Source organism: Engystomops pustulosus, chromosome 7 (assembly GCF_040894005.1).
Source record: "Engystomops pustulosus chromosome 7, aEngPut4.maternal, whole genome shotgun sequence".
Lineage (NCBI taxonomy): Eukaryota > Metazoa > Chordata > Amphibia > Anura > Leptodactylidae > Engystomops > Engystomops pustulosus.
In genome coordinates this window covers 180,379,755-180,451,843 of record NC_092417.1, presented here as the reverse complement: position 1 = coordinate 180,451,843, position 72,089 = coordinate 180,379,755, and the positions used below count along the sequence as shown (strand labels likewise).

The window sequence follows — 72,089 nt, the reverse complement described above, 5'->3', positions numbered from 1 at the left end:
CTTCCTTGTCTACTACAGTTCTGGGGGGTTTGGAGATCGGTTGTGTATGTGTTTTATTGTGCCTTTCTTCCTCTACAGCCGGGAGGGAGGAGGTTAATCGGAGGGTGAGAGTGAATTGAAGCAGTGTTTTTGTGGACAAGCCGGCAGTGTTAAGGAGCTCCGGATCCTGGAGGAAGCCTGACTTGTGACCTCAGATGTATACATTATACAACCAGTGGAAAGATACCTTATTATTTCCATCTTGCTATAAAGCGAAACCATACAATCCGTTGGGGGGAATGCCCTTTTTCCATGTGTAAAAACCAAATTGTTTTTGAAAGCTGCGGGGAGACGTTTATAAGGCAGTGAAGTGCTTAATTCAAGCAACATGCTCCCAAAGCGGCCGAGAAAATCATTTGTGGTTAGGGGTGAAACGGGACATTCCCAGGGACCAGACCCCACTATCCGTTCTCTCCGAGTGCCGGCCCTTTCATCTTATCAGCCCAATGTCATAATTCTGTGTCCATGACCATGAATCATCAAGGACGCGATGGAAGTGAACCAGATCACGGAAGATGTCATGGACCGGAATGTGCCCAGGACCTTCTAGATTTCCTTTCTGAATTCTCATCCAAAAACTGAGCCAATAGATTCCTTGGTGGAAGGTTTTTAAACTAGGGGTAGACAATTTGACTATTAAGAAGGTCGATGGACCTTGTTGGCCACTTGTCATGGTATAACTTACCATCAATGGTTCGGTCATTCCTTCTCGTTAATATGGTCCTTGTCACGGATGTCCTTGTGATCCTTGTCTCGGATTGCGGGCACACCCGTGCCCCTCTATGTGGCTCGGCTCCCCCTAGCCCGGACTTACCTCTCCAAGAGCCTGCTTCCCTTCCGAGAAGCCTGTGCGTGCGCCGGCTCTCCTGGATTTAAAGGGTCAGCGTCCCTCTAATTGGCACTGGCACTTCTAGGTTTGCTATATAATCCGGCAGCTCCCATCATTCCCCACCGGATCTTCAAGCCATTCCACTGAAGTGAAAGCACTTCTACGTTCTTGTGTTCCGTTATCCTGTTCCTGTGACCGCGTTTTCAGGCTGTTCCTGCGTTCCTGCTGTATGTCCAGTGTTCCTTCCAGCATTGTCCACCCACTGTCATCCTGGGCTCCTACTATTCCTGCATTATTACCTTGGCTGCCACTGCGGGCTATTCGCACCCGTCGAACGACCTGGTGGCACCCCACCGCAGCAAGACCATCCCACTTTGTGACGGGCTCTGAGGAAGACCAGGTGCCACTTAGACTCCGCTTCCAGGTGTCGGCTAGTACCATCATCATCTCCCGCGGTGGTCCAGAGGGTCCACAGACCCACAGCCCTAACAGTCATTATACATACCATCTACACTATCCAAAGTTTTCATTGTATATTTTTTAAAAAGCAGGACACAACTCCAAGGGTTGAAGAAGGTCTGGTATCATTCTTGATTGTGTAGACATGGACCTTCTTAGTGATTGTGGCTCTATGAAGCCTACAGGAAACCATGCAGGATATCTCAGGAGGCTTCTTTGAGGAGATGTAGCTCCAACCCATGGTCTGGTATCATTCTTGATTGTGTAGTCATGGACCTTCTTAGTGATTGTGGCTCTATGAAGCCTACAGGAAACCATGCAGGATATCTCAGGAGGCTTCTTTGAGGAGATGTAGCTCCAACCCATGGTCTGGTATCATTCTTGATTGTGTAGTCATGGACCTTCTTAGTGATTGTGGCTCTATGAAGCCTACAGGAAACCATGCAGGATATCTCAGGAGGCTTCTTTGAGGAGATGTAGCTCCAACCCATGGTCTGGTATCATTCTTGATTGTGTAGTCATGGACCTTCCTAGTGATTGTGGGTCTATGAAGCCTACAGGAAACCATGCAGGATATCTCAGGAGGCTTCTTTGAGGAGATGTAGCTCCAACCCATGGTCTGGTATCATTCTTGATTGTGTAGTCATGGACCTTCCTAGTGATTGTGGGTCTATGAAGCCTACAGGAAACCATGCAGGATATCTCAGGAGGCTTCTTTGAGGAGATGTAGCTCTGATCCATGGTCTGGTATCATTCTTGATTGTGTAGTCATGGACCTTCCTAGTGATTGTGGGTCTATGAAGCCTACAGGAAACCATGCAGGACATCTCAGGAGGCTTCTTTGAGGAGATGTAGCTCTGATCCATGGACTTATCAAGGAGTCCTGCTTTGAGGGTTGAGGGATATATTGTCTTCTTCTTCTCCTTGGACTTCCAAAAGTTTGAACCTTGGTTACTTTTCTATTGCCACAATTTAGGACACGATGGTGTGAGGTGGTCCTACACAATTGATCGTATTGTAATCTGCTCAGGTATAATTGGGTTGGAAATGACTGGTTACACATTGCAGAACTCTTCCCCCTCCCCTCCCGGGTTATTATTAATATGCCAGATGTGTGAGGTTTTAATAAATCTACTTAATAATATAAGAGGGAGCGTTACAGCACAGAGCACCGTGCCAGAAGGTGCGGGGAACATGGAGCCTTCACTAACACCGACCATGAATGTTCCATTTCTTACAGTCTCCACATTGTTACTGCTTCAGGGTTCTTGCCCCTCATCAGTGCAGAGCAGGCATCTCATCCCACTGTACTGATCCGGGACAAGAACCCAGAAACTTTTGACATTGTGTATCTGAATTTGTAAGGTGGTGGGGTCTGGTCTAATGTCTCAGTTTATTTGAGACTTTGGTCTGGGGTCTGAACTTATTTTGGGGTCTTGTTTGAAGTCTGGTCTATTGTGACCCTGTTTAGGTTTTGATCTTATTACGGAACCGGGTCTGGGGACCAAGTGACTTTATTGTGTGTTCTAGTCTGTGGTCTACATTTAGTTTTGGATCGGCATTTGTCTAGATGGTGGGGTCTGAACCTATTTTGGGGTCTGGACTAATGTCTCAGTTTATTTTTGGGTTTGGTCTTGGGTCTGGACCTATTTTGGGTCTAGTCTAAGGTCTTAATATATTTTTGGGTTTGGTCTGATCTTATTTGGCGTCTGGTCTAAAGTCTCAGTTTATTTTTGGATTTAGTCTTGTGTCTGAACCAATTTAGGGGTCTGGTCTAAGGTCTTGGTTTATTTTTGGGTTTTGTCTGGGGTCTCAGTTTATTTTTGGATTTGGTCTTGGGTCTGGACCTATTTAGGGGTCTGGTCTAAGGTCTTGGTTTATTTTTGGGTCTAGTCTAAAGTCTCAGTTTATTTTGGGGTATAGTCTTGGTTCTGGACCTATTTAGGGGTCTGGTCTAAGGTCTTGGTTTATTTTTGGGTTTTGTCTGGGGTCTCAGTTTATTTTTGGATTTGGTCTTGGGTCTGGACCTATTTAGGGGTCTGGTCTAAGGTCTTGGTTTATTTTTGGGTCTAGTCTAAAGTCTCAGTTTATTTTGGGGTATAGTCTTGGTTCTGGACCTATTTAGGGGTCTGGTCTAAGGTCTTGGTTTATTTTTGGGTTTTGTCTGGGGTCTCAGTTTATTTTTGGATTTGGTCTTGTGTCTGGACCTATTTAGGGGTCTGGTCTAAGGTCTTGGTTTATTTTTGGGTCTAGTCTAAAGTCTCAGTTTATTTTGGGGTATAGTCTTGGTTCTGGACCTATTTAGGGGTCTGGTCTAAGGTCTTGGTTTATTTTTGGGTTTTGTCTGGGGTCTCAGTTTATTTTTGGATTTAGTCTTGTGTCTGGACCTATTTAGGGGTCTGGTCTAAGGTCTTGGTTTATTTTTGGGTCTAGTCTAAAGTCTCAGTTTATTTTGGGGTATAGTCTTGGTTCTGGACCTATTTAGGGGTCTGGTCTAAGGTCTTGGTTTATTTTTGGGTTTTGTCTGGGGTCTCAGTTTATTTTTGGATTTAGTCTTGTGTCTGGACCTATTTAGGGGTCTGGTCTAAGGTCTTGGTTTATTTTTGGGTTTTGTCTGGGGTCTCAGTTTATTTTTGGATTTGGTCTTGGGTCTGGACCTATTTAGGGGTCTGGTCTAAGGTCTTGGTTTATTTTTGGGTCTAGTCTAAAGTCTCAGTTTATTTTGGGGTATAGTCTTGGTTCTGGACCTATTTAGGGGTCTGGTCTAAGGTCTTGGTTTATTTTTGGGTTTTGTCTGGGGTCTCAGTTTATTTTTGGATTTGGTCTTGGGTCTGGACCTATTCAGGGGTCTGGTCTAAGGTCTTGGTTTATTCTATGGTTTGGTCTGGAATCTGAACTTATTTGGGGTCTTGTTTGTAGTCAGAACTTTTTGGGGGAATCTATTTTGGGGTCTACATTTATTTAGCCGTCTGGCTTTAGTTCTCAGTATATTTTGGGCTCTGGTCTAGGGTCCTAATTTTGTAGGGTCGGGTTGGGGTCACACGTGGTCAGTTTACAGCCTCTTGGGGTTATAGAATATGGAACTGATGATACATAGTAACATTGTGCACATGGTTCGGTGCTCGCACGTTATCCAATCCCCCTCCCCTAATTCTTCCATCAATAATCCCCGAGGCAAAGGAGGATTTACATTCGATCAGAAAATCAATAACCCAAAGTGATCGGCAGCTGCTGCGGAGGGCGAGGACTCGGGGCCCAGAGATGCTCAGGGCAGAGTAAACCAGGACAGAATCGATCACCGGACTCACAGCATCGATAACGACTCATAGAATCAATCAGACGCTCAATGCACAGAACCGACCCTGCTACATCCGGAGCGTCTGCAGGAGACATAATCATAAGAGAAGCTCAAGAGGTCAATGAGGGATGAGCCCTGACTATTACACTGAATGCACAGATGTAGCAGAGCCGAGTGTGAGAGATACTGGAGCAGAGATTATGGGGTCTACGAGATGTGACCTATGGAGGGGCCGGTGCTGCTCCTCGTGTGTTAGGTCAGAGGTGCATGGATGGACATTCTCAGGAGTTTGGATCCATGGCTTCAGTTCTTAAAGGAACCTGTCAGCAGGTGTGACCATACAGACTGCAGCATTGTCCCTGGAGAGACCTCTGTGTATCTTGTTAGTAGCAGCAGGACTATGATATATGGATTTATATTCCAGGATTGAAGCTTCTCCACGTGCACTGGGGATGTGTCCTCACACTGCTGTGCTCTGTGCTCTCTGCAGCCAGTGTTATGTATTGTCCCTGGAGAGATGTGTAATCAGACCTCACACTGCTGTGCTCTGTGCTCTCTGCAGCTAGTGTTATGTATTGTCCCTGGAGAGATGTGTAATCAGACCTCACACTGCTGTGCTCTGTGCTCTCTGCAGCCAGTGTTATGTATTGTCCCTGGAGAGATGTAAAATCAGACCTCACACTGCTGTGCTCTGTGCTCTCTGCGGCCAGTGTTATGTACGGTCCCTGGAGAGATGTGTAATCAGACCTCACACTGCTGTGCTCTGTGCTCTCTGCAGTCAGTGTTATGTATTGTCCCTGGAGAGATGTGTAATCAGACCTCACACTGCTGTGCTCTGTGCTCTCTGCAGCCAGTGTTATGTATTGTCCCTGGAGAGATGTGTAATCAGACCTCACACTGCTGTGCTCTGTGCTCTCTGCAGTCAGTGTTATGTATTGTCCCTGGAGAGATGTGTAATCAGACCTCACACTGATGTGCTCTGTGCTCTCTGCAGCCAGTGTTATGTATTGTCCCTGGAGAGATGTGTAATCAGACCTCACACTGCTGTGCTCTGTGCTCTCTGCAGCCAGTGTTATGTATTGTCCCTGGAGAGATGTGTAATCAGACCTCACACTGCTGTGCTCTGTGCTCTCTGCAGCCAGTGTTATGTACTGTCCCTGGAGAGATGTGTAATCAGACCTCACACTGCTGTGCTCTGTGCTCTCTGCAGCCAGTGTTATGTATTGTCCCTGGAGAGATGTGTAATCAGACCTCACACTGCTGTGCTCTGTGCTCTCTGCAGCCAGTGTTATGTATTGTCCCTGGAGAGATGTGTAATCACACCTCACACTGCTGTGCTCTGTGCTCTCTGCAGCCAGTGTTATGTATTGTCCCTGGAGAGATGTGTAATCAGACCTCACACTGCAGTGCTCTGTGCTCTCTGCAGCCAGTGTTATGTATTGTCCCTGGAGAGATGTGTAATCAGACCTCACACTGCAGTGCTCTGTGCTCTCTGCAGCCAGTGTTATGTATTGTCCCTGGAGAGATGTGTAATCAGACCTCACACTGCTGTGCTCTGTGCTCCCTGCAGCCAGTGTTATGTACTGTCCCTGGAGAGATGTGTAATCAGACCTCACACTGCTGTGCCCTGTGCTCTCTGCAGCCAGTGTTATGTATTGTCCCTGGAGAGATGTGTAATCAGACCTCACACTGCTGTGCTCTGTGCTCTCTGCAGCCAGTGTTATGTATTGTCCCTGGAGAGATGTGTAATCACACCTCACACTGCTGTGCTCTGTGCTCTGTGCAGCCAGTGTTATGTATTGTCCCTGGAGAGATGTGTAATCAGACCTCACACTGCTGTGCTCTGTGCTCCCTGCAGCCAGTGTTATGTATTGTCCCTAGAGAGATGTGTAATCAGACCTCACACTGCAGTGCTCTGTGCTCTCTGCAGCCAGTGTTATGTATTGTGCCTGGAGAGATGTGTAATCAGACCTCACACTGCTGTGCTCTGTGCTCTCTGCAGCCATTGTTATGTATTGTCCCTGGAGAGATGTGTAATCAGACCTCACACTGCTGTGCTCTGTGCTCTCTGCAGCCAGTGCTATGTATTGTCCCTGGAGAGATGTGTAATCAGACCTCACACTGCTGTGCTCTGTGCTCTCTGCAGCCAGTGTTATGTATTGTCCCTGGAGAGATGTGTAATCAGACCTCACACTGCTGTGTTCTGTGCTCCCTGCAGCCAGTGTTATGTATTGTCCCTGGAGAGATGTGTAATCAGACCTCACACTGCTGTGCTCTGTGCTCTCTGCAGCCAGTGTTATGTATTGTCCCTGGAGAGATGTGTAATCAGACCTCACACTGCTGTGCTCTGTGCTCTCTGCAGCCAGTGTTATGTATTGTCCCTGGAGAGATGTGTAATCAGACCTCACACTGCTGTGCTCTGTGCTCTCTGCAGCCAGTGTTATGGATTGTCCCTGGAGAGATGTGTAATCAGACCTCACACTGCTGTGCTCTGTGCTCCCTGCAGCCAGTGTTATGTATTGTCCCTGGAGAGATGTGTAATCAGACCTCACACTGCTGTGCTCTGTGCTCCCTGCAGCCAGTGTTATGTATTGTCCCTGGAGAGATGTGTAATCAGACCTCACACTGCTGTGCTCTGTGCTCTCTGCAGCCAGTGTTATGTATTGTCCCTGGAGAGATGTGTAATCAGACCTCACACTGCTGTGCTCTGTGCTCTCTGCAGCCAGTGTTATGTATTGTCCCTGGAGAGATGTGTAATCAGACCTCACACTGCTGTGCTCTGTGCTCTCTGCAGCCAGTGTTATGTATTGTCCCTGGAGAGATGTGTAATCAGACCTCACACTGCTGTGCTCTGTGCTCTCTGCAGCCTGTGATATGTATTGTCCCTGGAGAGATGTGTAATCAGACCTCACACTGCTGTGCTCTGTGCACTCTGTAGCCAGTGTTATATATTCTCCCTGGAGAGATGTGTAATCAGACCTCACACTGCTGTGCTCTGTGCTCTCTGCAGTCAGTGTTATGTACTGTCCCTGGAGAGATGTGTAATCAGACCTCACACTGCTGTGCTCTGTGCTCCCTGCAGCCAGTGTTATGTATTGTCCCTGGAGAGATGTGTAACCAGACCTCACACTGCTGTGCTCTGTGCTCTCTGCAGCCAGTGTTATGTATTGTCCCTGGAGAGATGTGTAATCAGACCTCACACTGCTGTGCTCTGTGCTCTCTGCAGCCACTGTTATGTATTGTCCCTGGAGAGATGTGTAATCAGACCTCACACTGCTGTGCTCTGTGCACTCTGCAGCCAGTGTTATGTATTGTCCCTGGAGAGATGTGTAATCAGACCTCACACTGCTGTGCTCTGTGCTCTCTGCAGTCAGTGCTATGTATTGCCCCTGGAGAGATGTGTAATCAGACCTCACACTGCTGTGCTCTGTGCTCTCTGCAGCCAGTGTTATGTATGGTCCCTGGAGAGATGTGTAATCAGACCTCACACTGCTGTGCTCTGTGCTCTCTGCAGCCAGTGTTATGTATTGTCCCTGGAGAGATGTGTAATCAGACCTCACACTGCTGTGCTCTGTGCTCTCTGCAGCCAGTGTTATATATTATCCCTGGAGAGATGTGTAATCAGACCTCACACTGCTGTGCTCTGTACTCTCTGCAGCCAGTGTTATGTATTATCCCTGTACGGTCACAGCTGCTGACAGGTTCCCTGTACTGGGGTCTTCCCCTTAGGCTGCCTCCATGGGGATCACTGTGGATTGTGAGTAAATGATGTGATGTGTTGGTCCCGATGTTCCGGCAGTGACCCGGATCTCATGTGTCTCCCTTGTCCTGTACATCCTTCCTCCTCTCAGCCTGATGACTGTTTCCCTCCCCAGCGTCCCCTCAGGCTGCTCCTTCCTCTGAGACTGATTGGGCTAATTGCCCCCCTGTGTCCCCGCTGATTACAGGCGTCCTTCCTGCGCCTTCCCCAGGCCGGTCCCATCTGAAGTGCTCCCTGAGAGCTCCTCCGCTTCCTCTTGTGTCATCTGCTCTTAACTTAGCCAATAGGGCACAAAGGGTCCAAAAATAGCGGCCGGGGGGGGGGGGGGGGGGGGAGGGAGCCGGAACAACGTCCCTCCCAAACACTAATGTAAAAAGGACAAAAAGTAGGAAAGAAAGTGACAACAGCCTAAAACCTGGGGGGGGGGGGGGGGACCGAGGAGCCGGCGGATAATCTACAAGATCCACGGAGAAGAATATCATCGGCTCATGACCATTAGTGGGGGATTAGAGCTGCGGACGGCTTAAAGGGGGCTTCCATCTTAGTTATTAGTTATAGACCCATCCATTGGTTATTAGATCGGTGGTGGTCCAACCCTCAGGACCCCCAAATATCAAAAGTTCTGTTCTTTACATAGTGGCCAACCCATGTACTGCAAGTCATTCCCATGAATAAGACCCGAGTTGCAGTAACACAACTTGTCCACTACAGAATGGAGCTGTTCTTCTTGATTCCCTAATTATTAGGGGGCCCAAGTGTTGAACCTCCTCCTGTTTGATATTGATGTCCAACGGATAGGTCATCAATATGCTAGAAGACCCCTTTAAGGTCATCCAGGGTATTTATATGCCATCTGCATGCACTACTAATGTGGGAGATCCCTTTAAGGAGGGGGACAGAATTTCACCCTAAACATCACCTGGGATGATGAAACTTTGCCCTCTTATGCATCACTTTATGGTCGGTGCTTTAGCTACAACCACTTTTAAAATTTAAAGGGGTTGTCCTCATACACCATGTTAGGGGGTTTGTATTATAGGCCACACCCTAAGAGTAGGAAAGTTGGCTCTCCATGTTCCATTTGCAAAATCCATCTCCCTGTTGCCACCACCAGAGGGAGCTCCTCGTGTACAGGCTGGCTGAATAGCTTCGTAAGCAGGGAGGATGACCCCTAGTGCAAGGAGGATGACCCCTAGTGCAGGGAGGATGACCCCTAGTGCAGGGAGGATGACTCCTAGTGCAGGGAGGATGACCCCTAGTGCAGGGAGGATGACCCCTAGTGCTGGGAGGATGACCCCAAGTGCAGGGAGGATGACCCCTAGTGCAGGGAGGATGACCCCTAGTGCAGGGAGGATGACTCCTAGTGCAGGGAGGATGACCCCTAGTGCAGGGAGGATGACCCCTAGTGCTGGGAGGATGACCCCTAGTGCAGGGAGGATGACCCCTAGTGCTGGGAGGATGACCCCTAGTGCAGGGAGGATGACCCCTAGTGCAGGGAGGATGACCCCTAGTGCAGGAAGGATGACTCCTAGTGCAGGGAGGATGACCCCTAGTGCTGGGAGGATAACCCCTAGTGCAGGGAGGATGACCCCTAGTGCAGGGAGGATGACCCCAAGTGCAGGAAGGATGACTCCTAGTGCAGGGAGGATGACCCCTAGTGCAGGGAGGATGACCCTTAGTGCAGGGAGGATGACCCCTAGTGCAGGGAGGATGACCCCTAGTGCAGGGAGGATGACCCTTAGTGCAGGGAGGATGACCCCTAGTGCAAGGAGGATGACCCCTAGTGCAGGGAGGATGACCCCTAGTGCAGGGAGGATGACCCTTAGTGCAGGGAGGATGACCCCTAGTGCAAGGAGGATGACTCCTAGTGCAGGGAGGATGACCCCTAGTGCTGGGAGGATGACCCCTAGTGCAGGAAGGATGACCCCTAGTGCAGGGAGGATGACCCTTAGTGCAGGGAGGATGACCCCTAGTGCAAGGAGGATGACTCCTAGTGCAGGGAGGATGACCCCTAGTGCTGGGAGGATGACCCCTAGTGCAGGGAGGATGACCCTTAGTGCAGGGAGGATGACCCCTAGTGCAAGGAGGATGACCCCTAGTGCAGGGAGGATGACCCCTAGTGCAGGGAGGATGACCCCTAGTGCAAGGAGGATGACCCCTAGTGCAGGGAGGATGACCCCTAGTGCAGGGAGGATGACCCCTAGTGCAAGGAGGATGACCCCTAGTGCAGGGAGGATGACCCCTAGTGCAGGGAGGATGACCCCTAGTGCAAGGAGGATGACTCCTAGTGCAGGGAGGATGACCCCTAGTGCTGGGAGGATGACCCCTAGTGCAGGGAGGATGACCCTTAGTGCAGGGAGGATGACCCCTAGTGTAAGGAGGATGACCCCTAGTGCAGGGAGGATGACCCCTAGTGCAGGGAGGATGACCCCTAGTGCAAGGAGGATGACCCCTAGTGCAGGGAGGATAACCCCTAGTGCAGGGAGGATGACCCCTAGTGCAAGGAGGATGACCCCTAGTGCAGGGAGGATAACCCCTAGTGCAGGGAGGATGACCCCTAGTGCAAGGAGGATGACTCCTAGTGCAGGGAGGATGACCCCTAGTGCTGGGAGGATGACCCCTAGTGCAAGGAGGATGACCCCTAGTGCAGGGAGGATGACCCCTAGTGCAAGGAGGATGACCCTTAGTGCAGGGAGGATGACCCCTAGTGCAAGGAGGATGACTCCTAGTGCAGGGAGGATGACCCCTAGTGCTGGGAGGATGACCCCTAGTGCAGGAAGGATGACCCCTAGTGCAGGGAGGATGACCCTTAGTGCAGGGAGGATGACCCCTAGTGCAAGGAGGATGACTCCTAGTGCAGGGAGGATGACCCCTAGTGCTGGGAGGATGACCCCTAGTGCTGGGAGGATGACCCTTAGTGCAGGGAGGATGACCCCTAGTGCAAGGAGGATGACCCCTAGTGCAGGGAGGATGACCCCTAGTGCAGGGAGGATGACCCCTAGTGCAGGGAGGATGACCCCTAGTGCAAGGAGGATGACCCCTAGTGCAGGGAGGATGACCCCTAGTGCAGGGAGGATGACCCCTAGTGCAAGGAGGATGACTCCTAGTGCAGGGAGGATGACCCCTAGTGCTGGGAGGATGACCCCTAGTGCAGGGAGGATGACCCTTAGTGCAGGGAGGATGACCCCTAGTGTAAGGAGGATGACCCCTAGTGCAGGGAGGATGACCCCTAGTGCAGGGAGGATGACCCCTAGTGCAAGGAGGATGACCCCTAGTGCAGGGAGGATGACCCCTAGTGCAGGGAGGATGACCCTTAGTGCAGGGAGGATGACCCCTAGTGCAAGGAGGATGACCCCTAGTGCAAGGAGGATGACCCCTAGTGCAGGGAGGATGACCCCTAGTGCAGGGAGGATGACCCCTAGTGCAAGGAGGATGACCCCTAGTGCAGGGAGGATGACCCCTAGTGCAAGGAGGATGACCCCTAGTGCAGGGAGGATGACCCCTAGTGCAGGGAGGATGACCCCTAGTGCAAGGAGGATGACTCCTAGTGCAGGGAGGATGACCCCTAGTGCTGGGAGGATGACCCCTAGTGCAGGGAGGATGACCCTTAGTGCAGGGAGGATGACCCCTAGTGTAAGGAGGATGACCCCTAGTGCAGGGAGGATGACCCCTAGTGCAGGGAGGATGACCCCTAGTGCAAGGAGGATGACCCCTAGTGCAGGGAGGATAACCCCTAGTGCAGGGAGGATGACCCCTAGTGCAAGGAGGATGACCCCTAGTGCAGGGAGGATAACCCCTAGTGCAGGGAGGATGACCCCTAGTGCAAGGAGGATGACTCCTAGTGCAGGGAGGATGACCCCTAGTGCTGGGAGGATGACCCCTAGTGCAAGGAGGATGACCCCTAGTGCAGGGAGGATGACCCCTAGTGCAAGGAGGATGACCCTTAGTGCAGGGAGGATGACCCCTAGTGCAAGGAGGATGACTCCTAGTGCAGGGAGGATGACCCCTAGTGCTGGGAGGATGACCCCTAGTGCAGGAAGGATGACCCCTAGTGCAGGGAGGATGACCCTTAGTGCAGGGAGGATGACCCCTAGTGCAAGGAGGATGACTCCTAGTGCAGGGAGGATGACCCCTAGTGCTGGGAGGATGACCCCTAGTGCTGGGAGGATGACCCTTAGTGCAGGGAGGATGACCCCTAGTGCAAGGAGGATGACCCCTAGTGCAGGGAGGATGACCCCTAGTGCAGGGAGGATGACCCCTAGTGCAGGGAGGATGACCCCTAGTGCAAGGAGGATGACCCCTAGTGCAGGGAGGATGACCCCTAGTGCAGGGAGGATGACCCCTAGTGCAAGGAGGATGACTCCTAGTGCAGGGAGGATGACCCCTAGTGCTGGGAGGATGACCCCTAGTGCAGGGAGGATGACCCTTAGTGCAGGGAGGATGACCCCTAGTGTAAGGAGGATGACCCCTAGTGCAGGGAGGATGACCCCTAGTGCAGGGAGGATGACCCCTAGTGCAAGGAGGATGACCCCTAGTGCAGGGAGGATGACCCCTAGTGCAGGGAGGATGACCCCTAGTGCAGGGAGGATGACCCCTAGTGGTGGCAGCTAGCAGCCAGGATATTATCACATGAAGCTTGGTCAGTGCTGAGGGTTTGGATCACTGTGTAAGGAACAATTCAGGCTTTATAGACTGTAAGATGTTAAAAAGCCAAAGGTAGAGACTCTGCTCCAAGAATTATGTGGAAATTCCCACCTGTGACCTTTGTCCGTACAGCCAGGTATATACATTCCATCATAAATATACTTATTAACGCTATAGAGCCTGGTAATAAGAGCGGCACATGGGGGTCGTATAGTTTATGGCTCCTCCGCAAGGAACGTACATAAAATGAGAACGTTCCGTCGTCCCGGACACATATGGATTAGATTGTGGGGAACAAGTGAGACATGGAGCAGGATATTCTGTGGTGTTGTATGAAGGGGCCGGGGTGGAGAGACACCGCACAGAGTCACTGCTGGGGTCGTTACAAGCATTTGGGGCAACAGGGAGCCTAACATGGGTAACACTGGGAGAGCCAGGGGCACAAATGACTGGACCCAGTGATCCTTCTCTGGAACGTGTAGTTCTGCAGGTGGATTAGGGAACTGCAGCAGAGAGGATTTGGGTTTTGAAGTTGAGTTAGGTCTTGAAGTCTAGTTGGGTGTCAAGTTGGGTCTGGAAGTAGAGTTGGGTCTGGGAATGGAGTTGGGTTCAGGAGTGGAGGTGGGTCTGGAAGTAGAGTTGGGTCTGGGAATGGAGTTGGGTTCAGGAGTGGAGGTGGGTCTGGAAGTAGAGTTGGGTCTGGGAATGGAGTTGGGTTCAGGAGTGGAGGTGGGTCTGGAAGTAGAGTTGGGTCTGGGAATGGAGTTGGGTTCAGGAGTGGAGGTGGGTCTGGGAGTAGAGTTGGGTCTTGAGGGAGAGTTGGGTCCATGAGCAGTTCTGGGATTAGAGATGAGTCTGAAAGTGAAGTTGGGTATGGATGGAGAGTTAAGTGTGGGAGAGGAGTTAGGTCTGGCAGTAAACGTGGTTCTGGAAGTAGAGTTGAGCCTGGGGATGGAGTTGGGTCCAGGAGTGGAGTTGGGTCTGGGAGTGTTGTTTGGTCTTGGAGTACAAGTGGGTCTGGAAGTAGAGTTGGGTCTGGGAATTGAGTTGGGTTCAGGAGTGGAGGTGGGTCTGGGAGTAGAGTTGGGTCTGGGAATGGAGTTGGGTTCAGGAGTGGAGGTGGGTCTGGGAGTAGAGTTGGGTCTGAGAATGGAGTTGGGTTCAGGAGTGGAGGTGGGTCTGGGAGTAGAGTTGGGTCTGGGAATGGAGTTGGGTTCAGGAGTGGAGGTGGGTCTGGAAGTAGAGTTGGGTCTGGGAATGGAGTTGGGTTCAGGAGTGGAGGTGGGTCTGGAAGTAGAGTTGGGTCTGGGAATGGAGTTGGGTTCAGGAGTGGAGGTGGGTCTGGAGGTAGAGTTGGGTCTTGAGGGAGAGTTGGGTCCATAAGCAGGTCTGGGATTAGAGATGAGTCTTGGAGTGAAGATGGGTATGGATGGAGAGTTAAGTGTGGGAGTGGAGTTAGTTCTGGAAGTAAACTTGGTTCTGGAAGTAGAGTTGGGTCTGGAAATGGAGCTGGGTCCGGAAATGGAGTTGGGTCCAGGAGTGGAGTTGGGTCTAGGAGCAGATTTGGGTCTGAAAATGGAGTTGGGTCCAAGGGTAGAAATGGTTTGGAATTGGAGATGGGTCTGAGAGTAGAGTTGGGTCTGGAAATGGTGTTAGGTCTGGTATTACAGATTGGTCCAGGAATGGAGGTGGGTCTGGCAGTACTTTTAGGTGCTAACATTATGGAGCCAATCCTAGGAAGCCTCCACTTTCAGCTTCTTGACCTGCACCAGGTTGCGGCGTTCCTCTATAGTCTCCCAGCAGCTGGAGGTGGTGGTCCTCCACCCAAGTGATGTGCGGAGATGCATCGCTGATTGTCTAATCCATAGTGGAGAGGCTCTGCAGCATCTGTTCCCGGGTCTCCAGTCCTCGATTCACCTTCCCCTCGTCTTTATTTCATTGGCTCCGATAAAACTCTGGTTTTCTTCAAGGATCCTCCGGCCTTCAAACATCTCAGGAGAAGCAGCATGAAGCAATTTGCATCTGAAGGAGAAGTTGGGGCAGGAAATTGCTGGGATCACCTGAGAGCTCAGTGCCAGTCAGGGGCAGCACAAGGCCTGATGGTAATTGCATCGTTATCATGGCAGGTATGAGCAGTGGAGTGTAGGAGGTCTTCCATTGTTCCCGGGCCTGAGTGATACCCCCGGGGCATCAGGGACACAACGACTTGAGTGTTTCTTTACAATTTGCTAATTTTAGTGCAATTACATTCAAATTATTCTTCCTCTTCACTCGACCTGTTGGTGAAATGTGACCCTGGACAACTGGGGGTTTCCCCCTGTAATTCCCCAGGACCTTCCTTTGTCACCGATGTGTCTATTACGACCACACAGGTAGGAAATATTCACACTCCGGTGACCGTATGTGGGGCCGTATTATGGCTCCAGGTAGGTCCCCGGATCCATGGAGAACCCCCATAAGTGCCTCTGGATCCCCCATACACATGCACCCTCGGCACGCTCTAGCATGGAGTATGGCCAACAGAAGACACCAGTGACTGTCCCAGGATAGGGGACCCCGGTGCGATTGGTGGGCTCTGGTCACTGGGACCCCCCAGAGAATGGGTCTGGTGCCCACTACTTGGTGGAGGGGCAGGTTGGGTGCGTGTCCAGTGACGGAGATTTCTGATGCGATGGAGCAGCATCTATTAGTGTGAACAGGGTTCTCGTAATCGATACTGGAAAGATAATGGGAGGCCGTAGACCACCGGGTCCAGTACTTGACCCGATACTTGAGGATATACAATTGTCGTACAGAATTGTTAAGGATCCAGGTGAAGTTCATTGCATTTTATTGCAAAAACTCAAACAAACGCCCCATGCCCCCCCCCCCCCATTCCTTAGCCTCCGCCCCCCCCCCCCCCCCGGACCCCTGAGCCCCCTCTAATCTGCATAACAGAAGGTGGAAGAACAACTGCAACAACTGCTGGGTGTGAGGAGGGGGCAGTTTGTCCGGGGGAGGGGGCAGATTGTCCTGGGGAGGGGGAGATTATCCTGGGAGGGGGCAGATTGTCCTGGGGAGGGGGCAGATTGTCCTGGTGAGGGGGCAGATTGTCCTGGGGAGGGGGCAGATTGTTCTGGTGAGGGGGCAGATTGTCCTGGGGAGGGGGCAGATTGTCCTGTAGAGGGGGCAGATTGTCCTGGTGAGGGGGCAGATTGTCCTGGGGAGGGGGCAGATTGTCCGGGGGGGGCAGATTGTCCTGGGGAGGGGGCAGATTGTCCGGGGGGGGCAGATTGTCCTGGGGAGGGGGCAGATTGTAATGGGGAGGGGGCAGATTGTCCTGGGGAGGGGGCAGATTGTCCTGGGGAGGGGGCAGATTGTCTTGGGGAGGGGGCAGATTGTCCTGGGGAGGGGGAGGCTTTAGATGCAAATCTGAGCTCAAAAGAGCAAAAGACAATGAAACAAACACAAAGGACGATAATTAGAGGATCAGTAAAGGGGAAATGTGAAATATCCATCAAAATAGCCGAGGAAATCACAGTGATTGAGCGAGAGGGGGGGTGGTAGTAGGCGAGTACAGGTAGGTGGTGAGAGCAGGTAAGTGGTGAGAGCAGGTATGAGGTATGTGCAGGTAGGGGGTAAGGCATGTAGGAGGTGAGTGTAGGTATTAGGTAAGTTCTGGTAGGTGGTGAGGCAGGTAGGAGGTGGTTGTTGGTAGGTGGTTACCACAGGTAGGTGAGTACAGGTAGGAACAGAGTGCAGGTAGGAGGTAAGTGCAGGTAGGTGGTGAGTGCAGGTAAGCGTTGAGTGCAGGTAGGTGATGAGTGCAGGTATAAGATAAGTGGCAATAGGTGGTGAGAGCAGGTAGGTGGTTAGTGCAGGTATGAAACAAGTGCAGGTATGAGGTGAGTGCAGGTATGAAACAAGTGCAGGTATGAGGTGAGTGCAGGTATGAGGTGAGAGCAGGTATGAAACAAGTGCAGGTATGAGGTGAGTGCAGGTATGAGGTGAGAGCAGGTATGAGGTGAGTGCAGGTATGAGGTGAGTGCAGGTATGAGGTGAGTGCAGGTAGGTTTTGAGGCAGGTAGGAGGTGAGTGCAGGTATGAGGTGAGAGCAGGTATGAGGTGAGTGCAGGTGTAGGTGGTGAGTGCAGGTATGAGGTGAGTGCAGGTATGAGGTGAGTGCAGGTATGAGGTGAGAGCAGGTATGAGGTGAGAGCAGGTATGAGGTGAGTGCAGGTATGAGGTGAGAGCAGGTATGAGGTGAGTGCAGGTATGAGGTGAGTGCAGGTATGAGGTGAGAGCAGGTATGAGGTGAGTGCAGGTATGAGGTGAGTGCAGGTATGAGGTGAGAGCAGGTATGAGGTGAGAGCAGGTATGAGGTGAGTGCAGGTATGAGGTGAGAGCAGGTATGAGGTGAGTGCAGGTATGAGGTGAGTGCAGGTATGAGGTGAGTGCAGGTAGGTTTTGAGGCAGGTAGGAGGTGAGTGCAGGTATGAGGTGAGAGCAGGTATGAGGTGAGTGCAGGTAGGTGGTGAGTGCAGGTAGGTGGTGAGTGCAGGTATGAGGTGAGTGCAGGTAGGTGGTGAGAGCAGGGAGGTGGTGAGAGCAGGGAGGTGGTGAGTGTTGGTAGTTAGTTACCACAGGTAGGTGAGTACAAGTAGTAACAGAGTGCAGGTAAGTGGTGACTGCTCTCCAGAACATCATCCAGGCCTCTCCTGAACATGAACATAGAGTCCCCCATATCAACCTCGACCACTGAATGGATCTAACGTCTGAAAACGTCTCCTGGTACTTACCCCATAAACCTTTCTACCAGGATTTCCCAACCAGTGGACAGTGGACAACCCCGGGTCAGGGCAGGTGCAGTATGTGCACATTGATATTTCAGGTAAAGCATATGGGGAATAGGTAGTCAGAGGTCAGGACTGGTGGCACAAGGCCGGCTGGTAGACAAGCAGAGGTCAGGACTGGTGGTCCAGTCTATGGGTTGTCAGGCAGAGGTCAGGATTGGTGGTCCAGTCTATGGGTTGTCAGGCAGAGGTCGGGACTGGTGATCCAGTCTATGGGTTGTCAGGCAGAGGTCAGGACTGGTGGCACAAGGCCGGCTGGTAGACAAGCAGAGGTCAGGACTGGTGGTCCAGTATAGGGGTTGTCAGGCAGAGGTCAGGATTGGTGGTCCAGTCTATGGGTTGTCAGGCAGAGGTCAGGATTGGTGGTCCAGTCTATGGGTTGTCAGGCAGAGGTCGGGACTGGTGGTCCAGTCTATGGGTTGTCAGGCAGAGGTCAGGATCGGTGGTCCAGTCTATGGGTTGTCAGGCAGAGGTCGGGACTGGTGGTCCAGTCTATGGGTTGTCAGGCAGAGGTCAGGATTGGTGGTCCAGTCTATGGGTTGTCAGGCAGAGGTCGGGACTGGTGATCCAGTCTATGGGTTGTCAGGCAGAGGTCGGGACTGGTGATCCAGTCTATGGGTTGTCAGGCAGAGGTCGGGACTGGTGATCCAGTCTATGGGTTGTCAGGCAGAGGTCGGGATTGGTGGTCCAGTCTATGGGTTGTCAGGCAGAGGTCAGGACTGGTGGTCCAGTCTATGGGTTGTCAGGCAGAGGTCAGGATTGGTGGTCCAGTCTATGGGTTGTCAGGCAGAGGTCGGGACTGGTGATCCAGTCTATGGGTTGTCAGGCAGAGGTCGGGACTGGTGGCACAAGGCCGGCTGGTAGACAAGCAGAGGTCAGGATCGGTGGTCCAGTCTATGGGTTGTCAGGCAGAGGTCGGGACTGGTGGTCCAGTCTATGGGTTGTCAGGCAGAGGTCAGGATTGGTGGTCCAGTCTATGGGTTGTCAGGCAGAGGTCGGGACTGGTGATCCAGTCTATGGGTTGTCAGGCAGAGGTCGGGACTGGTGATCCAGTCTATGGGTTGTCAGGCAGAGGTCAGGACTGGTGGTCCAGTCTATGGGTTGTCAGGCAGAGGTCAGGACTGGTGATCCAGTCTATGGGTTGTCAGGTAGAGGTCAGGACTGGTGGTCCAGTCTATGGGTTGTCAGGCAGAGGTCGGGACTGGTGATCCAGTCTATGGGTTGTCAGGCAGAGGTCGGGACTGGTGATCCAGTCTATGGGTTTTCAGGCAGAGGTCGGGACTGGTGATCCAGTCTATGGGTTGTCAGGCAGAGGTCGGGACTGGTGGCACAGAGTCAATAGGTTGTCAGGCAGAGGTCGGGACTAGTGGCACAGAGTCACTGGGACATCTTTGCAGGACCCTAGAAGCTATGTACCAGGTGCTCAGGTACCTTCTCATCAGAAGGATCCTCTAATAACTAAATGGGCTTTGCAACAGGCTGCACATGTCCCAGGTCCCAGTGTCCTGGGGCAGAAGCCACGAGAGGAGGTAAGTGACCATGGATAGGTTTATTATTGGAGTTAGTATCCGCTCCCTGATACATGGAATAGTAACAATGTGGCAGATGTTAGGAAAGGATTGTGTGCAGAGTAACATCATGGCGGCCTGGAGCGCGAGGAGCCCCGGAGATGTGGCCACACGGCCGAGCCGAGGAGCACCGCGCATACAAAGTGTTTAAGAAGTTTATCTTCTTCTTTTCTTTCTTGCCAGGAACACAAGGAGGCAGATGGTTAATGAACTCCCCCCCCCCATCCCCCGCCTTTCCACGTTCCAATTATTTAATCGTTATTTTTCTTCATTTCGGGGCCAGGCTCGTTCCTGCCACGTCTTTGTGTAGCCTGGGTAAATCTTGGAGATAATGTGGCACAATGCTTTATAAGGAAGCTTCAGGTTCTTTCCGCTTGGTTTGTCCTTCACATGTCCGAGGCGGTTAATGTTGCCGCCCTGCGGTCTGCGTGGTCCGGCTGAGCGCTGGCTGTGCCACCCTTTGTCTGTGTTTTTCCTCTCGTTAGTCTCCTTGCCCCTTCATTGTCCTCCTCCTGCGGTGTCAGGTCATGCTCAGTGTTGGTCTCCCTGTTCTAAAGACCTCTTTACTTTCCAGGATCACGAAACAAGACAATTGCTCCGAGCATTTTTTCAGATCTTTTGTGGGACCTCCATAGACTAAGAAAGGTCTAATTCACTGAGAATCCTTTCTGGTCACTGAGGAAACTGTCTGCGTGTCCTTTTAGCCAATGTCATAATCCATGACTTTATCCTGAGTATAAAGGAGACGGACATCAAAAGCCTTGAGTCTATAGGGGTGGACGCGTCTTCTTCATGGTGATCATCTAGAAACTCGTCTGACAATTGACCTCCCTGATCAAGAGAAAGTTGGAAATTCCAATTAGGACATTGGGGGAAGGACATCCCTAGGACCAGAAGCAGCACTTATTGTAACCAAAGGTTGGGAACTTAGGCCATGAATGATCAATGCGAGAAGCTCCAACCTTCTACAAAACGGTCTACTTCAACGACGTCCAAAAAAGTTGTCCTTCGAGATGAACGATTTAGCTCAGCATGACATGATGCCTCTCACGTGGAAGCACAATCTAGGTGACCCCAATGATAGAAACCTCTCTCTTGGTGTGTACAGACTACAAACAAACCCTGTGTAGTCTGGTCCTGCCATCATGTGATACCTCACTCCATCCACTCTGCAGAAGAGAGGAAGATGGAAAGCTCCAACATAGGACATGGCAAAGTCTATAAACTCAACCCACCCCCCATTTCTAGATGGTCCAAGCTCTGTAGAGAGACCAACAGCCTTTGGTTCTGCTCAGAAGCTGGAAAAGTCGATCCACATCAGTTGTCCAGATGTGTTCCTCATCAGATGTGCTTAGTTGGGTTCTTGGGTTCAGATCTGACATCGGGTTTGCATGTTCTTCCCGTTTTGCGGTTTTCGTGATGGATTAGTTTGGAATGTCGATGATGAGGACAGGGACGGTGTCGGTGATGACAATGTATAAAATGTCAAATATTTTTGCCTGTTTCACAAATTTGAGACCTGAACCCTTGTGTCATGTCTTATCAATGGCGGAGAGTGAGAGGCCTCCTTTATCCTATTCGCTCTAATAGGTGGACCAGAATATAAAAACATTTGGTAAATATGGCCCAAGAGCGAGAATCCGTCTAATTTCTGTGAATGGAAGATGTCAGAAACATGAAAGAGGTGGAAATGTTGGAGGACGTTGCCATTGTTCTGTATCTTAGAGCGACCATCGAGATTTAGCGAAGTGCTCCTCGGAGCGAAGGGAAAATGTTGCCCTCTGACCATGAGAAAGCGGCGGCTCATTCTGCAGTTATCTGAGCCCCCGACCTGTCTCATAACTGCGCCTAATGGTGATTATTAATAAGGGTTTCGAAATACATGGGAAAATGTAATGAGAGGAGACAATAGCAGATCCCGGCACCCTGGGCCGAGCAGAAGACACATTCCAGAGTGATGGCTCCAGAAGAAGACGACGTAGCCCAACAGAGTCTCCGATATTCCTCCACATTATCATTCATAGGAGCCTGGTTCACACGGGTGATTGTGCCCCCCACGTTGTGCCGAGCAGACCACCTCCACACCGTCAGGCCTGGCCTGTTATATTTCCATGTAGACAGCCACCCACACACCTCTGTCACATGATAACCGATCAGCATTGACAGAACAAGGTCTTGTTTTTCAGGATTTGGATATGTAAATTAGGGGGGGGGTAAACATCTCAATGGCACCAACGTTTCTTGGAGACCGTGAAGACACAACGTCATTCTCTCGGCCATGAGAACAAGATATAAATAACAATAGGATCTGATTAGTCCGTGATGGTACCAGGGGGTGCTCCAGAGGGTCAAGACTGACCAAGGTCCAGCACAAGACAATCCTCTCTGGAGGACTCCAGTCTATCAATGATTGAGGTCCGTTGTGCAGAGATGTTCCACTTTTTTGCGCTTAAGGACCGTAGACTGGGACCGATCATGACTTTGAGGTGCCATCAGCTTCAAAGACCATGAATGGTCTACAAGGAACTCGTCCTCTGATGTCAGGACTTTGGCCCACCCTCCCAAGGTTGAGTTGTCTCACCTGAACCCAGTTCTTGACCTTATAAGATGGGAAGTAAACTAAGACTGTGCCCCAAATACTGATCAAATGAGTTTTATTGATCCCCAAGGCCCCTCATGTTCCGGGCATTGGAATGTTCTGCCCCTTAGCAGAAGGATATTCTCACTTCCTCCCGTTGACCCCATTCTATGGCCCCCAAAGACCGTCTACGGCTGTTGTGTGATGGCTCCAGACCTTCAGAGTATCGTGTCCTGACCCTCCCACCATGGGGACGCTCGATGACATCAGCCTCGTGAATTCGAGGATTCTGGTTTGGAGACGATTCGGCAGCAGAAGGTTTTCATTAGACAATAGACGGACCACAAGTGCAGAGCGATGGGATCTCATTTCCAAGAAAAAAAGTATAATTAGTAACAACAAATGAGAAGCGAGATGATGGCGCAGAGCGCCCTGGACATGTCCCAGCAGCGCGGCCGCGGGCGCATCTTCATACGATTCTATTTTAGCCTCGGAGTCATGAAATAGTTGTGATGGAAGAGGCTGAGGCCAACATAGCAGGTCCCTAATGCAACCAATGCAAGTGCCTGGGGCCCTAGAGATCAGCAGGGGCCACAGCATAGCAGGTCCCTAATGCAACCAATGCAAGTGCCTGGGGTCCCAGAGATCAGGGGCCACACCATAGCAGGTCCCTAATGCAACCAATGCAAGTGCCTGGGGCCCTAGAGATCAGCAGGGGCCACACCATAGCAGGTCCCTAATGCAACCAATGCAAGTGCCTGGGGCCCTAGAGATCAGCAGGGGCCACACCATAGCAGGTCCCTAATGCAACCAATGCAAGTGCCTGGGGCCCTAGAGATCAGCAGGGGCCACACCATAGCAGGTCCCTAATGCAACTAATGCAAGTGCCTGGGGCCCCAAAGATCAGCAGGGGCCACACCATAGCAGGTCCCTAATGCAACTAATGCAAGTGCCTGGGGCCCCAAAGATCAGCAGGGGCCACACCATAGCAGGTCCCTAATGCAACCAATGCAAGTGCCTGGGGCCCCAGAGATCAGCAGGGGCCACACTATAGCAGGTCCCTAATGCAACCAATGCAAGTGCCTGGGGCCCCAGAGATCAGCAGGGGCCACACCATAGCAGGTCCCTGGAATAACCAATGCAAGTGCCTGGGGCCCCAGAGATCAGCAGGGGCCACACCATAGCAGGTCCCTAATGTAACCAATGCAAGTGCCTGGGGCCCAAGACATCAGCAGGGGCCACACCATAGCCGGTCCCATGATATGTGACCCATACACTTGCTGGAGATCTGTGCGGACCCCAATCACATTCTCTATGGAGACCCCCCAGATCCTGCTGCACATGTGTACAGACAGGTGACACCCGAGGCTCCGATCTCAAGAGGTTTTGTAATTCTGAGCTCACAGGAGGAATAAATATTCCTTTCATCGCCTCCGGCCGGGGAGGGGTCACTCAGGTCCATGAGAAAATCCGACAAAAGTGAAAGTAGGATTTTATTTTAATTAAACAGGAACAACAACTTTTAGAGGGAACCTGCCAGCAGTAGTGACCATACAGACTGCAGCCAGTGCTATGTATTGTCCCTGGAGAGATGTGTAATCAGACCTCACACTGCTGTGCTCTGTGCTCTCTGCAGTCAGTGTTATGTATTGTCCCTGGAGAGATGTGTAATCAGACCTCACACTGCTGTGCTCTGTGCTCTCTGCAGCCAGTGTTATGTATTGTCCCTGGAGAGATGTGTAATCAGACCTCACACTGCTGTGCTCTGTGCTCTCTGCAGCCAGTGTTATGTACTGTCCCTGGAGAGATGTGTAATCAGACCTCACACTGCTGTGCTCTATGCTCTCTGCAGCCAGTGTTATGTATTGTCCCTGGAGAGATGTGTAATCAGACCTCACACTGCTGTGCTCTGTGCTCTCTGCAGCCAGTGTTATGTATTGTCCCTGGAGAGATGTGTAATCAGACCTCACACTGCTGTGCTCTGTACTCTCTGCAGCCAGTGTTATGTATTGTCCCTGGAGAGATGTGTAATCAGACCTCACACTGCTGTGCTCTGTACTCTCTGCAGCCAGTGTTATGTATTGTCCCTGGAGAGATGTGTAATCAGACCTCACACTGCTGTGCTCTGTGCTCTCTGCAGCCAGTGTTATGTATTGTCCCTGGAGAGATGTGTAATCAGACCTCACACTGCTGTGCTCTGTGCTCTCTGCAGCCAGTGTTATGTATTGTCCCTGGAGAGATGTTTAATCAGACCTCACACTGCTGTGCTCTGTGCTCTCTGCAGCCAGGTTTATGTATTGTCCCTGGAGAGATGTGTAATCAGACCTCACACTGCTGTGCTCTGTGCTCTCTGCAGCCAGTGTTATGTACTGTACCTGGAAAGATGTGTAATCAGACCTCACACTGCTGTGCTCTGTACTCTCTGCAGCCAGTGTTATGTATTGTCCCTGGAGAGATGTGTAATCAGACCTCACACTGCTGTGCTCTGTGCTCTCTGCAGCCAGTGTTATGTATTGTCCCTGGAGAGATGTGTAATCAGACCTCACACTGCTGTGCTCTGTACTCTCTGCAGCCAGTGTTATGTATTGTCCCTGGAGAGATGTGTAATCAGACCTCACACTGCTGTGCTCTGTGCTCTCTGCAGCCAGTGTTATGTATTGTCCCTGGAGAGATGTGTAATCAGACCTCACACTGCTGTGCTCTGTACTCTCTGCAGCCAGTGTTATGTATTGTCCCTGGAGAGATGTGTAATCAGACCTCACACTGCTGTGCTCTGTGCTCTCTGCAGCCAGTGTTATGTATTGTCCCTGGAGAGATGTGTAATCAGACCTCACACTGCTGTGCTCTGTGCTCTCTGCAGCCAGTGTTATGTATTGTCCCTGGAGAGATGTGTAATCAGACCTCACACTGCTGTGCTCTGTACTCTCTGCAGCCAGTGTTATGTATTGTCCCTGGAGAGATGTGTAATCAGACCTCACACTGCTGTGCTCTGTGCTCTCTGCAGCCAGTGTTATGTATTGTCCCTGGAGAGATGTGTAATCAGACCTCACACTGCTGTGCTCTGTGCTCTCTGCAGCCAGTGTTATGTATTGTCCCTGGAGAGATGTGTAATCAGACCTCACACTGCTGTGCTCTGTGCTCTCTGCAGCCAGTGTTATGTATTGTCCCTGGAGAGATGTGTAATCAGACCTCACACTGCTGTGCTCTGTGCTCTCTGCAGCCAGTGTTATGTATTGTCCCTGGAGAGATGTGTAATCAGACCTCACACTGCTGTGCTCTGTGCTCTCTGCAGTCAGTGTTATGTATTGTCCCTGGAGAGATGTGTAATCAGACCTCACACTGCTGTGCTCTGTGCTCTCTGCAGCCAGTGTTATGTATTGTCCCTGGAGAGATGTGTAATCAGACCTCACACTGCTGTGCTCTGTGCTCTCTGCAGCCAGTGCTATGTATTGTCCCTGGAGAGATGTGTAATCAGACCTCACACTGCTGTGCTCTGTGCTCTCTGCAGCCAGTGTTATGTATTGTCCCTGGAGAGATGTGTAATCAGACCTCACACTGCTGTGCTCTGTGCTCTCTGCAGCCAGTGTTATGTATTGTCCCTGGAGAGATGTGTAATCAGACCTCACACTGCTGTGCTCTGTGCTCTCTGCAGCCAGTGCTATGTATTGTCCCTGGAGAGATGTGTAATCAGACCTCACACTGCTGTGCTCTCTGCAGCCAGTGTTATGTATTATCCCTGGAGAGATGTGTAATCAGACCTCACACTGCTGTGCTCTGTGCTCTCTGCAGCCAGTGTTATGTATTGTCCCTGGAGAGATGTGTAATCAGACCTCACACTGCTGTGCTCTGTGCTCTCTGCAGCCAGTGCTATGTATTGTCCCTGGAGAGATGTGTAATCAGACCTCACACTGCTGTGCTCTGTGCTCTCTGCAGCCAGTGTTATGTATTGTCCCTGGAGAGATGTGTAATCAGACCTCACACTGCTGTGCTCTGTACTCTCTGCAGCCAGTGTTATGTATTGTCCCTGGAGAGATGTGTAATCAGACCTCACACTGCTGTGCTCTGTGCTCTCTGCAGCCAGTGTTATGTATTGTCCCTGGAGAGATGTGTAATCAGACCTCACACTGCTGTCCTCTGTGCTCTCTGCAGCCATTGCTATGTATTGTCCCTGGAGAGATGTGTAATCAGACCTTACACTGCTGTGCTCTGTGCTCTCTGCAGCCAGTGCTATGTATTGTCCCTGGAGAGATGTGTAATCAGACCTCACACTGCTGTGCTCTGTGCTCTCTGCAGCCAGTGTTATGTACTGTCCCTGGAGAGATGTGTAATCAGACCTCACACTGCTGTGCTCTGTGCTCTCTGCAGCCAGTGTTATGTACTGTCCCTGGAGAGACGTGTAATCAGACCTCACACTGCTGTGCTCTGTGCTCTCTGCAGCCAGTGTTATGTATTGTCCCTGGAGAGACGTGTAATCAGACCTCACACTGCTGTGCTCTGTGCTCTCTGCAGCCAGTGTTATGTATTGTCCCTGGAGAGACGTGTAATCAGACCTCACACTGCTGTGCTCTGTGCTCTCTGCAGCCAGTGTTATGTATTGTCCCTGGAGAGATGTGTAATCAGACCTCACACTGCTGTGCTCTGTGCTCTCTGCAGCCAGTGTTATGTATTGTCCCTGGAGAGACGTGTAATCAGACCTCACACTGCTGTGCTCTGTGCTCTCTGCAGCCAGTGTTATGTATTGTCCCTGGAGAGATGTGTAATCAGACCTCACACTGCTGTGCTCTGTGCTCTCTGCAGCCAGTGTTATGTATTGTCCCTGGAGAGATGTGTAATCAGACCTCACACTGCTGTGCTCTCTGCAGCCAGTGGTATGTATTGTCCCTGGAGAGATGTGTAATCAGACCTCACACTGCTGTGCTCTGTGCTCTGTGCAGCCAGTGTTATGTATTGTCCCTGGAGAGATGTGTAATCAGACCTTACCCTGCTGTGCTCTGTGCTCTCTGCAGCCAGTGTTATGTATTGTTCCTGGAGAGATGTGTAATCAGACCTCACACTGCTGTGCCCTGTGCTCTCTGCAGCCAGTGTTATGTATAGTCCCTGGAGAGATGTGTAATCAGACCTCACACTGCTGTGCTCTGTGCTCTCTGCAGCCAGTGTTATGTATTGTCCCTGGAGAGATGTGTAATCATACCTCACACTGCTGTGCTCTGTGCTCTCTGCAGCCAGTGTTATGTATTGTCCCTGGAGAGATGTGTAATCAGACCTCACACTGCTGTGCTCTGTGCTCTCTGCAGCCAGTGTTATGTATTGTCCCTGGAGAGATGTGTAATCAGACCTCACACTGCTGTGCTCTGTGCTCTCTGCAGCCAGTGTTATGAATTGTCCCTGGAGAGATGTGTAATCAGACCTCACACTGCTGTGCTCTGTGCTCTCTGCAGCCAGTGTTATGTATTGTCCCTGGAGAGATGTGTAATCAGACCTCACACTGCTGTGCTCTGTGCTCTCTGCAGCCAGTGTTATGTATTGTCCCTGGAGAGATGTGTAATCATACCTCACACTGCTGTGCTCTGTGCTCTCTGCAGCCAGTGTTATGTATTGTCCCTGGAGAGATGTGTAATCATACCTCACACTGCTGTGCTCTGTGCTCTCTGCAGCCAGTGTTATGTATTGTCCCTGGAGAGATGTGTAATCAGACCTCACACTGCTGTGCTCTGTGCTCTCTGCAGCCAGTGTTATGTATTGTCCCTGGAGAGATGTGTAATCATACCTCACACTGCTGTGCTCTGTGCTCTCTGCAGCCAGTGTTATGTATTGTCCCTGGAGAGATGTGTAATCAGACCTCACACTGCTGTGCTCTGTGCTCTCTGCAGCCAGTGTTATGTATTGTCCCTGGAGAGATGTGTAATCAGACCTCACACTGCTGTGCTCTGTGCTCTCTGCAGCCAGTGTTATGAATTGTCCCTGGAGAGATGTGTAATCAGACCTCACACTGCTGTGCTCTGTGCTCTCTGCAGCCAGTGTTATGTATTGTCCCTGGAGAGATGTGTAATCAGACCTCACACTGCTGTGCTCTGTGCTCTCTGCAGCCAGTGTTATGTATTGTCCCTGGAGAGATGTGTAATCAGACCTCACACTGCTGTGCTCTGTGCTCTCTGCAGCCAGTGTTATGTATTGTCCCTGGAGAGATGTGTAATCAGACCTTACACTGCTGTGCTCTGTGCTCTCTGCAGCCAGTGTTATGTATTGTCCCTGGAGAGACGTGTAATCAGACCTCACACTGCTGTGCTCTGTGCTCTCTGCAGCCAGTGTTATGTACTGTCCCTGGAGAGATGTGTAATCAGACCTCACACTGCTGTGCTCTGTACTCTCTGCAGCCAGTGTTATGTATTGTCCCTGGAGAGATGTGTAATCAGACCTCACACTGCTGTGCTCTGTGCTCTCTGCAGCCAGTGTTATGTATTGTCCCTGGAGAGATGTGTAATCAGACCTCACACTGCTGTGCTCTGTGCTCTCTGCAGCCAGTGTTATGTATTGTCCCTGGAGAGATGTGTAATCAGACCTCACACTGCTGTGCTCTGTACTCTCTGCAGCCAGTGTTATGTACTGTCCCTGGAGAGATGTATAATCAGACCTCACACTGCTGTGCTCTGTGCTCTCTGCAGCCAGTGTTATGTATTGTCCCTGGAGAGACGTGTAATCAGACCTTTGTGTATGTATTAATATTTTGGGAATGAAGTACACTGCACTGTAGTATAGCAGAGCTTAGGAGCAGGTAAGTGCTAGGGGAACAGCAGTGTGAGGACATGCGATTGCCTTATATCTGGTAAGAATCCATTATACCCTGGAGGAGGATCTTATATCACTGTCCTGCTGGTTGCAGTATTATTTCTGTGCTATAGGCTGTTATCATGTGTGTTGTATATGAAGGTTTTATTTCTGCTCTGTAAGGCTGTATGACTTGTGCACTACATGGCGGTAATTGTTCAGGATATAACATGTTGCGCTTCTGAATGATTTACGCATTATATGGCGGCATTACTTGTATAGTATCACTGTGTACGCCCTATTATTTCTGAACTATATGACAGTATTATTTATGTACTGGTTGGTGGTGTTATTAATGCACCATATAGCGGTATTACGCGGATGATCTCTCTCTCCTCAGCAGCTGATAGTTCCCAATACTTGTCTGGGTAATACAGTTTGTGGACACTGCTGGGTAATAACAATAATAATAATAATAATAATAATAATAATAATATAAACAATAATAATAACAACAATAACAATAATAATAATATAAACAATAATAATAATAATAATAATAATAACAGTAATAATAATAATGATAATAATAATAACAGTAATAATAATAATAATAATAATAATAATGATAATACGGTAATAATAACAGTAATAATAATAATAATAATAATAATATAAACAATAATAATAACAACAATAACAATAATAATATAAACAATAATAATAATAATGATAATAATAACAGTAATAATAATAATAATGATAATAATAATAACAGTAGTAATAATAATAATAATGATAATAATAATAACAGTAGTAATAATAATAATAATGATGATGATAATAATAACAGTAATAATCTTAATAATAATAATTCCTTTATGTGTATAGCGCACACATATTCCGCAGCGCTGCACAGAACTCGCCTGATCCGTCTATAATAAGATTCTATTTTTTTTACGGTCCAAACTGCTTGATGTTGTCCCCTATAATATTATCTATAACTTCAGGTCTATAATCCACGTGCAGTAAGTTCATCGTATTCCCTGGAATGTGACTGGTGATTGTGATATTGATACATTATTGATACATTATTGATACATTATTGGCCTTTCTAGTGATTTCACTGATTACAAAGTAACTGCTTATAGAAGTGACTCGTGCGTCCTCCCCTGTGTTGCAGAGGGATTGTATGTTTCTTTTTGATTCTTTTTGCCCCATTTATACCAGGACCATCAGTGTGTGACCCCAGTATTATATAGAACAGAATCCATCCTGATAACCAGGGACATTACTCCTAGATCCAGGCACCGGGACTGTGGGATCTGCTTATAAATTTATTATCCATGGCCTCCTTCCTTCTAAAATGAATCTTTATAATTCTGCTAATGAGCGAGAAAGGTTCTGGGGGAGAGGGGGGGGGTAGGGTTACCAAAGCCCCTTTGTGTTGTATCTTCACAGGCTGTTACACTGTGCAGATATGAAATTTACCCCACTGTGTGAGATTACATCAGGTAGAGGGAGGGGGGAACTGCTTAGGGAGCAGCGGGGAGCCATTGTAACAGCCTGTGAAGCTACAGCCTGGAGGGGCTCTGGTAACACCTCCATTGGCCCTGCAGACTCATTAGCATAATTTTAAAGGTAGATTTATTTTTAAGGAAGTTGCCTGGATCTATCCATATTAGTTATTCCCTATAGAGCACTATGTCATATGAACTTGATAAAAGTATAATCGATGTATTGTATATTCTATTATATATATATATATCTGTATACTGTATACTATATGTATGTATATGCTCTTATATCTGTATATTACATGTATGTATCCCCTTTTATCTGTATATATATATCACCTTCTATATCTGTATATTTCATGTATATATTCCATTATATCTGTATATTGTATGTATAAATCCCCTTATATCTATATATGTATATATCACCTCTTATCTGTGTATACTGTATATATCATGTATATATTCCATAATATCTGTATATTACATGTATATATCCTCTTATATCTATATGTTACATGTATATATCCTCTTATATCTATATGTTACATGTATATAAATCCTCTTATATCTATATGTTACATGTATATATTCCATTATATCTGTATATTACATGTATGTATCCCCTTTTATCTGTATATTACGTGTATATATCCTCTTATATCTATATGTTACATGTATATATTCCATTATATCTGTATATTGTATGTATAAATCCCCTTATATCTATATATGTATATATCACCTATCTGTGTATACTGTATATATCATGTATATATTCCATGATATCTGTATATTACATGTATATATCCTCTTATATCTATATGTTACATGTATATATTCCATTATATCTGTATATTACATGTATGTATCCCCTTTTATCTGTATATTACGTGTATATATCCTCTTATATCTATATGTTACATGTATATAAATCCTCTTATATCTGTATATTACAAGTCTGTCTCTATCCTTCTATCTGCAGTCCGTATTGTTTTGCTCTGCAGTGTTGTCACAGTGTGTCAGCGGATGATTGGGCAGCTCCACCCTTCTCTCGCTTCCCTCTTTTATCTTGCAGGGACACATTTCCTTATGTCGCTGCTGATAAACAATGAGGGTTCAGTGTGAACAGTGACATAAGCAGTGAGACCCCATCTCCCCTTATTTCATGTCTGGGAGTGCTCCCCTCCATGGGCTCCTGGACTCACTGCTGCCCCCTCTTGGAGGTTGGAGGAAGTGTCCATGTGAACTTCAGGCAGAGGAGAGGCAGGAATCCCAGGAATGTGGAGCTCCTGTAATCAGAGGGATAGTGACCGCAGCTCTGCCCGGCTCCGCTGAGAGTTGTAGTGTCACTTCTATGGCAGCTCTGCCCGGCTCCGCTGAGAGTTGTAGTGTCACTTCTATGGCAGCTCTGCCCGGCTCCGCTGAGAGTTGTAGTGTCACTTCTATGGCAGCTCTGCCCGGCTCCGCTGAGAGTTGTAGTGTCACTTCTATGGCAGCTCTGCCCGGCTCCGCTGAGAGTTGTAGTGTCACTTCTATGGCAGCTCTGCCCGGCTCCGCTGAGAGTTGTAGTGTCACTTATATGGCAGCTCTGCCCGGCTCCGCTGAGAGTTGTAGTGTCACTTATATGACAGCTCTGCCCTAGGGGTCTCTGCACTGCATGGGAGTGTGATAGGGGTCTCTGCACTGCATGTGTGTATGATAGGGGTCTCTGCACTGCATGGGAGTGTGATAGGGGTCTCTGCACTGCATGTGTGTATGATAGGGGTCTCTGCACTTCATGTGTGTATGATAGGGGTCTCTGCACTGCATGTGTGTATGATAGGGGTCTCTGCACTGCATGGGAGTGTGATAGGGGTCTCTGCACTGCATGTGTGTATGATAGGGGTCTCTGCACTTCATGTGTGTATGATAGGGGTCTCTGCACTGCATGTGTGTATGATAGGGGTCTCTGCACTGCATGTGTGTATGATAGGGGTCTCTGCACTTCATGTGTGTATGATAGGGGTCTCTGCACTGCATGTGTGTATGATAGGGGTCTCTGCACTGCATGTGTGTATGAGAGGGGTCTCTGCACTGCATGTGTGTATGAGAGGGGTCTCTGCGCTGCATGTGTGTATGAGAGGGGTCTCTGCGCTGCATGTGTGTATGAGAGGGGTCTCTGCACTGCATGGGAGTGTGATAGGGGTCTCTGCACTGCATGGGAGTGTGATAGGGGTCTTTGCACTGCATGTGTGTATGATAGGGGTCTCTGCACTGCATGTGTGTATGATAGGGGTCTCTGCACTGCATGTGTGTATGATAGGGGTCTCTGCACTGCATGTGTGTATGATAGGGGTCTCTGCACTGCATGTGTGTATGATAGGGGTCTCTGCACTGCATGTGTGTATGATAGGGGTCTCTGCACTTCATGTGTGTATGATAGGGGTCTCTGCACTGCATGTGTGTATGATAGGGGTCTCTGCACTGCATGTGTGTATGATAGGGGTCTCTGCACTGCATGTGTGTATGAGAGGGGTCTCTGCACTGCATGTGTGTATGATAGGGGTCTCTGCACTGCATGTGTGTATGATAGGGGTCTCTGCACTGCATGTGTGTATGAGAGGGGTCTCTTCACTGCATGTGTGTATGATAGGGGTCTCTGCACTGCATGTGTGTATGATAGGGGTCTCTGCACTGCATGTGTGTATGATAGGGGTCTCTGCACTTCATGTGTGTATGATAGGGGTCTCTGCACTGCATGTGTGTATGATAGGGGTCTCTGCACTGCATGTGTGTATGATAGGGGTCTCTGCACTGCATGTGTGTATGAGAGGGGTCTCTGCACTGCATGTGTGTATGATAGGGGTCTCTGCACTGCATGTGTGTATGAGAGGGGTCTCTGCACTGCATGTGTGTATGATAGGGGTCTCTGCACTTCATGTGTGTAAGATAGGGGTCTCTGCACTGCATGTGTGTAAGATAGGGGTCTCTGCACTGCATGTGTGTATGATAGGGGTCTCTGCACTGCATGTGTGTATGAGAGGGGTCTCTGCACTGCATGTGTGTATGATAGGGGTCTCTGCACTTCATGTGTGTATGATAGGGGTCTCTGCACTGCATGTGTGTATGATAGGGGTCTCTGCACTGCATGTGTGTATGATAGGGGTCTCTGCACTGCATGTGATTATGATAGGGGTCACTGGACCAAGTGTGAGTGTAACAGGGGTCTCTGCACTGCATGGGGTCCCTGCATAGTTCTCAATCACTCACCCCATGTGACTTTCATAAAGTTTCTCTGGACCAGTCGGGACTTTTTCTATCAACTATGGAAATGTAAGATATTTTTTAGATGGTCATGAGGGTCTTCACGGGACCCCTATCTCAGTCGTCCAACTGTTTGTACATTATATGGCTGTGCCCCCGTACCCAAAAAAGGGACACGGACCCAAAAAGTGGAGGCCACGTGTGTCCCAGACTTGTGTTCTGCCTGGTAACAGGGCGTCTGTCTGTCACATTTATGATCTCAGGGCTGGTGTTCTGCCGGCAGGGAGGAAACTTGCTGAGAACCTGAGGGCAGCAAGTCGTAGCAGGAGCAGGAATAGCGAGAATGCAGGGCGCAGCGCCGGCAGCGCGGCCAAACCCAACGCGAGAATCCTGCCACAAAGAGGGAACAAGAGCACGAAGGACGCGGCGGAGGCACCCGGAGGAATGCAGCAAATACTCATTCACCCATTATGTGCTCAAGAGCTGACACTCCATGACACCTTCTGCAGACTATTGCTCCCTTTTATCTGCCATTACAGGGTGGGGAGAGACTGATGGACATGTCTGATCATCACAGTTTATTGATCTAAAACTCTAAAGAGTTAAAATAGAGACCATGGGCCACATGTATCACTCGTTTTTTCTGTTGTTTTTGCGCCTTTTCATTCAGGCGTACCGTTTTGGCGCCATTTTTGCGAATAAGCGCCAAACTAGCCGTGCAGCAAAAATAAGCAGCTTTCCCTCATCTATCTTACCAATCCAGATGTTTTGCTGCGCCTAATGATATTCATCACTTGCAACGTTTTCATTTAGGTGCAAAAACGGGCGCAAAAACACTCCAGCCCGAAGGTGGCGTTATCTGAGAAGAAAGCACTGAGTCCCTGTGCAGAACAGCTCATTTCTAGCAGCAAAGCTCAGCCAGACACTAGAACAGATAATAGATACATGAGATACTCTGCAGACACTAATACAGATAATAGATACATGAGATACTCTGCAGACACTAATACAGATAATAGATACATTAGATACACTGCAGACACTAGAACATATAATAGATACATTAGATACATTACAGACACTGGAACATATAATAGATACATTAGATACATTACAGACACTGGAACATATAATAGATACATTAGATACACTGCAGACACTAGAACATATAATAGATACATTAGATACACTGCAGACACTAGAACATATAATAGATACATTAGATACACTGCAGACACTGGTACATATAATAGATACATTAGATACATTACAGACACTGGAACATATAATAGATACATTAGATACACTGCAGACACTAGAACATATAATAGATACATTAGATACACTGCAGACACTAGAACATATAATAGATACATTAGATACATTACAGACACTGGAACATATAATAGATACATTAGATACACTGCAGACACTGGAACATATAATAGATACATTAGATACACTGCAGACACTGGAACATATAATAGATACATTAGATACACTGCAGACACTGGAACATATAATAGATACATTAGATACACTGCAGACACTGGAACATATAATAGATACATTAGATACACTGCAGACACTAGAACATATAATAGATACATGAGATACACTGCAGACACTAGAACATATAATAGATACATTAGATACATTACAGACACTGGAACATATAATAGATACATTAGATACACTGCAGACACTAGAACATATAATAGATACATTAGATACACTGCAGACACTGGAACATATAATAGATACATTAGATACACTGCAGACACTAGAACATATAATAGATACATTAGATACACTGCAGACACTAGAACATATAATAGATACATTAGATACACTGCAGACACTGGAACATATAATAGATACATTACATACACTGCAGACACTAGAACATATAATAGATACATTAGATACACTGCAGACACTAGAACATATAATAGATACATTAGATACTCTGCAGACACTAGAACATATAATAGATACATTAGATACACTGCAGACACTGGTACATATAATAGATACATTAGATACACTACAGACACTAGAACATATAATAGATACATTACATACACTGCAGACACTAGAACAGATGATAGATACATTAGATACACTACAGACACTAGAACATATAATAGATACATTGGATACACTGCAGACACTAGAACATATAATAGATACATTAGATACACTGCAGACACTAGAACATATAATAGATACATTAGATACACTGCAGACACTAGAACATATAATAGATACATTGGATACACTGCAGACACTAGAACATTTAATAGATACATTAGATACACTTCAGACACTAGAACATATAATAGATACATTAGATACACTGCAGACACTGGTACATATAATAGATACATTACAGACACTAGAACATATAATAGATACATTAGATACACTGCAGACACTAGAACATATAATAGATACATTACAGACACTGGAACATATAATAGATACATTAGATACACTGCAGACACTAGAACATATAAAAGATACATTAGATACACTGCAGACACTAGAACATATAATAGATACATTACATACACTGCAGACACTGGAACATATAATAGATACATTAGATACTCTGCAGACACTGGAACATATAATAGATACATTAGATACTCTGCAGACACTAGAACATATAATAGATACATTAGATACTCTGCAGACACTGGAACATATAATAGATACATTAGATACTCTGCAGACACTAGAACATATAATAGATACATTAGATACTCTGCAGACACTAGAACATATAAAAGATACATTAGATACATTACAGACACTAGAACATATAATAGATACATTAGATACTCTGCAGACACTAGAACATATAATAGATACATTACATACACTACAGACACTGGAACATATAATAGATACATTAGATACTCTGCAGACACTAGTACAGATAATAGATACATTAGATACTCTGCAGACACTGGAACATATAATAGATACATTAGATACTCTGCAGACACTGGAACATATAATAGATACAATTAGATACTCTGCAGACACCAGAACATATAAAAGATACATTAGATACACTGCAGACACTAGAACATATAATAGATACATTAGATACACTGCAGACACTAGAACATATAATAGATACATTAGATACATTACAGACACTAGAACATATAATAGATACATTACATACACTACAGACACTGGAACATATAATAGATACATTAGATACACTGCAGACACTGGAACATATAATAGATACATTAGATACTCTGCAGACACTAGTACAGATAATAGATACATTAGATACATTGCAGACACTGGAACATATAATAGATACATTAGATACTCTGCAGACACTGGAACATATAATAGATACATTAGATACTCTGCAGACACTAGTACAGATAATAGATACATTAGATACTCTGCAGACACTGGAACATATAATAGATACATTAGATACATTACAGACACTGGAACATATAATAGATACATTAGATACTCTGCAGACACTGGAACATATAATAGATACATTAGATACTCTGCAGACACTAGTACAGATAATAGATACATTAGATACATTACAGACACTGGAACATATAATAGATACATTAGATACACTGCAGACACTAGTACAGATAATAGATACATTAGATACACTGCAGACACTGGAACATATAATAGATACATTAGATACTCTGCAGACACTAGTACATATAATAGATACATTAGATACACTGCAGACACTAGAACATATAATAGATACATTAGATACACTGCAGACACTGGTACATATAATAGATACATTAGATACTCTGCAGACACTAGAACATATAATAGATACATTAGATACTCTGCAGACACTAGAACATATAATAGATACATTAGATACACTGCAGACACTAGAACATATAATAGATACATTAGATACACTGCAGACACTAGAACATATAATAGATACATTAGATACTCTGCAGACACTAGAACATATAATAGATACATTAGATACATTACAGACACTAGAACATATAATAGATACATTAGATACACTGCAGACACTAGAACATATAATAGATACATTAGATACATTACAGACACTGGAACATATAATAGATACATTAGATACATTACAGACACTGGAACATATAATAGATACATTAGATACATTACAGACACTGGAACATATAATAGATACATTAGATACATTACAGACACTAGAACATATAATAGATACATTAGATACACTGCAGACACTGGAACATATAATAGATACATTACATACACTGCAGACACTAGAACATATAATAGATACATTAGATACATTACAGACACTGGAACATATAATAGATACATTAGATACACTACAGACACTAGAACATATAATAGATACATTAGATACTCTGCAGACACTAGAACATATAATAGATACATTAGATACACTGCAGACACTAGAACATATAATAGATACACTGCAGACACTAGAACATATAATAGATACATTAGATACACTGCAGACACTAGAACATATAATAGATACATTAGATACATTACAGACACTGGAACATATAATAGATACATTACATACACTGCAGACACTAGAACATATAATAGATACATTAGATACATTACAGACACTGGAACATATAATAGATACATTACATACACTGCAGACACTAGAACATATAATAGATACATTAGATACATTACAGACACTGGAACATATAATAGATACATTAGATACACTACAGACACTAGAACATATAATAGATACATTAGATACTCTGCAGACACTAGAACATATAATAGATACATTAGATACACTGCAGACACTAGAACATATAATAGATACATTACAGACACTGGAACATATAATAGATACATTAGATACACTGCAGACACTAGAACATATAATAGATACATTACAGACACTGGAACATATAATAGATACATTAGATACACTGCAGACACTAGAACATATAATAGATACATTACAGACACTGCAGACACTAGAACATATAATAGATACATTACAGACACTGGAACATATAATAGATACATTAGATACACTGCAGACACTAGAACATATAATAGATACATTACAGACACTGCAGACACTGGAACATATAATAGATACATTAGATACACTGCAGACACTAGAACATATAATAGATACATTACAGACACTGGAACATATAATAGATACATTAGATACACTGCAGACACTAGAACATATAATAGATACATTACATACACTGCAGACACTAGAACATATAATAGATACATTAGATACATTACAGACACTGGAACATATAATAGATACATTAGATACACTACAGACACTAGAACATATAATAGATACATTAGATACTCTGCAGACACTAGAACATATAATAGATACATTAGATACACTGCAGACACTAGAACATATAATAGATACATTACAGACACTGGAACATATAATAGATACATTAGATACACTGCAGACACTAGAACATATAATAGATACATTACAGACACTGGAACATATAATAGATACATTAGATACACTGCAGACACTAGAACATATAATAGATACATTACAGACACTGGAACATATAATAGATACAATTAGATACATTACAGGCAGGAGCTGCAGACTCTATTTACAGTTCATCACCTTCTATTTACAAAATATTCTGCAAAACCCTGAGCTCACAGCAAGAGCAAGAGAAGTTTGCACAAGTTTGCAGAAGCTTGCAGATACTACAAACAAGTGTCCCCCGTGTAGAATCTAACATTGCGCCTAAACTGTGTTAAAGTAAAGTGATTAATAAGAGGCAGAAAATACACTTATCACAGATGGTTGTAGCTTGTGATAATTCTGGCAAAACAGTGCGCCAGAATTTAGGCGCAACTACTACACTTAGGCGCACAAAAGTGATAAATGTGGCCCCATATATGAGGCCGCCATAGACATTGCACTGAGGCTGCACCATGATTGAGACTGGAAGGACATTACCAGGCTCCAGGGCCTCCACATATCATGCAGCTCTGATATTGGGGCGGCCCGGCTGGGGTGTGACTGCTGTAACGGCCTTAAAAGATATTTAGGCCCCATTTATAAGCCGCCTAACAGTAAACTCTGCTGTTGCCCCAAGCAACCAATCACAGCACAGCTTCCATTTTCACAGAGCAGTTTCAGAAATGAAAGCTGAGCTGTGATTGGTTGTTATGTCCGGCTTGTATGAAGATGGCCGCACATTTATAAGTGAGAAATGATTCTCTATTCTCTTACGAGGCGTCTATGGCCGCACTGAGGGCGAGTAATACACGGCCACAGACATGAAGCCCCTAGGCCCGCTGTAAAATCTGTAACGGGGCACAACTATCAAGTACTCCTCAGCCTGAGGCAGCCAAACGGCTGGGAATGCTATATCTGTGTAACTTCCGGATTAGGGGGGACCCTGAGTGGACCCCTATTGTGGTGGAGCGGGGCTTCCAGTGCTGGATCCCTACGGATATAATAACATTATAAACCGTTATTATTTCACTTTAGGCCACATTGTAGCTCATGCACCAGGCTCCGCATGCCCCCCGCATAATTAACCTGGCTCCTCTGTACCCCCCTCTATATGCACCAGGCTCCGCATGCCCCCCGCATAATTAACCAGGCTCCTCTGTGCCCCCCTCTATATGCACCAGGCTCCGCATGCCCCCCGCATAATTAACCTGGCTCCTCTGTACCCCCCTCTATATGCACCAGGCTCCGCATGCCCCCCGCATAATTAACCTGGCCCCTCTGTGCCCCCCTCTATATGCACCAGGCTCCGCATGCCCCCCGCATAATTAACCAGGCTCCTCTGTACCCCCCTCTATATGCACCAGGCTCCGCATGCCCCCCGCATAATTAACCAGGCTCCTCTGTACCCCCCTCTATATGCACCAGGCTCCGCATGCCCCCCGCATAATTAACCTGGCCCCTCTGTGCCCCCCTCTATATGCACCAGGCTCCGCATGCCCCCCGCATAATTAACCTGGCTCCTCTGTGCCCCCCTCTATATGCACCAGGCTCCGCATGCCCCCCGCATAATTAACCAGGCTCCTCTGTACCCCCCTCTATATGCACCAGGCTCCGCATGCCCCCCGCATAATTAACCAGGCTCCTCTGTACCCCCCTCTATATGCACCAGGCTCCGCATGCCCCCCGCATAATTAACCTGGCCCCTCTGTGCCCCCCTCTATATGCACCAGGCTCCGCATGCCCCCCGCATAATTAACCAGGCCCCTCTGTGCCCCCCTCTATATGCACCAGGCTCCGCATGCCCCCCGCATAATTAACCTGGCTCCTCTGTACCCCCCTCTATATGCACCAGGCTCCGCATGCCCCCCGCATAATTAACCAGGCTCCTCTGTGCCCCCCTCTATATGCACCAGGCTCCGCATGCCCCCCGCATAATTAACCAGGCTCCTCTGTGCCCCCCTCTATATGCACCAGGCTCCGCATGCCCCCCGCATAATTAACCTGGCTCCTCTGTACCCCCCTCTATATGCACCAGGCTCCGCATGCCCCCCGCATAATTAACCTGGCCCCTCTGTGCCCCCCTCTATATGAACCAGGCTCCGCATGCCCCCCGCATAATTAACCAGGCTCCTCTGTACCCCCCTCTATATGCACCAGGCTCCGCATGCCCCCCGCATAATTAACCAGGCTCCTCTGTACCCCCCTCTATATGCACCAGGCTCCGCATGCCCCCCGCATAATTAACCTGGCCCCTCTGTGCCCCCCTCTATATGCACCAGGCTCCGCATGCCCCCCGCATAATTAACCTGGCTCCTCTGTGCCCCCCTCTATATGCACCAGGCTCCGCATGCCCCCCGCATAATTAACCAGGCCCCTCTGTGCCCCCCTCTATATGCACCAGGCTCCGCATGCCCCCCGCATAATTAACCTGGCTCCCCTGTGCCCCCCTCTATATGCACCAGGCTCCGCATGCCCCCCGCATAATTAACCAGGCTCCTCTGTGCCCCCCTCTATATGCACCAGGCTCCGCATGCCCCCCGCATAATTAACCAGGCTCCTCTGTACCCCCCTCTATATGCACCAGGCTCCGCATGCCCCCCGCATAATTAACCTGGCCCCTCTGTGCCCCCCTCTATATGCACCAGGCTCCGCATGCCCCCCGCATAATTAACCAGGCTCCTCTGTACCCCCCTCTATATGCACCAGGCTCCGCATGCCCCCCGCATAATTAACCAGGCTCCTCTGTGCCCCCCTCTATATGCACCAGGCTCCGCATGCCCCCCGCATAATTAACCTGGCTCCTCTGTACCCCCCTCTATATGCACCAGGCTCCGCATGCCCCCCGCATAATTAACCAGGCCCCTCTGTGCCCCCCTCTATATGCACCAGGCTCCGCATGCCCCCCGCATAATTAACCAGGCCCCTCTGTGCCCCCCTCTATATGCACCAGGCTCCACATGCCCCCCGCATAATTAACCAGGCCCCTCTGTACCCCCCTCTATATGCACCAGGCTCTGCATGCCCCCCGCATAATTAACCTGGCTCCTCTGTGCCCCCCTCTATATGCACCAGGCTCCGCATGCCCCCCGCATAATTAACCAGGCTCCTCTGTGCCCCCCTCTATATGCACCAGGCTCCGCATGCCCCCCGCATAATTAACCAGGCCCCTCTGTGCCCCCCTCTATATGCACCAGGCTCCGCATGCCCCCCGCATAATTAACCTGGCTCCTCTGTACCCCCCTCTATATGCACCAGGCTCCGCATGCCCCCCGCATAATTAACCTGGCCCCTCTGTGCCCCCCTCTATATGCACCAGGCTCCGCATGCCCCCCGCATAATTAACCTGGCCCCTCTGTGCCCCCCTCTATATGCACCAGGCTCTGCATGCCCCCCGCATAATTAACCTGGCCCCTCTGTGCCCCCCTCTATATGCACCAGGCTCTGCATGCCCCCCGCATAATTAACCTGGCCCCTCTGTGCCCCCCTCTATATGCACCAGGCTCCGCATGCCCCCCGCATAATTAACCTGGCCCCTCTGTACCCCCCTCTATATGCACCAGGCTCCGCATGCCCCCGCATAATTAACCAGGCTCCTCTGTACCCCCCTCTATATGCACCAGGCTCCGCATGCCCCCCGCATAATTAACCTGGCCCCTCTGTACCCCCCTCTATATGCACCAGGCTCCGCATGCCCCCCGCATAATTAACCTGGCCCCTCTGTGCCCCCCTCTATATGCACCAGGCTCCGCATGCCCCCTGCATAATTAAGCTGGCTCCTCTGTACCCCCCTCTATATGCACCAAGCTCTGCATGCCCCCCGCATAATTAACCAGGCTCCTCTGTACCCCCCTCTATATGCACCAGGCTCCGCCGTGCCCCCCGCCTCATGCACCAGGCTCCATGGTTCCCCCCAGACTCGTGTACCAGGCTCCACCGCGCCCCCCCTCCCCCCCCCCCCCCCCGACTCATGTACCAGGCTCCACCGTTCCCCCCACCTCATGCACCAGGTTCGGCGTGCCCCCACCTCATGCACCAGGCTTCGCTGTGTCCCCCACCTCATGCACCAGGCTCTGCAGTGCCCCCCGCCTCATGCACCAGGCTCTGCAGTGCCCCCCACCTCATGCACCAGACGCCGCATGCCCCCCACCTCATGCACCAGGCTCTGCAGTGCCCCCCACCTCATGCACCAGGCTCTGCATGCCCCCCACCTCATGCACCAGGCTCCGCCGTGCCCCCCACCTCATGCACCAGGCTCCGCCGTGCCCCCCACCTCATGCACCAGGCTCTGCAGTGCCCCCCGCCTCATGCACCAGGCTCTGCAGTGCCCCCCACCTCATGCACCAGGCTCTGCAGTGCCCCCCGCCTCATGCACCAGGCTCCGCATGCCCACCACCCCTGGTGTATGTGTCAGCTCTTTGCACCACTCCTATCTTGCTATGTAAACAGCCACAAGCCGCATGGCTGGCCCCTTCCTCAGACTTTGTAGACTTGTGCTGAGCCTGTTTCTTGCTGGAGGTTCCCCTGTGAGATCTGCCTGGTAACAGATCTGCTCTGCCATTGGCGGCCGCTAGTGATGAGTGTTCCTAGAACGGCCCCTCCATTACAGGGAGTTCCCTTCATCATTGTAATGTGTGACCACACACCAGGGGGTGGGGGGAGGCTGCAGGACTCACACCCTGATAACCCGACCTGATAACTAATCCCAGAGACTCGTCCTACAAGGACTGCACCCATCCCCGTCATCATTACCCGGGCCTGGGGGTCTCCAGAACCATCCCAGACCCAACCATCTCCATACATATGTCATGTGACTGTAATCCAAAATGGCCCCAACCAATAAACTCAATGGAAATGAGCGGCCGGGTCACGTATTTGTGGTTTAGCAATGGACTACAGGCGAGGTTAGGGTTAAGACAGAGCTGGACATAAGGTCTCCACAAAGATGGCGACCATTGTAGGGTCACTACAAAGATGGCGACCATTATAGGGTCACTACAAAGATGGCGACCATTATAGGGTCACTACAAAGATGGCGACCATTATAGGGTCACTACAAAGATGGCGACCATTGTAGGGTCACTACAAAGATGGCGACTATTATAGGGTCATACAAAGATGGCGACCATTATAGGGTCACTACAAAGATGGCGACCATTATAGGGTCACTACAAAGATGGCGACTATTATAGGGTCACTACAAAGATGGCGACCATTATAGGGTCACTACAAAGATGGCGACCATTATAGGGTCACTACAAAGATGGCGACCATTATAGGGTCACTACAAAGATGGCGACCATTATAGGGTCACTACAAAGATGGCGACCATTATAGGGTCACTACAAAGATGGCGACCATTATAGGGTCACTACAAAGATGGCGACCATTATAGGGTCACTACAAAGATGGCGACCATTATAGGGTCACTACAAAGATGGCGACCATTATAGGGTCACTACAAAGATGGCGACCATTATAGGGTCACTACAAAGATGGCGACTATTATAGGGTCACTACAAAGATGGCGACCATTATAGGGTCACTACAAAGATGGCGACCATTATAGGGTCACTACAAAGATGGCGACCATTATAGGGTCACTACAAAGATGGCGACCATTATAGGGTCACTACAAAGATGGCGACCATTATAGGGTCACTACAAAGATGGCGACCATTATAGGGTCACTACAAAGATGGCGACCATTATAGGGTCACTACAAAGATGGCGACCATTATAGGGTCAATACAAAGATGGCGACCATTATAGGGTCACTACAAAGATGGCGACCATTATAGGGTCACTACAAAGATGGCGACCATTATAGGGTCACTACAAAGATGGCGACCATTATAGGGTCACTACAAAGATGGCGACCATTATAGGGTCAATACAAAGATGGCGACCATTATAGGGTCACTACAAAGATGGCGACCATTATAGGGTCACTACAAAGATGGCGACCATTATAGGGTCACTACAAAGATGGCGACCATTATAGGGTCAATACAAAGATGGCGACCATTATAGGGTCACTACAAAGATGGCGACCATTGTAGGGTCACTACAAAGATGGCGACCATTATAGGGTCACTACAAAGATGGCGACCATTATAGGGTCACTACAAAGATGGCGACCATTATAGGGTCACTACAAAGATGGCGACCATTATAGGGTCACTACAAAGATGGCGACCATTATAGGGTCACTACAAAGATGGCGACCATTATAGGGTCACTACAAAGATGGCGACCATTATAGGGTCACTACAAAGATGGCGACCATTGTAGGGTCACTACAAAGATGGCGACCATTATAGGGTCACTACAAAGATGGCGACCATTATAGGGTCACTACAAAGATGGCGACTATTATAGGGTCACTACAAAGATGGCGACCATTATAGGGTCACTACAAAGATGGCGACCATTGTAGGGTCACTACAAAGATGGCGACCATTATAGGGTCACTACAAAGATGGCGACCATTATAGGGTCACTACAAAGATGGCGACCATTATAGGGTCACTACAAAGATGGCGACCATTGTAGGGTCACTACAAAGATGGCGACCATTATAGGGTCACTACAAAGATGGCGACCATTATAGGGTCACTACAAAGATGGCGACCATTATAGGGTCACTACAAAGATGGCGACCATTATAGGGTCACTACAAAGATGGCGACCATTGTAGGGTCACTACAAAGATGGCGACCATTATAGGGTCACTACAAAGATGGCGACCATTATAGGGTCACTACAAAGATGGCGACTATTATAGGGTCACTACAAAGATGGCGACCATTATAGGGTCACTACAAAGATGGCGACCATTGTAGGGTCACTACAAAGATGGCGACCATTATAGGGTCACTACAAAGATGGCGACTATTATAGGGTCACTACAAAGATGGCGACCATTATAGGGTCACTACAAAGATGGCGACCATTATAGGGTCACTACAAAGATGGCGACCATTATAGGGTCACTACAAAGATGGCGACCATTGTAGGGTCACTACAAAGATGGCGACCATTATAGGGTCACTACAAAGATGGCGACCATTATAGGGTCACTACAAAGATGGCGACCATTATAGGGTCACTACAAAGATGGCGACCATTATAGGGTCACTACAAAGATGGCGACCATTATAGGGTCACTACAAAGATGGCGACCATTGTAGGGGGGGGGGGGATTACAGCTCCAGACACAGGACCCCTAAGGTCATCATAGGACTCTACGGATCACCCAAAAGGGACCAGAACACGGACCCCAAACCCATCCGCCAGTGACCTCCATCAGCCGCTGCTTTATCCTCGCTGTGACCTTGACGACTGATCCCCAGGTAATGGAGCAAACAGGAGGAACACAACCCGATTGTCCCCCGGCAGGAAATAAACAATCTAGAACAATCAGCGTGAGATAAGCGGCCGCCGTCATGTGATCCAATCTCATGAATGGATCTTTAAGGGGATGTTCACACGCAGCAGATGAGCCGCAGAACGGAGCGAGAATCCAACCTGATAGGACACAGTATGAAGGTCTGATCACTGCACCAGGGGCCAAACTAGGACAACCAGGGCCCCATAGCAAACTCGGGGCCCCTTCCCAAATGCAGACTACACTCATACACATACATTAATACACATCACATATACACACATACAGTATATACACATCACAGCTACACACACACATATACAGCACATATATCACATATGTACAATGTGCAGCATAATATGTATATAATGGAGCACATCCCCCATTCTGTCAGGATGAATGATGGGCCCCCTGACACTGTGGGCCCCATAGTGGCTGCTACCCCTGTATTTACACCCCTGCACTGCACCCACAATCATTACGCTCATGATCACTGCACCCACAATCATTCTGCTCATGATCACTGCACCCACAAACATTCTGCTCATGATCACTGCACCCACAATCATTCTGCTCATGATCACTGCACCCACAATCATTGCGCTCATGATCACTGCACCCACAATCATTGCGCTCATGATCACTGCACCCACAATCATTCTGCTCATGAACACTGCACCCACAATCATTGCGCTCATGATCACTGCACCCACAATCATTGCATACATGATCACTGCACCCACAATCATTCTGCTCATGATCACTGCACCCACAATCATTGCGCTCATGATCACTGCACCCACAATCATTCTGCTCATGATCACTGCACCCACAATCATTCTGCTCATGATCACTGCACCCACAATCATTGCGCTCATGATCACTGCACCCACAATCATTGCGCTCATGATCACTGCACCCACAATCATTCTGCTCATGAACACTGCACCCACAATCATTGCGCTCATGATCACTGCACCCACAATCATTGCATACATGATCACTGCACCCACAATCATTCTGCTCATGATCACTGCACCCACAATCATTGCGCTCATGATCACTGCACCCACAATCATTGCATACATGATCACTGCACCCACAATCATGGCGCTCATGATCACTGCACCCACAATCATTGCGCTCATGATCACTGCACCCACAATCATTGCACTCATGATCACTGCACCCACAATCATTGCACTCATGATCACTGCACCCACAATCATTGCACTCATGATCACTGCACCCACAATCATTGCGCTCATGATCACTGCACCCACAATCATTGCACTCATGATCACTGCACCCACAATCATTGCGCTCATGATCACTGCACCCACAATCATTGCGCTCATGATCACTGCACCCACAATCATTGCATACATGATCACTGCACCCACAATCATTGCGCTCATGATCACTGCACCCACAATCACTGCGCTCATGATCACTGCACCCACAATCATTGCGCTCATGATCACTGCACCCACAATCAATGCGCTCATGATCACTGCACCCACAATCATTGCACTCATGATCACTGCACCCACAAACATTGCGCTCATGATCACTGCACCCACAATCATTCTGCTCATGATCACTGCACCCACAATCATTGCACTCATGATCACTGCACCCACAATCATTGCATCCATGATCACTGCACCCACAATCTTTGCGCTCATGATCACTGCACCCACAATCATTGCATCCATGATCACTGCACCCACAATCATTGCATCCATGATCACTGCACCCACAATCAATGCACTCATGATCACTGCACCCACAATCAATGCGCTCATGATCACTGCACCCACAATCATTGCGCTCATGATCACTGCACCCACAATCATTGCACTCATGATCACTGCACCCACAATCATTGCACTCATGATCACTGCACCCACAATCATTCTGCTCATGATCACTGAACCCACAAACATTGCGCTCATGATCACTGCACCCACAATCATTGCGCTCATGATCACTGCACCCACAATCAATGCGCTCATTATCACTGCACCCACAATCATTCTGCTCATGATCACTGCACCCACAATCATTGCGCTCATGATCACTGCACCCACAATTATTGCGCTCATGATCACTGCACCCACAATCATTGCGCTCATGATCACTGCACCCACAATCATTGCGCTCATGATCACTGCACCCACAATCATTGCGCTCATGATCACTGCACCCACAATCATTCTGCTCATGATCACTGCACCCACAAACATTGCGCTCATGATCACTGCACCCACAATAACCAGAAGCTCCAGAAACACACCCGGGCTCATGAAAAGCAGAGCTGATAATGTTTGGAACATGTGAGAGTGCACGCACATATAGTGATCACCCAGCTTTCCCAGGTACAGAAAGCAGGAGCTGAATAGCGTCAGTAGGAGGGAGGTCTCTGCAGGGTGTGGATTGTTCTGCAGAAACTCGTGGCCTGAGCGCAGAAGTGTCTGGGGGCCATCGAATAATTCACAGGAATAAAATTCCCCTCCAGGAGATTGTGCGGATCCCAGGAGGAGGAGCCACGGAAACCGTCTCATTCACAAAATAATCAGAGAAGTCCGACTTCCTTCCTGCACCGCACACACACACGCGCTCACTGCACAGGATCCGGCTCTGCTGCACCACAGGACACACACTAAACAGCTGAGGCATAATGTCCGCTTCCTATGGAGATGTAGCAGAGCTGAGGTGGACAGATACAGCAGAGCTGAGGTGGACAGATGTAGCAGAGCTGAGGTGCACAGATGCAGCAGAGCTGAAGTGGACAGATGTAGTAGTGGTGGACAGATGCAGCAGAGCTGAGGTGGACAGATGCAGCAGAGCTGAGGTGGACAGATGCAGCAGAGCTGAGGTGCACAGATGTAGCAGAGCTGAGGTGCACAGATGCAGCAGAGCTGAAGTGGACAGATGTAGCAGAGGTGGACAGATGCAGCAGAGCTGAGGTGGACAGATGTAGCAGAGTTGAGGTGGACAGATGCAGCAGAGCTGAGGTGGACAGATGTAGCAGCGCTGAAGTGGACAGATGCAGCAGAGCTGAGGTGGACAGATGTAGCAGAGCTGAGGTGGACAGATGCAGCAGAGCTGAGGTGGTCAGATGCAGCAGAGCTGAAGTGGACAGATGCAGCAGAGCTGAGGTGGACTATTGCAGCAGAGCTGAGGTGGACAGATGCAGCAAAGCTGAGGTGGACAGATGTAGCAGAGCTGAGGTGGACTATTGCAGCAGAGCTGAAGTGGACAGATGCAGCAGAGCTGAGGTGGACAGATGCAGCAGAGCTGAGGTGGACAGATGCAGCAGAGCTGAGGTGGACTATTGCAGCAGAGCTGAGGTGGACAGATGCAGCAGAGCTGAGGTGGACAGATGCAGCAGAGCTGAGGTGCACAGATGTAGCAGAGCTGAGGTGGATGGGTGCACAGAGCTGAGGTGCACAGATGTAGCAGAGCTGAGGTGGACAGATGTAGCAGAGGTGGACAGATGTAGCAGTGCTGAGGTGGACAGATGCAGCAGTGCTGAGGTGGACAGATGTAGCAGAGCTGAGGTGGACAAATGTAGGAGAGCTGAGGTGGACAGATGCAGCAGAGCTGAGGTGGACAGATGCAGCAGAGCTGAGGTGGACTATTGCAGCAGAGCTGAGGTGGACTATTGCAGCAGAGCTGAGGTGGACAGATGCAGCAGAGCTGAGGTGGACTATTGCAGCAGAGCTGAGGTGGACAGATGCAGCAGAGCTGAGGTGGACTATTGCAGCAGAGCTGAGGTGGACATATGCAGCAGAGCTGAGGTGGACAGATGCAGCAGAGCTGAGGTGGACAGATGCAGCAGAGCTGAGGTGCACAGATGCAGCAGAGCTGAGGTGGACAGATGCAGCAGAGCTGAGGTGGACAGATGCAGCAGAGCTGAGGTGCACAGATCAGCTCATTACCTTCATGTTACTGAGCACAAATGATGCAACACCAAATGACAGAACCAGCTCTGCTGCATCTCCGGCTTTGTGTGAGGTGTCAGAGATGACTGTAACCTGTTGCCACCAGTTCTGCTTGTGTGGGGGTGGATGAGATCAGGAGCTGTAAAGACTCTGAGCCTTGTACCTGCATATATGGCTGCAACTGTCAGTGATTTTCCAGATCATGGTACATTATACAGAGGCAAAGTGCACAAGACGCAGTATACAGGCAAGGCCCATATGGACAGTATATACAGAGGCATGGTGCACAGTATACAGAAACACGGTATATAGAGGGATGGTATATAGAGGCATGCTGCACAGTGTATAGAGGCACAGTATATTGGGACATGGTATATAGGTGCAGTATATAGATGCATGGTATATAGAGGCACGCTGCACAGTATACAGAGGCAGTATATAGAGGCATGGTATATTGGCACAGTATATAGAGGCATGCAGCACAGTATATAGAGGCATGTTGCACAGTATATAGAGGCAGTATATAGAGGCATGCAGCACAGTATATAGAGGCATGGTATATAGGCACAGTATACAGAGGCATGGTATATAGGCACAGTATACAGAGGCATGTTGCACAGTATATAGAGGCAGTATATAGAGGCATGCAGCACAGTATATAGAGGCATGGTATATAGGCACAGTATACAGAGGCATGTTGCACAGTATATAGAGGCAGTATATAGAGGCATGCAGCACAGTATATAGAGGCATGGTATATAGGCACAGTATATAGAGGCATGGTATATAGGCACAGTATATAGAGGCATGTTGCACAGTATATAGAGGCATGGTATATAGGCACAGTATACAGAGGCATGTTGCACAGTATATAGAGGCAGTATATAGAGGCATGCAGCACAGTATATAGAGGCATGGTATATAGGCACAGTATACAGAGGCATGTTGCACAGTATATAGAGGCATGCAGCACAGTATATAGAGGCATGCTGCACAGTATATAGCTGCCATGGTATATAGGTGCAGCATGGTATCCAGAGGCTTTGTCTCCCACTAGGGGTATATCTCTATTAGGCTGGTGCTCCCTCCTCCTCCTCCTCCCCCAGGCATCATCATTGTTGCAGAGGAGGAGGAGGAGGAGGAGGACCTGGGCCATGTTTAAGCTGAGCCCCTGCTCCTCTTTCTCTTTCTCTCATTCCCTCTGTTGCACGGGCTCCCGGACACCCACCATGGAGCTGCTGTGCTGTGAGGTGGACACCATCAGGAGGGCCCATCTGGACCGGAACCTGCTGACGGAGCGGGTCCTGCAGACTATGCTGAAGGCGGAGGAGACCTGCTGCCCGTCCAGCAACTACTTTAAGTGTGTCCAGAAGGAGATCCTGCCCTACATGAGGAAGATCGTGGCCACATGGATGCTGGAGGTGGGTGCTGGGTGCTGGGGGCTCCTGCTCTCATTTTACTCCTTAACCCCTTGTCAGCTGCCTGCAGAAACCTTCCCAAAATCCTTGTCTGAAATCCTGCAAAAGTCTCCGGAATAGAAGCCAAACATTTCTTAGTCTCTTTGTTATTTGCATAATATTTACCATTTGTTGTTACATTGTTGCAGACTCCTCTCTCTGTGTCATATACAATGTATGTGGGTGTAGCAGAGCCGGGTTGGTCACTGTGTTGCATTGGAGAGCTCGGCTCTGCTACATCTGTAACATGTGCACCCTGAGCCCGGCCCAGTCTGACCAGAACTTCTCCCCCCCCCCCCACCCCCAGGTCTGTGAAGAACAAAAGTGTGAAGAGGAAGTTTTCCCACTGGCCATGAACTATCTGGACAGATTCCTTTCTGTGGAGCCGCTCAAGAAAAGCCGATTACAACTCCTGGGGGCGTCCTGCATGTTCCTTGCATCCAAAATGAAGGAGACCATCCCTCTAACAGCGGAGAAGCTGTGTATTTACACGGATAATTCCATCAGGCCGGAGGAGTTACTGGTAATTTCCTGTTTACTGTCCATAAGCGGCTGCGCATATGTTCTCCGGGCCCTTTGTGCCATAAATGGGGCCCATTTAGTGCTGCGAATCCTTTCTAGGTCACCACCATAAAGCGGCGCTTCCTTTGCGGTCGGTCACAATGCAGCGAACAAACTGGGAATGTTTTGGGAAAAAAAAAAGGAGCGTATAATGCAATTTCCTATGAAATCAGGAACAATGTAACATTTATGTACCACGCTCCGACCACATGCGGGGGCCATTCGCTGAGGATCTGGCGCCCTCACGAGGAGGAAGGCTGCAACTGCACCCAACCTGTAACTAACTAGATGCTGGGAGTTGTAGTTCTACAACAGCTGGAGATTGTAGTTACTTCCATCCGTGACATTAGATTTATTATTATTATCATAAACATTTGTGTGCAAATCATCTATATACCCACCGCATGCCAATAACATATATATACTCATATACCATCCCTGTGCATAGTATATATCACATATACATCCACCACATGCACATAACATATATACCATCCCTGTGCATAGTATATATCACATATACATCCACCACATGCACATAACATATATATATATACTCATATACCATCCCTGTGCATAGTATATATCACATATATATCCACCACATGCACATAACATATATACCATCCCTGTGCATAGTATATATCACATATATATCCACCACATGCACATAACATATATACCATCCCTGTGCATAGTATATATCACATATACACCCAACATATACCCATATTCCAGCCCTGTGCATAGGAAATATATCACATATACACCCACCATATACACATATGCCATCCCTGTGCATCGTATATATCACGTATACACCCACCGTATACTCATATACATCCTTGTGCATAGTACATATAATATATACACCCATTCATATTCGTATACATCCCTGTGCATAGTACATATCATATGTACACCCACTAAATACACATGTGCACAGGGATGGTATATTATTTATCATCTATATAGCCGCCATATTTAGATATAACACCTCTATATCTATATAGCATGCATACGTTGTGTATACAGATATTATCTTTATACACATATATTATGTATGTGTGATCTACATCATGTATATACCCTGTAGTTGCAATGTGGGATCTGTATACTCATAAAGTATACATACCCCATATATCTGTAGAGACTACGGTCTCTATATAGGATCTATATACCCATATAGCATGTCAGTGTTATATATACATCATATATATTTACCCACCATATCAATATAGCTCGGCTGTGTAAAAATCCTGTATGAGCCCAAAAAGCCCAAAAAACATTGCTGGATACATATGCATCTTCTGTGTAAGTTGTATGGCCCGATAGCATACTTGTGTTATGTATACATCATCTATATATCCACTTTATCTATATGCCCTAGGGGTACACTATTGCATCTATGTACTCATATAGCATGCACATGTCCTTTATATAGCTATATGACAAGCCTGTATACATCATCTATGTATTTATATACACTGTAAATACAAGGTATATATATATATGATACAACATAGGATCCGTATCCTATCCATAAGGTATATAGATCAGGTATACAATGTAGGCTCTGCATATTCCTGTAGCATGCCTGGGCTCTGGATACGTAATCTGTATATCTATATACCCTATGGATACAATTGGGCTCTGTATACCCCTGTAGGATGCCTGGGCTCTGGATACGTAATCTGTATATCTATATACCCTATGGATACAATTAGGCTCTGTATACCCCTGTAGCATGCCTGGGCTCTGGATATACCATCTGTATATCTATATACCCTATGGATACAATTGGGCTCTGTATACCCCTGTAGGATGCCTGGGCTCTGGATACGTAATCTGTATATCTATATACCCTATGGATACAATTGGGCTCTGTATACCCCTGTAGCATGCCTGGGCTCTGGATATACCATCTGTATATCTATATACCCTATGGATACAATTGGGCTCTGTATACGTCAGCTGTATATATGTATTTACCCCGCTGTGTGTTCCTATGTGGCTCCTGACTGTTAACCCTTGTCTCCCCGCAGATCATGGAGCTGTTAATACTGAACAAGCTGAAGTGGGACATGGCCTCTGTGACGCCTCATGACTTTATTGAACATTTTCTTGACAAAATGTCACTGACTGCCGACACCAAGCAGATCATCCGCAAACACGCCCAGACTTTTGTGGCTCTCTGTGCTACAGGTACGGGTGTTATAAGGAAATGCTCGCCCTAACGTTGTATTGTGGATTACTGACTATGGGGGTTAAAAAAAAATGTGCTGGAAAAGGTAAGTCGTGAGCGACGGCGTGGAGCCCCTTCCTTCAGCCTCAGGAGCCTTGTATGTAATGAGGCCCCCGGTGCGTGGCGCGGCAGCTCGCTTTAATTGGATGTGATTGGCACGGAGCAGCGCCGCGCCACTGTTGTTTTGCCAACTGGAAGCCCCCGCATTGTGTATGGGATAAATAAGCGTCCATTGTGAGAGCCGGCGCGGTGCAGCCAAGCAGATCATTGTGTGCTAATGGTCACCCCTCATCTGTGCCAGTGAAAGTGACACCCACTGCTGACGATGCCCCTCGGGGAGCTGCTGCCTCTGCCCACCACAGACTGAGGCATGTGAGGAGTGTTTCATCTGCCAGCCCTGACATGGTGATTACATAAGATGACAGATCTGCCCCTTTAAGAGGGCGTCTACTTATAGATTCCTGGGATCTATATATATATATATATATATATGTATCTCTTTGTATCAATATCCTGGGAATCTATAGAATGTAACCAGTTGTTAACATGGTGATTGCATGGGATTACAGATCTGCCCCTTTAAGAGCGCAGGATATCCCAGGATATTGATACAATGTAACCAGTTCCTGACATGGGGGTCACATAAGATGACGGATCTGCTCCTTTAATAGGGCGTCTTTGCAGGAATCTGTATATAGAGGAATACAAAGACGCCCTCTTAAAGGAGAAGATCCGTCATCTAATGTCACTCCCATGTCAGGAACTGGTGTACAATGTATCAATATCCTGGGAATCTATATAAAGGGATACATGTATGGAGATTGCAGGAATCTATATAGAGAGGCAAGTATATACGCTCTTAAAGGGGCAGATCTGTCGTCTTATGTAACCCCCATGTCAGGAACTGGTTACATTATATATATATATATATATATATATATATATATATATTTATATTCCCGGAATATTGATACATGTATGGGGATTATATTCCTATATATACAGATTCCTGCAATCTCCATACATGTATCAATATTCTGGGAATATATATATATAATGTAACCAGTTCCTGACATGGGGGCTACATAAGCTGACAGATCTGCCCCTTTAAGAGCGTATATACTTGTCTCTCTATATAGATTCCTGGAATTTCCATACATGTATCCCTTTATATAGATTCCCAGGATATTGACACATTGTACTCCAGTTCCTAACATGGTGATTGCATAAGGTGACAGAGCTGCCCCTTTAAGCGTGCATGTATGTATCTTATATAGATGCCCAGGATATTGATACAATGTGACTAGTTAATGACATGGGGGTTACATAAGATTATAGATCTGCCCCTTTAAGAGGGCGTCTACTTATAGATTTCTGGGATTTCCATACAATGTGACCAGTCCATCATACGGCAATGACATAAGATGACAGATGTGCCCCTTTAAGAGGGCGTCTTGTATCCCTCTATATACAGATCTGCAATGTAACCAGTTTATATGTTGTCACCAATAACACGTAATGGTGATCTAACCGGTGAGTCACATGACCGGCATACCAGCGCCAGGCGGGAGGTGTTAATGATCCGTGGGCGCTGTAGTTGTACCAAACTGCTCACAAATTATTTGCCCCCCCTCCCCTTAGTTTGGGAATGTCACAGAACCCGCTTTGGCGCTGTCACGTTATGTGCCGGATCAGCCGCAGCCGCCCTGACGGCACTGGATGAGCCCCGGTGACCCGCAGTCTGGACCCAGTGTGTTGTGGTTAACCCCCTGTGTGCTGCGGGTGACATTGCCCGGCCGCGCTGACCTGATGTGTGAGCTCCGGCCGCTGAACCTGCTGAATGCACACGCGGTTCAAAGGTCGGCGGCTCGTCTTTGGAGTGCGGTACTTTGATCCGCCTCGCTGTTGTTTCAGGGTAAGGTGCATGCGGCGTCATCAGATTCCCCGGGCGAGTCACCGGATATTTCTATAGGACGTGTAGGATATACAATTACATCCGCCCATCTGTCACCCTCCAGAGGTGCTGATACTACAACTCCCAGCCTGAGCCCACAGATGCAGAATGAGAGTGGTAGTTCAGTACTGCTGGTTATGTCACTGTATAGAACGCTCCGGAACCTGGAGGTCTATGAATCTGCAGAATATCTATGTACAGATTGTTCTATCATCCTGGTGTGATGAAGCTTGTGAACCAAACTATCTATCTATCTATTTATCTCCTATCTATCTATCTCCTATCTATCTATCTATCTATCTCCTATCTATCTATCTATCTATCTCCTATCTATCTATCTATATCTATCTCATATCTATCTATCTATATCTATCTCATATCTATCTATCTCCTATCTATCTATCTATCTATCTCCTATCTATCTATCTATCTATCTCCTATCTATCTATCTATCTATCTCCTATCTATCTATCTCCTATCTATCTATCTCCTATCTATCTCCTATCTATCTATCTATCTATCTATCTCCTATCTATCTATCTATCTCCTATCTATCTATCTCCTATCTATCTATCTCCTATCTATCTATCTCCTATCTATCTATCTATCTATCTATCTCCTATCTCCTATCTATCTATCTATCTCCTATCTATCTATCTCCTATCTATCTATCTATCTCCTATCTATCTATCTATCTATCTCCTATCTATCTATCATCTATCTATCTATCTATCTCCTATCTATCTATCTATCTCCTATCTATCTATCTATCTCCTATCTATCTATCTATCTCCTATCTATCTATCTATATCTATCTCATATCTATCTATCTATATCTATCTCATATCTATCTATCTCCTATCTATCTATCTATCTCCTATCTCCTATCTATCTATCTATCTCCTATCTATCTATCTATCTATCTATCTCCTATCTCCTATCTATCTATATATCTCCTATCTATCTATCTCCTATCTATCTATCTCCTATCTATCTATCTATCTATCTCCTATCTATCTCCTATCTATCTATCTATCTATCTATCTCCTATCTATCTATCATCTATCATCTATCTATCTATCTCCTATCTATCTATCTATCTCCTATCTATCTATCTATCTATCTATCTATCTATCTATCTATCTATCTATCTATCTCCTATCTATCTATCTATCTATCTATCTATCTATCTATCTATCATCTATCTATCTATCTCCTATCTATCTATCTATCTATCTATCTATCTCCTATCTATCTATCATCTATCATCTATCTATCTATCTCCTATCTATCTATCTATCTCCTATCTATCTATCTATCTATCTATCTATCTATCTATCTATCTCCTATATATCTATCTATCTATCTCCTATCTATCTATCATCTATCATCTATCTATCTATCTCCTATCTATCTATCTATCTCCTATCTATCTATCTCCTATCTATCTATCTATCTATCTATCTCCTATATATCTATCTATCTATCTCCTATCTATCTATCTATCTATCTATCTATCTATCTATCTATCTATCTATCTATCTATCTATCATCTATCTATCTATCTCATATCTATCTATCTCCTATCTATCTCCTATCTATCTATCCTCCTGTTCTCTGTACACATGAGTCCGGTGGGGTGAATGGTTTTCCTTTGTGGCATGTGCCGGTATAATGTTGACTCTTTCCCCCTTGCGTTGCGGCGGGGGGTGGGTGATTGTGCCCCTCGTGCGCGGGAAGCGTTGCGCACCTTGGCGCGGAGCTGTGAGGGCAGTTCCCGCCTGTTGCCTCTTCTTGCTGTGATTGATGTCCTCCAGTGTGATTTGGCGGCATGAAAGGCTTTTCATTCATGGCTCTCAGACGGAGGGACGTCTCCTCTTACATGGGGGGGTCCCCCCCCTCCCTCGGAGCTGCGCGGCCTGGCCGCTGCTTTGTGTCCCTTCATGGTGGCTGCCGCTCTTTTCTTGAGCTTGTTTATTCTTTTTGGATGAAGTCTGGGATAGGCTGCGCCATGTGCGGGGGCCCCTTTTCTTTTGTGCCCGTGTCAGGTTTAATTCATCTCCGCGCTTCTCTCTTGTTCCTGAGCGTTCAATAGCGCAAGATGAAGCAATGGGGTCCGACAATGCTGACACACTCCAAGTGCAGGGTCGGGGGCCCCCTGATTAATATGCCGAAATTAGTGGTCTCTGCCCCCATTATCCCATCCCGCATATAAAGAGAATAATAACCCGGGACGTGCCGCCTGTCTGGAGTATGAGACCCTCCATCAGCCCCCGCCATAGGCCGCTGACCCCCGGGGATTCTGGGAGAGAAGATACTCCATTATACTTTATTGTATCAATTCATTCATTTTATTACATCTTGGAGATGAGGGGGGTCCTAAATGGGGAGTACTCGAGTACTTGGCCAAGATCTACTACGGGTTCTTCACGTCTTAGTTGGTGGGAAAGACCTTCAAATCGGGAAGAGAACTTCTTAGACAGAGCATGTACTTCATAGAAGGAGCATAACGTTTTGAAGATGGCGCATAGACTTCCTAAATGGGGAGTGGGATTCTTGGCTGATGACTGAGATCATAGATGGGGAGTAAATTTCCTAGATGTCACATGGATTTCCAAGGCGAGAGGCTCTAAGAAATTGTCTTCCCGATTTGAAGGTCCATCCACCAACAGTGACTTTGAAACTCCATCTCAGCCCAGAGAATCTCTCAGAAGGTTCATGGACATGGGGTGCGGGTTTTCGATGGCTTGAGAAGTCTCTAGAGGGTCTTTGGCCTCCTTGTTTGGTAGAATAATTCTTAGATGGTGCATTGACTTCATCGTAGCTTCTGAATTGCTTAGAGTGGAGCATGGTCTTCTTGCATGGTATACGGGTTCTTACATCTTCTGATTGAGATACGTAGATGTTGCATAGGCTTCCCGAATGGTATTTGAGGTTCTTAGATGGTGCATGGACTTCCTGGATGTTACATGAGATCCTCGGATGATGCAGGAACTTCTTAGATGTTAAGAGGTTCTATGATGGTGCGTGGACTTCCTGGATGTTACACGAGATCCTCGGATGATGTATGGTAGAGGTTCTATGATGGTGCGTGGACTTCTTTGATGGACTTTTGGACTCTTGGTAGACTCTATACAGAGACGGTCATGTTACCCAGGAGTATATGAGATCCTCGAGGCATTGGTAGCGCTCATGTCCCGTAAAGGGTTACCCTTGGCTCTTTCTAGGCGATTGGGCACCACTGTGATTAATGAAGCCAGCAGTTCATTATTCTATCAGAAGGGCTTAAAGGACGAGTAAATAAACAGCACATAGCACGGAGGGGGGGGTGTCGCTGCTTTGTGTCAACAGTTCATTTTTCAGAGCAGGTTCCTAAAACAAACTTCAGCCATGACTCTGCAAACACTACATCCCCCCAGTGCCGGCCGCCTCGGGATGTGTGTACTGGCGCGACCAGTGGGGGGCAGGATGGGTCTTACACTATGGGGGCAGTAGGGTGCCTCTAACACTACATCCCCCCCCTAGTGCCGCCCGCCCCGGGATGTGGGGACTGATATGACCAGTGGGGGGCAGGATGGGTCTTACACTATGGGGGCAGTAGGGTGCCTCTAACATTACAGCCCCCCCCTAGTGCCAGCCGCCCCGGGATGTGGGGACTGATATGCCCACTGGGGTCAGGATGGATCATACACTATGGGGGAAGTAGGGTGCCTCTAACACTACATCCCCCCCCCTTGTGCCGGCCGCCCCGGGATGTGTGTACTAGTGTGACCACTGGGGTCAGGATGGATCATACACTATGGGGGCAGTAGGGTGCCTCTAACACTACATTCTCCCCCCCCCCTAGTGCCGCCCGCCCCGGGATGTGTGTACTAGTGTGACCAGTGGGGGGCAGGATGGGTCATACACTATGGGGGCAGTAGGGTGCCTCTAACATTACTCCCCCCCCCCTAGTGCCGGCCGCCCCGGGATGTGTGTAGTGGCACGACCAGTGGGGGGCAGGATGGGTCATACACTATGGGGGCAGTAGGGTGCCTCTAACACTACATCCCCCCCCTAGTGCCGGCCGCCCCGGGATGTGTGTACTAGTGTGACCACTGGGGGGCAGGATGGGCCATACACTGTGAGGGCAATAAGGTGCCTCTAACACTACATCCCCCCCCCCCTAGTGCCGCCCGCCCCGGGATGTGTGTAGTGGCACGACCAGTGGGGGGCAGGATGGGCCATACACTATGGGGGCAGTAGGGTGCCTCTAACATTACATCCCCCCCCCAGTGCCAGCTGCCCCAGGATGTGTGTACTGATATGACCAGTGGGGGGCAGGATGGGTCATACACTATGGGGGCAGTAGGGTGCCTCTAACATTACATCCCCCCCCCCAGTGCCAGCTGCCCCAGGATGTGTGTACTGATATGACCAGTGGGGGGCAGGATGGGTCATACACTATGGGGGCAGTAGGGTGCCTCTAACATTACATCCCCCCCCTAGTGCCGGCCGCCCCGGGATGTGGGGACTGATATGCCCACTGGGGTCAGGATGGATCATACACTATGGGGGCAGTAGGGTGCCTCTAACATTACATCCCCCCCCCAGTGCCAGCTGCCCCAGGATGTGTGTACTGATATGCCCACTGGGGTCAGGATGGGTCATACACTATGGGGGCAGTAGGGTGCCTCTAACATTACATCCCCCCAGTGCCAGCTGCCCCGGGATGTGTGTACTGATATGCCCACTGGGGTCAGGATGGGTCATACACTATGGGGGAAGTAGGGTGCCTCTAACATTACATCCCCCCCTAGTGCTGGCCGCCCCGGGATGTGGGGACTGATATGCCCACTGGGGTCAGGATAGATCATACACTATGGGGGCAGTAGGGTGCCTCTAACACTACATCCCCCCCCAGTGCCAGCTGCCCCAGGATGTGTGTACTGATATGACCAGTGGGGGGCAGGATGGGTCATACATCATACTACATGGGTAGTGTGGCGTCTCTATTCTAAGCTGAATGGTGATAACTCTTAGATTGTCAGCTCTTCTTCCACCATTTTTAAGTTATTCTTTGCTGGCAATCTGCTGCCCGGAGGAGAAAGGCTGTGGATTATTCCCGCTGAATGGGGCAGTCCGGCCTCTTCAGGAAACACGAGACCTCCTTTGTATAGACCTACAGCAATGCCGCTTGGCCGAGGTCCCAGTGTCCCGGCACCATTGTGTCCCGGCAGAATGGAGCGAGGTGCCGCCTGTGTTGGGACCCCCAGCACCCGGCTCTGTTGTCATGATGGATGGATTTCGGCCAGTGACTGGCAGGTTTGCTGTGACAAAGGATTTCTAAAGGTGCCATCCTGGTCGGAATAGGCGCTTGCCGGTCACATATTTATGACTAAGCGCTCGCTGTCACTTTGGGAAACCATTCAGGCCCTTAATCCTGGGGCGGAGGGGGGTGGGGACTGTAATGTGCCCGCCGGAGGGGAGAGCGTTACCAGGTCACTTTGAAAAGCCGAATTCTTTTGTGCAAGGAAGTAAAAGTGACTTGATTGTGTTACATGACTTGTACTGTACCCCGAGCAGGGGGCGCCGCCGGGGGCCGGCTTCTTACAGCACTTTGTCGGATTAAACTCTTAGAAGACAATTTGACATCTGCCAAGGGTCCGCAGGCGTCAGTACAGTGTGTAGAACCATGAACTGTGTCAGTATTTACCGCCATTATAATTCCATTCAATACTAATGATTGACATGGCATAGAATACGATTTTACTTGTGGAAACGGCGCCATACGTGACTATAGGCTGCCTCTGGTATTGCAGCTCAATGAGTTGTCCACCTGATGATGATGATGATGTTACTGATCTAACCACCTTGAACCCAACTTGGGGCCACCCTATTATTGCCAGGTTGGGTGCCTGCAGCTCCTATTCCAGAGATTGGGAGCTGAGCTGTAGTAACACAGCTTGACCACTACACAGAGACTGGTGCTGTTCACTTAGAAAGGTTCTCTGTGTTGATTCCAATAGCAGGAGTATATGACCACTCTTTAAATCAGTGTAATATAATTACAAAAAGCTTCGAATTGGTTAAAGCTGCAATGCATGACACAGCCTATGGACAATGGTGGCGCTATATCTAATCATAGATCACTTCTCTTGAGATTCTATAACTTTTGACTAATCCGTATCCCTCTTCTTCCTTGCAGATGTAAAGTTTGTATCCAACCCCCCCTCCATGATCGCAGCTGGGAGTGTAGCAGCCGCCATACAGGGTCTAAATTTGGGGAACACAGACAGCATCTTCTCTTCTCAGCACCTCACCCTCTTCTTATCACAAGTCATCAAATGTGACCCGGTAAGTAACATTCTATGAGATTGGTAAAGCTTACAGTAGCTGGTGTTGTGACGGATTGGTGGGGGGGCTTCTGACCCATGGCCTTTGACCTTGAGTGATGCACTCCAGTGAGCGGGAGGCTGTAGTCATTGACCCATAGGAGGAGGCCGTTCCCTAATCCTGACCACAGACGGTCCGTGGTATCACCCCATTGACATGTATGTCCAGCCGTGCCGCGTACGTACACATCAGAGGTACTCGGGGCCTCCTAGGAGGTGTATGGCCGCCCTCATGCTGTGTACTCCCAGGTTACAGGAGTGACGCGTGCGGCCAGCCCGGGGTTAATCAATAACACGACCCGGACAAATTGACAGCCGCTCATCAGGTGATAAACAACAGAATCTGCTTCTCTTTCTTTCTGGGAAGTGAATTAGATTTTCCACATTTGGCAGCTGACTCTTTCCTCGGTAAACACCATTTAGTCCCATCTGCGGACTCTGCTGACTCAGCAAATTGTGAAAATAACCTTCTGTGAGGAGAAGGCGACGCGGCAATAATCAGATGACTGAGGTATGAGGCACATTGTGCCATGACACCAGCCCACAACATGGCCGCCACTGTCTGTCCTGTCTCCAAAGGAGCTGCTGTGGTCTACAACATGGCCGCCTCTATCTGAGTCCCGGCTCCTTGGGAACTCCTTTTGGTTCTGTCCACAACATGGCCACGACTTTTCATGTTCTTTCGCCTCGAAAACTAATCTGATCCAGCCTACAATATGGCAGCCAGTTTCATATGTCCTGACTCCTCGGAAGCTGATCTGTTGTAGGCCATAATATGGCCACCGGTTTCTGCATCCTGATTTATGAGGAGCTGATCTGGGCCGGTCCACAACATGGCCGCCTCTCTCTGTATCTGATCTCCTCAGAAGCTGCTTTGATCTGGTCCACAACATGGCCGCCACTCTCTGTATCCGATTTCCTCAGAAGCTGATCTGGGTCTGTCCACAACCTAGCCGCTGCTCTCTGTATCCGATCTCCGCAGAAACTTCTTTGATCCGGTCCGCAACATGGCCGCCACTCTCTGTATCCGATCTCCTCAGAAGCTTCTTTGATCTGGCCCACAACATGGCCGCCACTCTCTGTATCCGATTTCCTCGGAAGCTGATCTGGGTCTGTCCACAACCTGGCCGCTGCTCTCTGTATCCGATCTCCGCAGAAACTTCTTTGATCCGGTCCACAACATGGCCGCCACTCTCTGTATCCGATCTCCTCAGAAGCTTCTTTGATCTGGCCCACAACATGGCCGCCACTCTCTGTATCCGATTTCCTCGGAAGCTGATCTGGGTCAGTCCACAACATGGCCGCCGCTCTCTGTATCCGGTCCACAACATGGCCGCCACTCTCTGTATCCGATCTCCTCAGAAGCTTCTTTGATCCGGTCCACAATATGGCCGCCACTCTCTGCATCATGACCCCTCAGGAGTTGCTCTGATTCCTGATTTAAGTAGCTTTCGTTCTGATTCTGTTTTGGTCCTCTCCACAACATGGCCGCCACTTTCTCCGTCCTGACTCCTCGCCTGCTGTTGGGGGGTATAACTTTCCGGCCCTAGAAGTAATTAGGCAGGGCCAGTTAGTCCTCAATCGTATAATTAATCTACATTGTGGGCAGCAAGAATCTGAGTAGTGAAGCAGAAAATTTTTTGGCAGTAAGTAGCGGAGGGTAAAGTAAGTGCCCCCGTTATTTCGCTGCCTCAAGCAATTTCCATCTGACCACAGAATTCTGTGAAACACATGTCACGGGGGCCGCACAGATACCTTTATTAGGCCCGTGTGGTTAGGAAGATGATTATCCTGAGCTTAATTACCCAGATAACAGCATTGTTCTCTGTTATCAGCCGCTACCTAGGCCTCTGTTTACATTTGATTACTTTTTGTAATTTCTAGTTTGTTTTTTAATTGCCCACTAAAGCAGATTTTCTTTTTGTTTACATTGTCTTTCCTTTGAATAAAGTTTGTTGAAGAATGCTCACACACAGGGTTATTTTCTTTAAACTTTATTTATAACATTCATTAGAACACAATCAGTAAACCTTCTTCATGTTTACTTCATGTGTAATGTTTTCTAGATTATTGAGATGTGTAGTACAAAGTTCTGTGGCCACAGCCACTGACTGCGCTGTCTGAACGCGTTTATAGACTATATATTGCTGTGTTACCCATGGCATCCAATCAGGGCACAGCTTTCATTTATCCAGAGCCAGGATTTGAATCAAAGCAAAGTTCCGATTGGTTGTTAGGGGCAACACAGTATGTTCAGTTTTGAGAATCGAGGCCTGTTGTTGTTTTGCTTCAATTAACTTTATTTACAACAAACACTGAGACGTTTTCCTTAAAAATTTGGACTAATGTGAGGTAACCCTGGATCCTAACCGATTTTTATCTTCTCTTTCCCTCCCCAGGACTGTTTACGGGCCTGCCAGGAACAGATCGAGTTGCTCCTAGAGTCCAGTTTGCGTCACGCATCCCAACAGATCAATATTTCCACAGACACAAAGTCCGTGATAGACGAAACAGACCTTTCCTGCACCCCAACCGATGTCCGGGACGTCAACATCTGATTACGGAATTAGGGTGGGGAAAAAAAATATAAAAAATCTGACTTTTTGGGAACAGAATGTGAGGAGCAGATATGTCTCTTCCTGGGAATGAACTTCTCCGATCCCCATGGACGTATATATATCCTCCTATAATCCTGTGACCTAAAAATAATACGCGGAAAAAAAAAAACTCTCAGAAAAAAAAACAAAAAGAAGAAAATAGTATTCGCATGAGCCGCCGCTGCCGCCGCCACCGCGGGGTTTGTGCTAGAAAAAAAAAAAGAGAATTTTTATAAGACAGTAATCAGCTAGTTTTCTATTATATGTGTTCATGTCTGTATGTTGTAAAGATAGACATTAACACAAGACCAATGTCTCCAGGGGAGGTACTAAAAAAACAAAAAACTTATTTTTGGTTCCTTATGTGTAAAGCGCCATTTTTTTAAGGTAGAAGAGGCTTTTAGTTAGAGTTTTTCCAATTTTTTTCTTCCTTTTTGCTTTTTTTGCGTTCTCGCCTTCTCTATCATCTGCTTGCTATTGCATGTAGTCACTTTATATCCTCTCTATACCTGCCGTTTTTTTGTTTTTTACGCCTTTTTTATCCTCTTCACTTTATGGATGGTTCATGTAACCCATAGTATATGCTTAGTATAGTGCATTACTATATGTTAACCCTTTTATGTATTGGCTGTGGATTGCCTGCGCCTATGGCTTGTAGGATGCCAGTTTTTTTTGGTGTTTTTTTTTTTTTTTTCAAGGCTTTAGTTTTTACCACCCTCTATTTTACTCTATTATTAAGAGATAGCGATGGTAATATATTATTATATTTTTATAATCTTTGATAATTTTTTTTTTTTTTTTTTGTAGCTGCCTTTTGTGTTTAAGCAAAAAAAAAAAAAAACAGAAAAAAAAAAAAAAAGAAAGAAGCAGAAAATTTTTTCAAAAACTGGCATCAGCCCCTCCCCTTTTTTCCCTGCACCGTGTACCCAAGCCTCAAATATGTCAGGAATCAATCCACAGACCAGTTTTTCTTTGTGTGTTCTATTCTAAAACCATTCCATTTCAAAGCACTTTGGGTCGTTTTATACGTTTTTTAGCGATTTTTATGTTCTATGTGGGAATCAACAAAAAAATGGAATGGTTTGGAATCGGCATTGGAACCGAACGGCAAAGCAAGTGATTACTACTATTAAGCTCATGTGGGCAGGGGGGGCGGGGCTCTGCGGCTCCGAGCATTCTGGGAGTTGTAGTACGTTACTGGCGCCATTGTGGAAGTCGTTGCTGTCCTTAAAGGGATAGACTACCGAATTGTCGGTATAGTTTTCAAGATGGCCGCCGTCGTTAGTACGATCTCGGGAGCCGCACCCCCTTCACCGGGTCTTAGAAAATGTGGTTAGAATATGGCGGACGCAGCCGTCGCGGGATCTGTTTTTCCTCCTTTAGCCATGTGACCGCGGCTGCTGTGTCCCGTTTTACGTGTTTGCGTAAGGGCAAGTTAGATTTAAGGCTTTACCACGTTTTATGGTTTTTTTCTTTGTTCTTTTTTTTTTTTTTTTTCCAACACTAAACTATATAATTTATCGCTAAGGCTTAAGTAAATATTTATTGCAGGAGATCCTCACTAGGCCAGTATCACCTTTAAGAGAAAAAAACGAATAATAATAATGCAACTTCCCCTTTAAATATCGTTTCATAGGCCCCTCCCCTCACCGATTTCTCGATTTCGCGACACAAGGCCAAATTTTGTTGGGAATGGTGGAGATTGTGTACTTGAAATGACCTGTCTCAAAGGCCCCTCCCCCTCCCCGACCACTTTATGTTTAGCTAAAAGAAACAAAAATTTCTAAAAAAAATTTTGCACATTTGAACCTTTTTGTGTTTTGCTTAAACTACGGATTGTTTTTTTTTTTTGGGAAGGGAAGCGGTGACTACGGAGGAGGAGAATGTATTGTGCTGCGCAAAACGTGAGAAGGAAAAAAATTTTGCCCTCAATGGTGTTGATTGTTAGAAGAAAAAAAATAAAGTTTTTTTCAAAAATAAGGAAAAATAAAAAATGGGAAAAAAAAAAAAATCTGAAAAAGGAGGATTTCTCCAGTTTTATTAAAGCTGCTATGGATTGAAAACTCCCAGCATGGTTTAGAAAAGTTTTTTTTGAAGAAAAAAAAAACAAAAAAAACAGTGCTTTTCTGTATCTATGTCATTGTTTTATTTTTTGCTGCTATGACGTCGTAGTCCTTTTTGTTATGTCATGTCTTATTACTGCCATTACGTAGAATTTTTTTTAATTTTCTCATAGAAAATTATATTGTCGCCTTTCATGTAACTTTTTTTTTTTTGTTTTTTTTTATTTTTGTCAGTTTTTACTTTCATGTGATTACTGCTCAATTCCAAAAAGATAAAAAAAAAAAAAAGTTCCTGTTTTTTTTCCACTATACCTCATGTCTCGTCGTTGTTGTCTCAGCTAGGTATCCGTAAGACCGCCGTGTCGGAACGGCGTATGTACCGGGTTCAGGAATTAGCATTATTGGTCTTTAGTTTTGAAGTTTTTACGTTTTGTTATTTGGGGGGGGGGGGGGGGGGGAGAGTTTGCAAACGTTCCAGAGAATTCAGATTTGTATTGGAATGTGTTCGTAAAGTTGGTTGCGTTGATAATGGTTGGTTGAGGTGCAACTGAGGCCTACACCCTGGGTCTAGTCTGTGGAGCCAAGTTCATGTCATCTTCATGGATTTTTTGTAAGATTTCGGGCCTAGGACTTAAGGAACTTGGCCAACGTATGCCTAGAAGAAGTCTTTTTGGATTGAGTATTGTGGGACCAGAAACTTTTTAGATGTTTGAACTCTTCGATGAACCAGCATGGTGGCTGCCAGTAGATAAAGTTGGATTAGGCCAATAAACATGGTTCAAAGTAAGAATTTACAGAATATTGGGTTGGCAATTTTTTGGATTGACAATTGACTATGTCTACCTTTTAGAAGTTTGGACTGGATGGGTCAGCATGTTGGAACTTGAAGCTACTCCCTTCCAGTAGACTGAGTTGGACTCATTCCGAAAGTAGAACTTTGACCCTTTGGGGGTCTATGAATTTTGGACTCAAATGTTTGCGTACCGGAAGTTGCATCCACTCAATGCCAGTAGACTGAGTTGGCCGATTGCGTTGTGTTTGGGTCAATACTAGTAGGTGTTTTTGGATTGACCATTGACTATGTTTGCCTTTAGAAGTTTGGACTGGATGGGTCAGCATGTTGGAACTTTACGCCACTCCCTGCCAGTAGACTGAGTTGGACTGGGCCGATTCCGAAAGTAGAACTTTGATTGACCCTTTGGGAGGTCTATGAATTTTGGACTCAAATGTTTGCGTTCCGGAACTTCGTCCACTCGATGCCAGTTGACTTTGTTGGCCGATTTCATTGTGTTTGGGTCAATACTAGTAAGAGTTTTTGGATTGACCTTTGTGGACTTATGAACTTTTTGGCATGTGATTACGGTAGAGCGACTTGGACCACTCCTACGTGTATTCCCAATGGAAGAGAATGGTCTCATGTTGCACCTCCGGGGGGGAATATTTTTGGGTTCTCGTAGAACGTTGCTTTACATTTGATACCACTGTTTTTGTAGATGAAGTCTGTCGTCTGTAGAGTAGGTACCGCGATCTGGATTAGATGGAAGGTGCTCAGTGCCCCCCCCAAAAAAAGGGGGGGCACATACTTCTCAAAAACTTCACTGCAAACCAGCTGACGCTCTTACGTGGAAAAAATATTTAAAAATAGAGAAAAATTAAAAAAAAAATAAATAAAGCCGAGCTGGGTTCTGCATGCTGCTAAACCAAATCCAAATTGGTAGGGAGTGAGAATTTTTACAAAAATAATTATGGGTTAATTTAATATTTTTGTTTTTGTATCTTATCGCCAGGGTCCACACGTTACGTGGACCATCCTGTCCAAAAATAAATAAATAATTCCAGGAATCTTTTTGTTTTACCGTTTACCTCAAAAAACTCTTCTGTCCGTATGATTGAAAAAAAAACTTCTTCTAGTTCTGTTTTTTATTATTTTTCTTTCCTGGACCAAATGTGATAACGTCCCGGTAAATTTTTTTGGTGTGTTTTTTGTCTGATTTTGCTGGGGCAGCAGGTGAACAACTCTTGTTCTCACTTCTTGTGACTCCTTTAAGGCCAAAGTCTATTGGTTCGTGTTCTGATAGATGAGTAATGTTACGTTATTTACAGGTTTTCTCTCTCTCTTGATAATTCGCCAGTCGTCCTGTTGCATCCTGTTCTCATTGGACGGTCTGAAACGCACATTGTCACCGACAGACCGTTATCTAATACATTACTCTTGAATGACATAAGCTGAATGACATAAAAAAAAGTTGAATGACATAAAAAAAAAAATCTAGGAATAAACCATTCAAAAACATTCTTTTGTGTGTGGTCTTGATTTTTCCAGGGGCACTTTAAAAGCTCTATCTTTATGTGTAGCTGTCTTAGAGGCGCAGTGTGGCTGTCTTATCAGACGTCCTGGAGGCACAGTGTGGCTGTCTTATCAGACGTCTTAGAGGCGCAGTGTGGCTGTCTTGGAGGCGCAGTGTGGCTGTCTTGGAGGCGCAGTGTGGCCGTCTTATCAGACGTCTTGGAGGCGCAGTGTGGCCGTCTTATCAGACGTCTTGGAGGCGCAGTGTGGCCGTCTTATCAGACGTCTTGGAGGCGCAGTGTGGCCGTCTTATCAGACGTCTTGGAGGCGCAGTGTGGCCGTCTTATCAGACGTCTTGGAGGCGCAGTGTGGCCGTCTTATCAGACGTCTTGGAGGCGCAGTGTGGCCGTCTTATCAGACGTCTTGGAGGCGCAGTGTGGCCGTCTTATCAGACGTCTTGGAGGCGCAGTGTGGCCGTCTTATCAGACGTCTTGGAGGCGCAGTGTGGAAAATTATGTGTGGGCTGATTGATATCTAAAAACATAGCTCCAAGATATGAAAACCTAAACGGGTTAAAATGCCCTTAAAGGGATTGTCCAGGCACCTAATTTTTATAAAAAAGATAAATATGTGATGAAATTACAAATATATAGAATCTTCCCAATCCTTTGTCGCTTCCACCGCTGCAGCAAATCAAGGAATCCTGGAAATATCACAAAGGGGGCAATGGGGAGGGGGGGGGGCGGTATTTTTGGCAATTTATACTGTTTCCTAGCTTAGTTTTTTTGAAAAAAATGTCTAGAAAGTTGGACAACCACTTGGGTGGAGCTCATGGTTCAGTGTCAAAACTAGAACAGTTATAGGAGTCTCCTATTTGGGTTTTGGATGACCTCTTGTTGACACAAGCTTCACCCTACAACGGATCACAGGGGGGTCCTGCTACAGCTCTAATTAGTGGGCAAATTATTCTATAGCACTCCCGCAGGAGAGAGTAAGTATTACACCCATCCCATTGAATCGTGTATAACGTCCGGTCCTCCAGAGACGTGTAGATGCCTGGGTAGTCGATGTCCACTCTGGATACCAGATCAGGGTCCCTTGACCCCCCCCCCCTCCTAAACACAGAATGGCCAAATAGGGTATTTAGAGTTGCCCTCTGTCTTGGCACAAGGAGCGGGTTCTTGACTGGTGAGTAGCCTCCCGGTTGTGATGCGGCTTGTTGTCTGTAATGGTCCAGTTGCTCGGTAACCGATGCCGTTGGCCATTTTTGGACACTTTGTCATCCAAAAATCTGTCAAGCCAGGAACACGACGGCCCAAACCAAGCCACACAAATACAGGGGGGGGCGCTCATGTGGGGTGGGCCGCGGTGAGTGATTTATGCTCCGCTATGTGCTGATACACTGCAGAATCACACAAGTCAGTGGAAAATTCTCCGTACAGTAATTCAGCCGCCGCCGAGGCATCGGATCAAACATTTTGTTTTTTAATTTTTCTTTCACATTTAGGAGAAATTTAAAGTGACAGTCCAAAAAGTTCTGAAGATCCTGTGACTGTCCGGAGTAGAGACACTTCTCCTTGTTCTGAGCTGATGTGGGGAGAAGATTAATACCAACCTTGTCCTGTGCTCATTCTAAAAAGACACTAAGAGAGCACAGCAGTGTGAGGATACACCCCCCCAGTGCACCTGGAGAAGCTACAATCCTGGAATATAAACCCATATATCACAGTCCTGCTGCTACTAACAACATAGACAAAAGTCTGATTACACATCTCTCCAGGGACAATACATCACACTGGCTGCAGAGAGCACAGAGCACAGCAGTGTGAGGTATGACTACACATCTCTCCAGGGACAGTACATAACACTGGCTGCTGAGAGCACAGAGCACAGCAGTGTGAGGTCTGATTACACATCTCTCCAGGGACAATACATAACACTGGCTGCATAGAGCACAGAGCACAGCAGTGTGAGGTCTGATTACACATCTCTCCAGGGACAATACATAACACTGGCTGCAGAGAGCACAGAGCACAGCAGTGTGAGGTCTGATTACACATCTCTCCAGGGACAATACATAACACTGGCTGCAGAGAGCACAGAGCACAGCAGTATGAGGTCTGATTACACATCTCTCCAGGGACAATACATAACACTGGCTGCAGAGAGC

At 47.5% G+C, this 72,089-nt stretch overlaps 1 protein-coding gene across 1 annotated transcript; it reads left to right on the top strand.

The window, feature by feature from the left end:
• Nucleotides 1-51,505: 51,505 nt before the first annotated feature.
• On the top strand, nucleotides 51,506-69,928 carry CCND1 (cyclin D1). The gene is made up of 5 exons (XM_072119129.1): nucleotides 51,506-51,802; nucleotides 52,146-52,361; nucleotides 54,445-54,604; nucleotides 62,786-62,934; nucleotides 65,372-69,928. The coding sequence occupies exons 1-5, from the start codon at nucleotides 51,536-51,538 to the stop codon at nucleotides 65,528-65,530; spliced, it is 951 nt and encodes a 316-aa protein (XP_071975230.1). The 5' UTR covers nucleotides 51,506-51,535; the 3' UTR covers nucleotides 65,531-69,928.
• The last annotated feature ends 2,161 nt before the right edge of the window (nucleotides 69,929-72,089 follow it).

Coding starts and splice junctions, on each gene's coding strand:
- CCND1 (XM_072119129.1), top strand. CDS start 51,536: ATGTTTAAGCTGAGCCCCTGCTCCTCTTTCTCTTTCTCTCATTCCCTC. Junction 52,362..54,444: donor TCAGGCCGGAGGAGTTACTG/GTAATTTCCTGT, acceptor GTCTCCCCGCAG/ATCATGGAGCTGTTAATACT. Junction 62,935..65,371: donor AAGTCATCAAATGTGACCCG/GTAAGTAACATT, acceptor TTCCCTCCCCAG/GACTGTTTACGGGCCTGCCA.